General features: G+C 56.0%; 3 protein-coding genes and 1 long non-coding RNA gene across 4 annotated transcripts; all 4 read right to left on the bottom strand.

The window, feature by feature from the left end:
* Positions 1-21,212: 21,212 nt before the first annotated feature.
* LOC148052937 (uncharacterized) lies at positions 21,213-31,068 on the bottom strand. The gene is made up of 12 exons (XM_087777757.1): positions 30,951-31,068; positions 26,933-27,039; positions 26,364-26,513; positions 26,004-26,158; positions 25,475-25,622; positions 24,639-24,776; positions 23,770-23,946; positions 22,977-23,132; positions 22,570-22,671; positions 22,049-22,151; positions 21,654-21,713; positions 21,213-21,364 (listed from the first exon to the last, which is right to left on the bottom strand). Exons 1-12 carry the CDS (start codon positions 31,066-31,068, stop codon positions 21,213-21,215), a joined length of 1,566 nt encoding a protein of 521 aa, XP_087633883.1.
* A 7,085-nt stretch (positions 31,069-38,153) lies between these two features.
* On the bottom strand, positions 38,154-44,268 carry LOC148052936 (uncharacterized). Its single transcript, XR_015709062.1, has 3 exons — positions 44,066-44,268; positions 43,703-43,787; positions 38,154-38,253 (listed from the first exon to the last, which is right to left on the bottom strand). It is a non-coding gene; the product is annotated as an uncharacterized LOC148052936 (long non-coding RNA).
* Positions 44,269-49,537: 5,269 nt separating this feature from the next.
* LOC148052934 (uncharacterized) lies at positions 49,538-58,839 on the bottom strand. The gene is made up of 12 exons (XM_087777755.1): positions 58,722-58,839; positions 54,703-54,809; positions 54,134-54,283; positions 53,778-53,932; positions 53,249-53,396; positions 52,413-52,550; positions 51,544-51,720; positions 51,302-51,457; positions 50,895-50,996; positions 50,374-50,476; positions 49,979-50,038; positions 49,538-49,689 (listed from the first exon to the last, which is right to left on the bottom strand). Exons 1-12 carry the CDS (start codon positions 58,837-58,839, stop codon positions 49,538-49,540), a joined length of 1,566 nt encoding a protein of 521 aa, XP_087633881.1.
* LOC148052935 (maestro heat-like repeat-containing protein family member 7) lies at positions 55,275-58,525 on the bottom strand. The gene is made up of 8 exons (XM_087777901.1): positions 58,483-58,525; positions 58,139-58,233; positions 57,796-57,921; positions 57,406-57,485; positions 56,898-57,018; positions 56,590-56,676; positions 55,746-55,850; positions 55,275-55,463 (listed from the first exon to the last, which is right to left on the bottom strand). The coding sequence occupies exons 1-8, from the start codon at positions 58,523-58,525 to the stop codon at positions 55,275-55,277; spliced, it is 846 nt and encodes a 281-aa protein (XP_087634027.1).
* Positions 58,840-68,311: the final 9,472 nt, after the last annotated feature.

Genomic DNA, 68,311 nt, shown 5'->3' with positions numbered 1-68,311 from the left:
TACTGGGATCAGGCCGTGGGCATTTTGCCCCTCTGGGAAGGCCCTGAGGTGGCAGCAGGTGGAGGGAGAATCGGGCTTGAGCATCTCCTGGGAGGCATGAGCAGCCTGTGGGCCGAGGAGGCAGGTCTTGCTCACGTGCTCAGGGAATAGCCGGTCGCCGGCGGCGCTGGGGTCAGGAAGGAATTTTCCCCCGGGAGAGACTGGCACTGGTCCCCGGGGGTTTTTGCCTTCCTCTGCAGCACTGAGCACGGCCCCTTGCCAGGGCTCCTTTGGGCCATTTTGGCTAGGTGCCTGCTGCTCCTGCTCCACGAAGGTGGCCCTTGTGCCTCGCATGCGGGGGGGGGACGCTTTCTAGACTCGCAGGGCGGACGCCCAGGGTGGCCCCCGGGGGGTTGCTGCTTCTCCTCTCTAACAGCATTGAGCGCAGCCCCTTGTCAGGGCTCCTCTGGGCCCTTTGGGCTCAGCTCTTGCCTGCTGCTCTTGCACCTCCGAGGCACCACTCGTGCCCTGGCGCTCCCTGGCTCTTTTGCCCATTGCAGGTTTGGAGCAGGAGCGAGCTCTGCTCTTGCCTTGGCTCCGTTTCCCAAGGTGTTCTTGCTTGTGCAAAACAGCCTGTGCTTGGAAGGGCTCCAGGCTTGCTGCGCCCTCCGCAGCTGCCGCTTTTCAGCTCTCCCTGCATGCGATCCAAGCAGGAGAGCGCTTTTCCTGCCTCCCTGGCCAAGAAGCACAGCGGAGCAAGTTTTGGAAGGCAAAAGGTGTGCTTGTCATCGACACGTGTCCTACTTGTGAAAATACCCCAGGGCACCACACCCCTCTTCTTCTTCTACCTTGCTGGGGGTGGTCGGGACCCATCCTCCTTCTTCAAGTTCTTCTGCACTGTTGAGAAACGAGGGACTGCTTGGCCCGTATTCCTGCTGCTCCTTTCTGCGGCTTTCCTTTGCCACACTGCAGGGCAGGATTTTTCCAACTAAACTGAAGAACACATCAGCCTGCTCCTGGCTACACAGGCGCATTGTGTTAATGCTTGTGAGCATCGGCTCTGAAAGAGATTCAGCAAAATAGCCTCAGATAAAATCAGGTAAAATGAAGTAATAGGAAAAGGAAACAACAAAATAAAATAAAAACGCATAAAGCAAGGTAAAGTAAAGTAAGATTAACCAACATAAAATAAAATAATAAAAATTAAACCCAAAGAAAATTTAATAAAATCAAATACCATAACATCACATGAAAGAAACTAAACTAAAATAACATAAACCAACATAAGAAGACAGAAAATAAAAGAAAGTAAAATCAAGTAAGCTAAAATAAAATCCTGTGTCTACTTGTATCCCTTTTGATTTGTGTCCTCGAAAGTGTTTCTGCAGCTGTAAACCCCCTGGCATTTCAGGCAAAGAGTGGTCTCCTTGCTATGCGCCTCATCGTGAGTGTAGGGAAGGGAAGAGAAGAGAAGAGAAGAGAAGAGAAGAGAAGAGAAGAGAAGAGAAGAGAAGAGAAGAGAAGAGAAGAGAAGAGAAGAGAAGAGGAGAGGAGAGGAGAGGAGAGGAGAGGAGAGGAGAGGAGAGGAGAGGAGAGGAGAGGAGAGGAGAGGAGAGGAGAGGAGAGGAGAGGAGAGGAGAGGAGAGGAGAGGAGAGGAGGAGAGGAGAGGAGAGGAGAGGAGAGGAGAGGAGAGGAGAGGAGAGGAGAGGAGAGGAGAGGAGAGGAGAGGAGAGGAGGAGAGGAGAGGAGAGGAGAGGAGAGGAGAGGAGAGGAGAGGAGAGGAGAGGAGAGGAGAGGAGAGGAGAGGAGAGGAGAGGAGAGGAGAGGAGAGGAGAGGAGAGGAGAGGAGAGGAGAGGAGAGGAGAGGAGAAGAGAAGAGAAGAGAAGAGAAGAGAAGAGAAGAGAAGAGAAGGGAAGGGAAGAGGAGAGGAGAGGAAGGGAAGAGGAGAGGAGAGGAGAGGGAAGAGGAGAGGAAGGGAAGGGAAGAGGAGAGGAGAAGGGAGAGGGAAGGGAAGGGAAGAGGAGAGGAGAGGAAGGGAGAGGAGAGGAGAGGGAAGGGAGAGGAAGGGAAGGGGAAGGGAGAGGAGAGGAAGGGAGAGGAGAGGAGAGGAAGGGAAGGGAGAGGAGAGGAAGGGAAGGAGAGGAGAGGAGAGGAGAGGAAGGAGAGGAAGGAAGGAAGGAAGGAAGGGAAGGGAAGGGAAGGGAAGAGAAGAGAAGAGAAGAGAAGAGAAGAGAAGAGAAGAGAAGAGAAGAGAAGAGAAGAGAAGAGAAGAGAAGAGAAGAGAAGAGAAGAGAAGAGAAGAGAAGAGAAGAGAAGAGAAGAGAAGAGAAGAGAAGAGAAGAGAAGAGAAGAGAAGAAGAGAAGGGTTGAGTTGGCAGGCACCTCCAGGGATCCTTCAGGACTATCTAGCTGAGGTGAAGACGACGAGCAGGAGCAAGACAAAGGCTGAGAGGGCTGCCGTCACTTTCAGGAAAGGTCTTGAGGGTGAAGGCCAAAGGAGGAGAAAAGCTCTTGAGTGCAAGGAAAAAGAGGGTCAAGAAGAGAAAACAGTTTGGGACTTCTTTCCCAGGAGAAGACCTCACCATAAGCAGGGTAGTAGCAAATGTCCCTTGGTGCATCGGTCAGGAGCGGCGAGGCCATCCTGCACGTGCTCTACGGCTCTGCACAGTTCACGCAGAGGGAACCCAAAGCCTTGCTTTCACCTCTGGCATCCCCACAACCAAATGAATGGCTATGGTACAAAGAGCCTTCACGACGCAGTCTGAATGTCCAGCTGTATTTAGCGGGACGCCCAGCAGCTGTGCCCGGTGCATGGCCAGCAAGGGCAGGGACAGCCCCCTGAGCCTCCTGGGCCCAGGGACTGCCTCGGGGCCAGCAGCCCTGAAAGCGTTAAAGCCAAGGTAGACAAAACTACTGCATGAAAATGCTTCCTGAAGGAATGAAAGCCTAGGGGCAAGGAAGATATTTTACATATCTTAATCACTTAACTAAACAAAAGAAAGGCCTATGTGATTTAGAGTGTAGTGAGAATGGTTGTAAGATAAGGGGGCTCCGGGATAATCCCATCTCAGACAACTGGGCCTTGGGAGAAGAAATGCATGGAAGACCAGAAGTCACAAAAGAATGACAACAGCCTTGAAGGACACCGTTTAGGTGATCCTAGGACTGAGTTTGCAGAGAAGCAAGGGTCGGTCAGCGAACACAGTGAAGAAGACTACGAGCCTTCATCTGAAGACTCCCAAAGAGCACTTGAAGACCACCACGGAAGACGACTGTGCCTGCAGATCGGACATTTGCATATGTTAATGAGCTCCAGGAATTGTCATGTTTATGTAAATGATTTCTTGGAATTTCTGTGAATATGTAGGACTTTATAGTATATAATCTCTGAAGGTCTACCAAATCGTTGGAGCGCTTATGGTGGAGAATCCCCAGTGCTGCCCAGCGCTGCAATAAAGAATACCTGCTTAATAGTGACTTCATTGCTATTGAGTTTCATTTCAGGGACTCTCTGAATCCTCGGTTTCTCCCTTGGGGAGATTCAGACTGTGAGGAGAAGCACCCGTGAATGTTTGTATCAGTTTTGGCGACCCAGGTGGGACCCTCTCTGTTTGGCTGCAGGACCCGTTGAGAACGGGATTCCCTAGGGTACCCCCGGAAAATTTCTCTGAATCGGATCACTGCGGGAGCAGATAAGGACCGTCTTCAGAAAAAGGTATTCTTTCTGAAATTTGGTTTGGGACTAGGCATTTGTTGGAAACCCCTGTAAGCCGTGAGTGGTTCACACTTGGTGGAGTATACCGGGCTGCTAGCGCCTTAAAGGAATACGCTTGGGAGCACTTCGGTGCTCATTTGGAACACTTGCATTTGGATACATTGGATCTTGGCTTTGGAACTCGGTTATTTGGTTTTGGGATTGTGTTTGGCATGTTACAAGGACAAGTAGTTGCTCTGTGTTTGCTTTTAGGATTTTTGTTCATTGTATTGGTATGTGAGCGTTTTTGTTGTCAAAAGTGTCTATACCGTCCTGTGCGTGCGTGAATGAGACGTACTCTTAGTACAAAGTGAGTGCGGAGTCCTGATCCGTGGTTTCGTTGTCCCGCAAGGGAAACGGCCGGAGATGGACGAAGCGAAAGAAAAAGATTGTATGGATGTAAAACAGTAATTCTGTAACCCTCTAAGTGGTAAAGTGTGGACGGTGGAACTAACTGTTAAAATACTGCGGGAATACAGGAGAGAACTGGGACCAATAAAATGGGAGGGTCACAACAAAGTAAAGAGATACCAAAGAAATCTCTGTTAGGTTGCATTTTATATCACTGGAAGGGCATAGGGGGTCCTCCTGCAGGAAATGTGAATAAGAAAACTCTAATTAAGTATTGTAATCAGTGATGGCCATTGTATAAATTAGATGATGAAGAAAAGTGGCCTTTGAATGGGACTCTGAAGTCTAATGCCTTGCTGCAACTCCTCTGTTATTTTTAAGGAGGGAGGGAAAATGGGACGATGCTCTGTATGTGGATACGTTTTCACCCTTCGAAATCACCCCGAGTGGCAGAAAGATTGTGGTTTTAATTTTGCTCCCCAAGATCCCATGGTGTTAGCTTTGGAAAAGGAAAATCAGAAAGAGTTCGGGAAGTTGAAGCGATGTTGTTCAGCATGTAGTATTGGACAGAGGTGTTGGAAGGTGAAAGAGAAACCCAGAAAGGCGGAAGAAAAGTGCCTTTCCGGATGGATGATGTGGATAAGTGGAAGGATGCAGTGAAGAGGTACAGGGAGGACCCAAGTGGGGCTGCGAAAAGGTTTGAGTGGATTACTAAGAACTTGGACCCGGATTGGAAAGATGTGGATCTTATGCTAGATGCTAGGACTGAACCTGAGAAGCAGCTTGTATTAAAGGCAGCCCGAGCTCCTGTAGAAACACAGACTGAGGGACGAGTTTTACAGGGCACAGCTGAAGATCCTGCGCCCTCCAGGGACCCAGGTTGGGACCCTAATGATCCAGCTCCGTACTGTTTGATTGCAACGATACTGAACCTGGATCAAATTTGGAATAGAACATGCGATCCCAAAGGCAGGTAACTGGTCGGCTCTGTATGCTGTCAAGCAGGGGCAGACTGAAACGCCCACGGAGCTTTTAGATCGCTTATGGGCTGCTGTGAGAAGATTTACTACTAGTCAGAAGCTGCCACACAGCAGCTGGTATCTCTGTTTCTGGGACAATCCACTAATGGTATCAGAAAGAAACTTGAGAAACGTAGGGAACCAGACATAAGGAATTTAGAAAAGTTGCTGGAGGAAGCGTGGAGAGTATATCGGAATGGGGAGGGGAGGACAGAAGGAAAGTGGGAAAGGAGATAGTGGCTCCGTTAGCCACATTCTCTGTATTGAATCAAACCTTGTTACCTCTAAGTAAACAAAATGTTCATGTTGTGGGAGCAACTGGGCAGGTTGAAATGGTTTTTTTCTTGAGACCATTAAAATTTAGAATTGGGAAGAGTGTGGGGATTCACAAATTTCTCCACCTGCCTGAGGCTCCTAGACCATTGCTGGGGAGAGACCTATTAGAACAACTAAATGCCGAAATAAAATTTAGAAACGGGGAAACTGAATTTAAAATACCAGATGAAAATCAGACTGAAATTTTAAGTTTGGTTCTTACTGACCCCAAATTAAAGAAGAAGAAATTACACAAGAAATAAAAGACCAGGTATACCCAGGAGCGTGGGCCTCAGGAATGCCTGGAAAGGCTAAAAATGCTGAATTGGTTGTTGTTAAACTCAAAGGAGGGGCACGACCTGTTAAGATAAAGCAATACCCCTTGAAATTGGAAGATAGGCGAGGGGTACAAAGTATTATAGAAGAGTTTATAAAATTTGGACTATTAACTGAATGCTCTTCAGAATATAACACTCCCATGCTGCCTGTCAAAAAGCCTGACGGCAAAACTTATCCATTGGGGCAAGATTTGCGGGCAATAAATCAAATAGGTGAAGATTTGTATCCAGTAGTGGCAAACCCCTGTACTCTCAGTGGTTTACTGTATTAGATTTAAAGGATGCATTCTTTTGCCTTACCTTGGCTCCAGAAAGCTGCAATTTATTTGCCTTTGAATGGGAAAACCCTGATACAGGACGAAAAACCCAACTGACCTGGACAGTGTTACCCCAAGGATTTAAAAACAGCCCTACCATTTTTGGAAATCAATTAGCTAAGGAATTAGAGACCTGGGAGAGGCCCCCAGGAAACGGGATTCTTTTGCCGTATGTGGATGATACATTAATAGGCACAGAAAAGGATGAAGAGTGTAAGGAATGGACTGTGAGCTTGTTGAACTTTCTGGGATTAAGCGGTTATGGGGTCTCATTACAGAAAGCCCAAATCTTGAAGAAGGAAGTGATATACCTGGGATTCGTGATTTCTAAGGGACAAAGACAGCTCGGGAATGACCGAAAGGAAGCTATCTGCAGAACTCCAGAACCCAACACGGTAAAAGATCTTCGAACCCTTTTGGGAATGACAGGTTGGTGCCGGTTATGGATCTCTAATTATGGACTTTTGGTTAAACCTCTGTATGAACTGTTGAAAATAGCCAGACACAATTACTGTGGACTGATGAAGCTGAGAGGGCATTCAAGGAACTGAAATTGGAGGTAATGAAAGCTCCAGCTTTGGGCCTACCAGATGGAACGAAACCTCTCTGGCTGTTCTCGTATGAAAGGCAAGGAGTGGCTCTGGGAATTCTGGCCCAGAAGCTGGGTCCTTATAAATGAGCTGTAGCGTACTTCTCTAAACAATTGGATGAAGTAAGCAAAGGATGGCCGGGATGCCTTTGGGCAGTGGCCGCCGTTGTTTTGATTGTCCAAGAAGCTCAAAAATTTCCTTTGGGACAAAAGATGATTGTGCACACTTCCCACACTGTAACCTCCGTTTTAGAACAAAAAGGGGGACCCTGGCTTTCACTATCAAGATTCTTGACATATCAGCAGTTTGGATGGAACAGGATGATGTGGAAATCGTTACATCTACAATTATCAACCCTGCTTCCATTTTAAGTGATAAACAGGAAATGGAGACCGTCGTGCATGATTGTATAGAAACTATAGAAACCGTATATGCAAGCAGAGCAGACCTGAAGGAGGAGCCACTGGAGGAAGCCGACCGAACGGGGTATACTGATGGGAGCAGTTTCGTAAAGAACGGAGTTCGAATGGCAGGATGTGCTGGAACCACCACAGAGCGACTGGTGGAAGCGAAGTCACTCCCTAAGGGCACATCTGCACAACGAGCCGAAATGAAATAGTTGCCCTAGGGAGAGCGTTGGAGCTGGCCGAAGGGCTGCGAGTAAATATCTGGACGGATTCAAAATATGCCTTGGGTGTAGTCCATGCCCATGGAGCAATTTGGAAGGAACGAGGACTCTTGACTGCTCAAGGGAAAGGTATAAAACGTGCTGACAGAATTTTGCGACTTTTAGATGCTGTACAACTTCTGTCAGCAGTGGCAATTATGCACTGCAAAGGACATCAGAAAGGTAACACTGACAGGGAAGTGGGAAATTGGCTGATTACAAGGGCAGGCGAGCTGCAGAACAAGGTGAGGTATTAAGCATAATTCCTGAAACATCTTTGCCACCACCTGAAACAATTGAATGTGATGAAAAGGATCAAAAGCTGATGACTAACTTAGGAGCTGAAATCAGCCCATCAGGATGGGCACTGCTGAAAGATAACAGAATAATAGTTCCCTTTAGCATATTATGGGAACTTATAAAAACAGAGCACGACAAAACTCATTGGGGAACTGAAACCTTAACCAACTCTCTTCTTAAGCAAATTGTAGCTAGAAATTTCTATCAGACTCTAAAGACTGTAGTTAATAGATGTGAAGTATGCTTAAAGAACAACCCAAAAGTAGAAAACCGTGTGAAATTTGGAAATATCAGCAAAGGAAATGTTCTAGGTCAAAACTGGCAGATAGATTTCTCGGAACTCCCCAGAAAAGGGGGATATAGGTATTTGCTAGTATTAACTGACCCTTTTTCTGGGTGGCCTGAAGCCTTCCCTTGCAGAACAAATAAAGCCCGAGAGGTAACAAGAATTCTGTTAAAGGAAGTTATTCCTAGATTTGGAGAACCAGAGGCAATGTCCTCTGACAAGGGACCACATTTCATATCACAAGTGGTCCAGCAAGTTAGTAAGTTTTTAGGAATCTGTTCCGATCCAATGTCGGGGGAGGTTTCAATACGATCCCAGGGACGAGATTAAGACGCTGGAATCGGTCAGATGTCGTACAACCTTTTACTTTTATTTGAGGGGAGAAGAGAACGGAGGGAGGAGGGAGGGCAAGGGAGGAGAGGAAAAGAATAGGGGAGAGAGAGAGAGAGAGAGAAGGAGTTTATCACCACCACTCCGAGTCCGATGATCTTCCGCTGGGTCTTTGGTGGCCTCAGGCTTCGTCGGGGACGGAGGGGGGGGGGGCCTTGAGGGTGCAGGAACGGAAGGAGTGGTCGCGCACGCCGCCGCCGCCCCCGCCGAGGGGCACGTGTGCTCCTTATATAGGGGCTCTCACGGATGCGCGGATCACAAATGCGTACGTGCGGTTTCTCACGGACGTACTGCTCCCGCCTCTGCTCTTTCCGCGCCTTTAGTCCCTGCGCAGGTGCACGAGGTTGTTTTTCTCAAAACTGTGGAGAAGAGGGCTTTCTCGAAGCACGACGCTGGATAGTGCTACAGCAGCAATGTCGAGACAAAACCGCATTTCATAACGGCTCTATACAGGCGATGGGGGGGGGGGGGAGGTTAAACACAGCCTCTGCCCACAGGTGGGCAGCAGGTGGGCAGCGGCGCGCACCAAGCGGGCGGCACCAAGCGCAGGGCATCTGAGGACACCAATGGGCCCGCCTCGGTGCTCCAGCCACCCAGAAGCCCTGGGGACGCCGGGGGGCAAAGCGCCCCGCCCCCGCCGCCCACCCGCCCACCCCGCCCGCTGCTGCTCGAGAAGGCGCGCAGCACGCATCCCCGCGCCATGCGACCCCACGACAGGCTGCTGCGCAAAAAGCTCCAGGCCAAAACACTGCGGGGGCCGAGGACGCCCCGCTCCGACCTGAGGGCCCACCTGCTGGCCTCCATCCAAAGCTTCCACCCGCTGGGGCAAAGGGGGAAGGCGGTGGGGCCCGTGCGCCAACCGCCCCAGCCGGAGCCCCAGGCCGGCCCCAGCGTGCCCCCCAAGGTCCCCAGGCCCCTGCCCCCTGCCCCGACAGCCGGCGAGGGGCCCGCTGCCTCCGAGGCCCCAGCTGACGGCCAGAAGGAGACGGCACCGGCGGCGCCATCGAGCAGCAAGGCGCGCACCGGGGCTGCCGCCAAACCCAAGCGGCCCAGCTGGCTGCGCCTGTCGCCCACGGGGGGCCAAACCCCGCGGGAGGGGCTGCCGCAGCAGCTGCACATGCCGCCGCGCCTGCCGCGCCCTCCCGCCGACTCCGCGCTGCCGCCTGACTCCCGCTGGCCCCGGGCTAGGCCCACCCCGCTGGAGGAGCAGGAGGAGTCCGTGCCCATCACGCCTGAGCAGCGGCCCGAGCGGGAGCGCCTCAAGAAGCTGGCCCAGGAGGAGCGGCAGCGGGCGGCCCTGCAGATGACACTGGGGCAGCTGCAGTTTTTTGTGCAGAGGGAGATCGACATGCAGATAGCCGACGCCTACGGCTACCCATAAGCCACCGCTCCAGCACCGTCCCCCCTAGCACCCACGCACAGAGCAGATGCGCAGGCAGGGACCTGCACCCACCCGCTCCATCCCCAGCCCTCTCCCACATCCCCCCGGTTCTTCTTTCAGTCATTAAAAGGCTTGCGTGTTCGCTTTGCAGCGCCTCTCTCTGCCTGCGGCCATTTGCTCAGCGGGGGGGTGGGGTGGGGGGGGTTTAACGCAGCCTCTGCCCACCCCGCGGGTGGCTGAGCTGGGCTGGGGATGGCCACCCAGACGATGGGTAGACGGGGCATCGCTCCGGGTGGCAGGCGCCCGTGGGAGAAACCACACTGATTCGCACCAACGCCGGGAGGACGCAGGCCTCCAGCACTGCCCCACTACCGGCATCACCGCCCCGCTACCGCCATCACCAGCACCGCCCCAGCACCAGCATCACTGCCGGCCAGCTGGATCCGGCCCTGGCAAGGAGCCGCGGCCGCCCCAGGGGGCCAGGCAGAGACAGCCTGAGCGCGCAAAACGCAGCTCGCCCCGTGGCCGGCCAGCGGCCGTCGCCTGCCAAGGCTCGCGTGCCGAGATCCCGCAGCTGCCGCTGCAACGCCTGCACGGCTCGCTCGGCCCCCCTCTATGGCCTCGTCCGGCGCTGCCCGCACCTCATCCACCAAAAACCCCTGCCCACACGCCAGCCCTCAGCCGCTCTCACCAGCAACTCGCAAACGGCCCGTGCCGACCGAGGCCAGAGGCTAGGACACAAAGGGTCCAAATACAGGGGCCAAGATTCTTTCACGCACGTGCCGGGTCCCAGCCCAACTGGGGCAGCCCCAGTGTGCCTTTACACAGGGTTCTTGGACCCTTCAGTCGGTCAGGTACCAGACCACTTGACTGATCACTCCCACCCACGCTACCCACTCCTCATCACAGGCCAACTTTGCAAAGCAGCTCTAGTTTTGCAGCATTCTTGCTGCTTGTCTACCGAGCCGCATGTTCCTGGAGTCAGTCTCGCTACAGTTCCTCATCTCTGATGCTGGATGATGCCGGCAGGGTTTCAAAGACTTTCGAACATGGCTACATTGCAGTCCTATGCCCCAGGAACTAAGATTTCTGACCAGCATCTTGAGTGCCTCAGGACTACAGTTCTCAGCTTTTCCCTGAAACAACATGGCCACCTTGCAGCTCTGTGCTCCAGGACTACACCTCCCAGCATGCTGCGGGGTGCTCCTTTCTTCGCTCTCACCCTGCTGGGACATTGCCTCACCGTCCTGGCTGGGCCCGATCCTCCTGCAGGCCCCGGGGTTTCCTCCCTCGGTCTGCCTGTGTCCCAGACCCCGGTGGGGAAGGGAGGAGGAGGAGAGAGGGACAGAGTGGCAGACAGGGGTGGGATAGGGTGTTGGGGTGCCCGGAGAGGGAAAGAAGCAGGACAGAGGGACAGGAGAGAGACAGAGAGAGGAGGAGAATGGGGCAGGGAGCTGGGCAGCGGGTGGAGAAAGGAAACCCCTGGTGAGGAGTGGGCACAGGGACAGGGAGTAGGGCATGGAGGGGAAGGGGGCAGGGGGTGTCCCGGATCATGGTGACGAGCAGCGGGACAGAGAGAGCAGAGGAGGGCAGGAGGGAGGACAGAGGTATGGAGCAACACAGGCAGGCTGAGGGAGAGGAACAGAGGGAAAAGGAGGAGAGGAAAAAGGAAGGGGAGAGAGAAAGGGAGAGGCAGGGACAGAGAGCAGGGCACAGAGAAGCAGAAGATCTGCAAAACAGTCAGTACTGTAAACTGCCTCTTGTCTGAAAAGATGTGAAAACTGGAGTTATCGACGACACAAGCAGCTGCACAAGCCAGGGGCCTGCTCTCGCCCTATCACCTGCTCAGCAATCAGTGACATCAGAAGAAGTGTCACAAGCAAGGGGACTTCTCATACCCAGAAAGCTACTGAGCAACACGGGACACCACAAGCACCTGCACAAGCCCAGGACGTGCTGTGACGCTAACAGCTACTCAGAGACCGGTGACCTCACAAGCACCCGCGCAGCAGAAGCATCCTCGCTTCCAACACCCTGCATTTTGCCCCTCCATCACCATCTCTGTCTCCCATCTCCCCGTGCTCTCCTCTCTCCCAGGCGCCTTTCTCACCCACTCCACCACCTCCCAGTGGCTGTCTCTGGCTCTCTCTGGCAGATCTTACCTCGGCGGCAGCAGTGTCCCAGCCGGGTCACCTGCATCTCCTTCTCTTCCTCCTCTGCTGTCATCGCAACTGCGCCAGGTGCCTGATGCACTTTTTGACCTCAAAGGGCATTTCGTCCTGCCTCCCTTCTGCTGTGAAATCCTGCTCCTGCAAGAGAAGTGACAGTCAGTCACGGTCACCTCTGTCGCATCTTACCTGCATCTTCCTGAGCTGGACAGCTGCTGGGACCTGTCACCATCAGCCCCGGCTCTGCTTGAAGTCTTCTCCTGGCACAGGCGCAGCTCTGGCTGAGCTTGGGGCGGGCCATGCTTCCTGAAGGAGGACAGCAACACTCACAGTTACTCCTGGGCAGTTTCCAGCTGGGAAAAGCTGATTAGAGGCAGGTTTGCCACAGGTCCGGGTGTGCTTCTTGTCCCCCAGCTCGGCCACAGGTCCCACATTTGGCTCCCTCCAGCAGGAGCTTGGAAAACCCCTTCCCAGCTGGGAGCGCCAGGCCCAGGGCACGGGGCAGAAACAGCCCCCTCCCCTGAGCACCCCAGCCCCCAGCTGGCCTCTGCCCCCACACTCCTAAAATTCCAAACAGGCTCGCCCCCTAACTTAATTATCTTCAGTTTTAAGAAAAGAAACTGTGTACTGCCAGATTCAGTAGTCCGACTAAGACTGTTAGAGGGCGATTTGGGCTTCAGCTCCAGAACAAAAGGATTTCCAGTACAGAATCTCAGCTGCCAACTCCATGACCATCTTGGCACTGACACACAAACACGTTGTTGTACAAGAACTTACGGCAAATTAAAATTATCCTCCCCTCCCCAAATCTTTGTTCTTCTCATACCCTCAGACTGCCACAGGTAGTATTTAATGTAATAGAATATAATAATATAATCATGTCATTATTCTGCAATTACCACCGATCAGAAACCCCTCCAAAGCATTACTCCCTGACGGGACTGACAGTACTGCTGATAAGGGAGAACCATCACTACCCATGCACCTGCCTGTTAGGCCTTTTGCCTCTGCGACCAAGCACTTCTACATGGACATCTCTGCCTGACAGGAGAAGACCAGGCCCCCCAAAAATATCTTACATTGCCTTGGCTCTAGAGTAAGCCAGGGATCTATGAGAGTGATACAAACAAGTTTAAGAGAAAGCAGGATAGCGGAAAAAGCAGAAAATGTAAGATATCTCACCCCCCTCTCATTTCAGAAGAAAGTTTCAAGGGCGTTTTTTTTCTGTTTGGTTTGGTTTTTTTAACCACTGCAGAGCACAAGTTGAAAACACATGCCTATGTTTTAAGGAGAACTGTAAACTACAAGAGTAAAACTATCCAGTCTATGTAATGACACTTCTTTCCAGGATACATCAGTCATTTTTCTTACATTTCACTGGAGAGGTTTATGCTAAAATCACTGAATTCTGATGTGGAAATAGCAAAATGTCATCTGTAAATCTTGGAAAAGAACACCACATTGGAGGAAAACTGTTCATAGAAACTGTAAATGACATGTTTCTGCTGCCAAAGGTTATAATGCTTTTGAGTATCTTTGCCGCCTTCATCTTCTTTGCCTTCACTTTCTTCTGATGACATTATAACTACTGTACCTCAACATAACATTAAACTGTTCAAGCACTCTTGCAAATTACATGAAATCCAAAATGCCTTACTGTACTGGCTTTGGCTGGGAGAGTTAAATTTCTTCAAAGCAGTTTTTATGGGGCTGTGGTTTGGATTTCTGCTGAAAATACTGTCGAGAATGCACCAATGTGTTAGTTACTGCTGAGCTGTACGTACACAGCATCAAGGCCTTTTCTGCTCCTCACGCTGCCCCGCCAGCGAGCAGGGTGGAGGTGCACAGCCAGTTGGGAGGGGCACAGCTGGGACAGCTGACCCCCGCTGACCCAAGGGATATTCCATACCCTATGACGTCGTGCTCGGCAATAAAACTGAGGGGGAGAGTGGCAGGGGGGACCCTGCTCAGGTACCGACTGACTGTCGGTCGGTTGGTGCTGAGCAATTGCTTTCATTTGCATCGCTTGTTTTTCTTGGGCTTTATTTTCCTCTCTCTGTTTGTTTTTTTTTCTCTTTTCCCTACAATATTTTTTAAAAATTTCTTTTCAATTATTAAACTGGTTTTATCTCAGCCCACGAGTTTCTTTCTCACTTTTACCTTTCTGATTCTCAACCCCATCCAACTGGGTTTTGTTATTACCATCACATCCATGACACACTAGATCCTGCCAAACCTACAACCTGCAAAACCAAAAGACCAACTTATGCAAGACACGTTCCAGAAATTACCATCAGCACAGAGAAGCATACGTATCTATCTTGTTCTGTCCTTGCCGGAACTGCTGGCTGACCTGTCTTCAGCCTCGGTGACTAACAGCAGGCAAGACGCTCTCAGCTGCCTTAGCTCAGATGCAGCTCCGAGGAAAACAGCTATTTCAGAAAGTCATGCCTTGTTATTTTGGGAAAGTGTTTCAAGGAAATGTTTTTAACACTCCAGAATGGTAAGACTAAGCACGGTCATCTCACTCCAAGTTCAAGCTCTGCTACAGATTACCTTTTTTTCTTTTCCCCCTCTTTTCCCCAAAAGGGCGGCACTTCTTCCTGAACACAAGATGAGTTACATGGGGTATACAGATAGCCCACGGAAAACTGAGAAATGAGCCTGTGATCCCTTCCATCCCCATTCCTTGGCACTCCAGCACTCCTTTCACACTCCTTTCCTCGCCAGCAGTCAGGCCTTACGCAGGCTGTGACACACGTACAAGACGCCAACTTCGCCAGATATTGCCCAAATCATTTCCTACTTGAGATCTGATGGGCTCAGCTACTGCCACAACCTTTTCTGTCCTTACATGCAGTCTTGCCCCCTTCTGACCCATCCAGAAAGCTCCTCAAAGGATCACCTCACTCACTGCCTTCATTGCAACTAACAGTCTCCTTAACACCCCAAAGTTGTTTCCCTCCCTTCACACATCGAGTTAATATGGCCTTTCATGACTTAGCTCCCTCCCTCGTTATTTCCCACCAAGTACCACGACGACAGCTCCGAATTACAGGCCCTGAGAGCAGCTTCCACCAACTGCCACCTGCTACACACCAACAGGAACGGCACTGTCTTCTCCCATGCCCATCTCCATGCTGGGGAGGAGCTGCTCACACACCCCTGGCAGCCGGCCTTGGTGCCTGAAAATCCTTGCTGTCAACCAGAACCCCCAGACCCCTCTCCATGGGGCTGCCCTCCAGCCTCTCCTTCCCCAGGCTGTAGGTACATCCAGGGTTGCCATGTCCCAGGTGCAAAATCCAGCACTTGCCCTTGTTAAACCTCGTACGGTTGGTGATTGCCCAGCTCTCTGATTTGTCCAGATCCCTCTGCAGGGCCTCTCTGCCCTCAAGAGTCTCAACGGCTCCTCCCAGTTTTGTGTCATCGGCAAACTTTGATAACAAACCTTCAAGTCCTCCATCCAAGTCATTTATGAAGATATTGAAGAACACTGGCCCCAAGATGGATCCCTGTGGAACCCCGCTAGTGACTGGTCGCCAGCCCCATGTAACCCCATTTACTAGAACCCTTTGAGCCTGACCCATCAGCCAATTGCACACCCACCAGAACTAACCTACACTCCCTCCTTGATTGGCACCTCTTTCTTCATCAGGTCGTTGCATTTCTGCAGTTCCTGGGGAGTACCTATCAAGATTCTCCTGTTCAAAAGAAACAAGAAACATCAGTCACAAATATGCAGAAAACCTGCCATTCACATACACGCTGCCCACCCAGGAGCATTATCAAGACCCTGCATATATGCAAAAGATTACATTAATGCACCGGGGAGGAGAGAGCAGGAACAGCACTCCGGCGCCCATGATGAGCAACAAGAATTTCTGCTCTGAACTGGGGCTTAGTAAATGTGCAAGTACACTACTGATCCAGACACGAAACTAAGCCTGTCACTTCACCCCAGGTGCCACCCACACTGCCCGTTCTTCCATCGCCTCCTGCCGATGAACTGTTTTCCAGGCTCTTCATCTCATCACAGCTTCCATACCTGCACTCTGGCTCCGGGCTGACTGGGGGAACTTCTCAGTGCTTTAACTTTGCTTTGGGCTTGCTACGAGCACGAGGCTTCATCCCTCTGGCTTCGCCCCCAGCAGAAGCTGGGCAAGTGGCAGGTTTGCAAGTGCCTTGATGGAACGGAGCTTGGACACCTACCAGGCATTAAAAACCAACCAAAGAAAAAGCCAGAGAAACTGCGTTAGACAGCAGCAGAAAGAAACAACGGGGCTCAGCACTCTTTCACACACAGGGTTTGGAATTTGGGAGACTGGAGCTCCCAACAGACTCGCCTCTTGCAATGGAAACATCCTGTAGCTTTTGAGCCTGACAGAAATATGACAGACTGCCCCCATCCCTACGCTTGCAGTTGCAAGGAAATCAGCAAGATGACCACGTCCTCCTGATCCCTGGCTCTCATGGGAACTTTGGCCTGGCAACCAATACAGGAAATGGCAGTGGGATCACAAAACCATCAAGGCTTGCCCCGGAGCAGGTGGGATGAGATTTGCTGGTGTTCTGCAGGGAAGCACAGCACAAAGAAAACCTGCTGAGGTCTAAGCATTAACAACTTTATTGGGCTTTACTGGGCTTTTGCTGCCTTCTGCAGCAAAACAACCTCTCGGCTGTTAACATGCCAAACTTCCCAGCCCCCTGGGTAGTGAGGTGGCTCGTTTTGGCTTGGACTAGAGTAGCAGTTAACACCTGCACTCCTGAACCCTCGTAGACCTGAGCGTGTTCCTCACAGCTCCGTGCCGCTGTCCCCTGGGGGAACTGGGGCTCAGGGGGAGCCGTGCTGCACAGATATGTGCTGGAAGGCAGCGCAATGGGAATACAGATACGAGACTGGTGGGGGGAAGGTCGAGTATCGACCCTGGGAAGCGTGATGCCAGTTCAGTGTCTGCAGCAGGCTCCAGGCAGCCACAGACCTGAGCAGCGACTCTCTTTGGAGACCATGAGGCAACGGGTACCCTCACTCCCACAACCCGCTCTAGAGGACATCCCACTTCTCGCAGCCTTGCCCTCCCTTTCCCCTCCAGCTTCCCAGACTGTGGGAGTCGTCCTCTGAGGGTACGACAAGAGAAAGTGCCCCTTGCTGAACCGCCACCATTGCCTCCACTGGAACCAGCCTGGCTCTGCACGCAAGGACATACGGCAGTGGCAGCAGGTCACTCCCGTTCTGCTCCCTGCATCCCCCCTGATGACCTGAAGGAAGTCTGCTCCCGGCATCTTCCTCGTGCCCACACCAGCCTCCTTGAAGAAGTCGACTCTCAGCCGCTTCTGCTGGCGCAGGAGCTTGCAGTGTGACAAGATCCTGGGGTGCACAAAGAAGGGGGTGCTGCCCTTCCCCCAGGGCCGTCGGCTCTCTGCTCGTGAGCACTGGAAAAGGTGACAAAACACCCTGAGAGCACCCTTACCCAGTCGCCGTGCCAGGAGGTGTGACACCATCGGGGGTCAAGCAGCGCAGCTCTACGGATCTCTTCTGCTCTCTCCAGCCTTCCTTTTCTCCTGACGGTTTCCGTCAGCAGGGTTTGCTCCCGAGTTCTTGCAGACGCCAACAGAAACCCTGCCGTTATGGCTGAGGAACTAACTCACCCAGGAGCTATTTTTCCAGAAAGGGCTACGGTTACTTGTCTGGCATAAGCAATGCCCAAACAGAGTTTCTGAGGCACCTCCTGAGCACAGGCGTGCAAACAAGGGATTGCTAAGACTCAGAGTAACTCGCATCATTTAAGAACCCACAACAGGCAACTGAATGTGAAAAGGAGCACAAAGAAAGGGCTCTTTTCAGAATCGCTATCTCTTTCTTTTTCATGCCCGTGTTTTCCTCACCACGGGGAGCAAACACAGACTCTGCAGCCCCTGCAGGCACATACGGTTCTGTGGGACAGAGGGGAGAAGAAAGTAGAGAGACCTGAAGAGGGAATTTTCAAACCTGGGAAGAACCAAGTCGAAACACCTGCAAAGTGTACCAGCAACTTACAGAAATTTAAACCCGATGCAGCCGACTCGTAGAAGTGAGGATTACAGAGAACTAGAGGGGAGCACTGCAATCCAAGGGGGAAGCAACACAGGCAGCTCTAACCGCACATTTTCCCCTGATTGCCTTACACACAACAGGCCTGGGATCCCCACTGCTCACCTCACCCTGGAATAGTCCCATTCCTCCTCTGAAAGCTGCTGTGTGCCTGGCTGAGGACAGGCACAGGCCACACAGAGAGCAACCAGAGCTAAACGCTGCGCTTTCCTGGGTGAAGTTTCCTCAGAAAAAATACATTGACAAAAACAAATAACCTGCTACTGCAAGCACCAGGAAGAACAAAGTCCCTGACAGGTTACCGGACCTTCCCGGCTGTGGTAAAACCATCCGCCCTCGGTACCCCCGTTTCCCAGAAGCCCGCAGCACAGCTTGGGTGGGGGGACAGGCAGGTATCCCACCTTGGGGCCCAGAGAGGGGCACAAGCGTTACCTGTGGGATTCAGAAAAGGAGTTCATTACCAAGGCCTGCTTCAAAACGTTCATCATCAAGGCCTGCTTAGAAGAAGCTGGTCACCAACAACTGACAGCTCCCAAGGACAGAGTAGAGCTAGGAAGGAAGTGAATCAGCATGCCCGCAGAAAGCAAGGACAGAGGAGAGGCCTGTAAGGTAAGAAGGAATCTCTGAATCAAAGAGTGAGCTCAGCACAAAGATCATGGGCAGTCTGAACAGAAACCAAGAAACTCCCTGAACACTGGCGAGTGTCAGCTGTCTTCTTAACAAAAGGAAACCGCCAAATCAGCATGCTGAGGTGGAAAAAAACAACGAGGTCAACAAGCGGACAGCTGGAACTTGAGGAGAACGACCACCAAGGGCCCCCAAAAGAAGCCCCAGAATCAAACAGCGCATGCTCCGGTGGGAGGGGAAATATGGTCATGATTTCTGGGAAATAACTGCAATATCAGTGACTTTCCTTGGAAAATTAAGGAATCTGTACGTTTTAAGTGTGTCACACTTTGCTGGCGTGACCTACGGCATGCACACTGGGCTGAGGTATCCCCCGTGCACCCAGCGCTGTGTGTCACACTTTGCTGTGTGTCACACTTTGCTGGCGTGACCTACGGCATGCACACTGGGCTGAGGTATCCCCCGTGCACCCAGCGCTGCAATAAAGAAGGCCTGCTTTCTGAATGCCAATTTGGCGTTAGAAAGTTTTTGGGCCGGTTGGCGGTCGCACAAGCATCTGCCAAGGGAGCTGCCTCCAACCAGGAGCGCTCCCCACCGGCTGCTCTGCCAACAACGCCCCGGCGCGTGCTCCCACCAGGAGGCAGAAACAGCTCCGTGTCTGGAAATCCCCATTTCTCAAAGGCTGTCGGCAGAGGCGGGGCTGTCCATCAGCACCAGACCCACAGGAGGGGACAGCAAAGGCCCCTGGCCTGTCCCCACCACAGCATGCCTGCCCCAAAGCCCGGAGCCGCCTGCAGAGAGGAGGCCACTCTGCCTTCCCCTGCCCTGCGGACATCCAACACCCACCTCCAGCTGGCAGGGCTGGGGCTGGCGACCCTGGGGGCAGCAGCAGGAACCGCTCCCACCCTGCTGCTGGGGCTGGCCCTGGGGCTGAGCCCTCGGGCCCAGGGCTGGGGACTGGGCCGTGGCGGGGCCCGTGGGCGGTGAGGCCTCCAGGCCCCTGCCCCAGGCCCATCCCCACTGGCACATACCTGCTCCTGCAGCTCCCCTGGCCCTGTGGCCTGGCCCTGGCCCTGGCCCTGGCCCTGGCCTGGCCCTGCTCCCCCCGGGCCCCGGCTGCCCCCGGCCCGGCTCCCGCCCCTTTCTCCTCAGGCCCCTGGGCCTCGGCCCCCTCCGGCCCCGCCCCACCCGGCTCTGACTGACAGCCCGCCTCCGGCTCCGCCGATTGGCTCCGCCGTGGCCAATGGCGCGGCTGGGCGGGCTGGGCCTGCGCAGGGCGGGAGGGGAGGGAAGGGCGAGGGGCAGGGCCGGGGGCAGGGCCGGGGGGAGCTGCCCGGGCTTTGCTGGGCACCGGCACGGCTTTCCCAAAGGGTGGCTCTGGCTGTGCTCCAGCCACCGCCCTGGGCAGGAGGAGCTGCGTGCCGGGAGCCGCTGGCAGCGGCCAGGCTGAGCCCGGCACCCAGGGCCTCCCTCAGGCCTCGCTGCCCCCGGGCGCTGAGGAGGAGAGACGCCCTGTGCTGGCGCGGCCCAGGGCGTCCTCCTGCGGCCAGAAGGGGGGACAGAGCCCTGTCCCTCTCCCCACGGGGGCTGACCGCTGTCCTTGGCTTCTGTCCCCGGGGGTCCCCGGTGCTGGCAGGCCCCGCGGGGCCTCGGGGCCAAGCAAATGCCGGGGCGCCAGGGGCTGCTGGGGCCCAGGGCGGCTTTGGGCCTCTCCGAAGCCGAGGCACGGCCGCCCCTTTGCTTCTGCAGGTGCAGTTGTTTGCTACCCCCTGGGAGTCTGGGAGGCCTTCGGGGAAACGAGGAGGTCCCAGCACGCACGCAGGGAGGAGGACAGTGAAAAGGAGCCCTGTCAGGGTTTTTCTGCTGGTTCCCATCTGAACGCAGACACCTGCGGGCATCAAAGAGCGAGGGGGGCTGCGCTGGTCTTCGCGATAACTGCGCTCCTTTCTTTTTCAGTTGTGTGCCCACCCTTTTCCTTTTCTCCACCTTTTCTTTCTTTTCCTTCCCCCCCCCCCCGTTGCATTCTCTCTTAAAGGTAATGAGGATTTGGCTTTCTGGACACATCATCGAGTAAGCAGATACAGGAAATATAGGCTGGTCTGTGCGTCCAGAGCTGTAGGCTATAGACTAGATAGATATGGGCTACGGGTAGAATTACTATTTGCTAATTGTAATTTCTTTTCCATATTCTACACCAGGTAAGCGTGGGGACAGCAGTGTAGTCCTCCTGCTGAGAAGCTGGGCTCAGTGTAGAAGGACAAGAAGCACTGGTGAGGGGGATGTGTCGGGGCAGAGGCCAAAGGGCTGGGAGCCCGGCCTCAGCAGCCCAGAGGAGGTGGGGCAGGGTGCCCCTGAGGGCACAGCTGCTCCCTCTCCACAGGGAAACTTCTCCCGCGGCTCCCAAACAAGGATGTGCAAGCCCAGAGCATGCCAGAGGTGGCCGCGTCTGAACAGCAGGATGAAACCTCCAGGTGTGGCAGTCCAGCAGGGCAGCTGGGGCTTTGCGGCAAGGACGCCCTGCGTCAGCGTGTGCTGTGCTGCCGTGGGCACGCTCAGGGTGCTTCCTGTGTGAAGGACACCATGGCCTCGGACTTGTGCTTCCAGCTTTAATCCAAGAGAGCCATTTTCTTGGAGAGCGCTTCACTTCTGCCCAGCTTTGCAGGGCCAGCAGCAGAGCGCCCACAGGGCCCATCCCCGTTTTGGCTGCTTCCTGGGAGATCTCAGGAGGAGCACGGTCTGAATTGCCAGGGACGAGACCGAGAGTTCGTCATCTTTCTCCAAAAGCTGTAGGGCTGCAAGAGGAGGAAAGAGAACAGAGCTGAAGCCCACCGATCTGCAGAGACCCCCAGGCATCCCCTCCGGACCATGCCAGCCCCACCCATCCCTTTCCCTGGCCAGGAGGAGCAGGTGGGACAAAGGCATCAGCTGGAAGCTGCTGCTCAGGAATGCCCCAAATGCCCCTGAGATGTTCCCCTGCCCTTGAAGCATTTCCCTGCAGCAGGGCAAGGCATGGCAGCACCCTGCCCAGGCTGGGGCCCCTGCCCCACCAGCCCCGCCACACACAGCACTGCCCCTGCTCACCGCTGCAGAGCTCAGCCAGCTCCTCCTCGCTTTGGTCCCTCCGGTGCCGCGCGGCAAGCCCTAGGCACAGAGCTGCGTCAGACCTCCCGCTCCCCAGCGTGCTCCCAGCAGCACAGCTCCCGGCTCTGCCGGTTTGGCTGCACACCCTCCTCCCCCTCAGCAGGGTGACCCCAGGGAAGGACGGGACCCGAGGCGGGGTGGGACTGAGCAGGGCGGCCACCAAGCCCACCTGCGTGGGCAGGGCTGGGAGAGGGAGGCCCAGAGCCCCTGGCTGCCCAGGCCCTGCCCGGGGCAGCCAGGGCTCTGGCAGCCACAGGGCTGCCCCTTGCTGCCAGTGCAGCGGCTGGCACTGGGGCCAGGCTGCCAAAGGAGGGTCTCCAGGGGCTGTGGCTCACCAATGAACCTCACGGCCGCCTCTCGCAAGGGGACCTGAGCATCCTTCAAGTACGGCAGGCTCTGACTCAGATAGTCTTCAAGTCTGCTCCTGTCCTGCACCAGCTGGAGAGAGCACAAGGGCATGGGGCTGGCACAGGCCCTCCCCACTCTCGGCCGGACCGGTCCCTCCTCCCAGCACCCCCAGTCCCCCTCCCACCTCAGGCCCTTCCCATCTCCCAGCCAGGAGCCCTGTGGGGCTGAGGTTCAGAGACAGCCCCAGGCAGAGGCAGATCTGGAGGTCCTGAGAGCCCTCTGTCCCACTGCCAGGGCCTGGGTGGGCTAGGGTCTCGTTCGACATCTTGAGGGTGGGGAGGGGAGAGGGGCCTGGAGAAGAGCCCTTGGGGGGCTCTGTGCCTGGGGGCAGGGAAGGAGGATGCAGCTCCAGGCTGCGGGCTCTGGGCTGGAGCAGGGCAGGCCAGGCACAGCTGCACAGGGGCACCCCTTGTCCAGCCCGGGCCCTGGGCCTGGGGGTTGTCCTCACCAAGCACTCCCCAATTCTCCAGGTCTGCTGTGTCTGGGCCAGGTGCTTGAGCTGCCTCCACTTCAGCAGCTTTGCAGCGACGAGGAGGGCTTCCTGAGAGGCCTGCAGAGGGGGACAGGGATTGGGGCTCAAAGCCCTGGCCTCCAACACCTGCCAGGGACAGGACTGTGGGGAGCAGGGATGGGAGGGGACCCCACATCTCCATCCTCTGCAGCAGTGGTGGGACTGGGGCAGGGAAGGAGGGCAGCTCTGCCCTGTCCTCAGTGACTCGGGCAGTTGGAGCCTGGGGTGAGACAGACGCCAAGAGGCCAACTGCCAGCAGCCCTTGCCCCTCCCTGATGCCCAGCCCACCCCTGTGCTGGCAGCACGCCCTTCCCCGCATCACTGGTCACGTTTGAAATCTCTACCTTGGCCACGCTCTCGCTCTCGTCACTCATGCGGAAGAAGAGTCGGAGCAGGCTTCTCCGCACGTTCTCCTTCACCTGCCGCTTGTCGTTCCCCACCACCATCTGTAGCACCTCTTTGAAGAGGCAGATGGAGAGCTCTCGCAGCTGGCTGGACTCCTGGCAGGGAGGAGAACAGGAGGACGTCAGCAACAGCCGCTCCCTGAGCAAGGGCGTTAGCGGGGCTGATGTGAGGGGAGATGCTCTGCAGTCAGGTTCTGTACACAGGAGCCGTGGGCCAGATCTGCAGCTGTGGCTGAATGGGCCCAGGCCCACGAAAGGCCACGCATGAGGTTTCCATCAGGCGGTGCCTGTGCCAGCCCCCAGCATTCACCACCAGCCACACCAGCCGCACCAGCGCAGAGCTCCCCAGGGACCAGGCTGGCCCTTGGCAATGCCTCCAGGGCACACATCGCCGCCTCAGCCCCCTGCCACGGCGCCTGGGGACAACGTCTGGTCCTGCCTGGCAGCACAGCTGCGGGCAGCCTCAGGGATCTGTGAGCAGCTCTTGGCCTGCAGGTGCTTTGCACAGGGGCTGGGCTGGGCCCCAGCACAGGGGGCTCAGGTCACCCGGAGGCATCAGCCTGTCAGGGAGAAGCCGTGCTGGGCTGCAGAGCCCAGAAGCCATCCCCACGAGAGCCCAGGGGCGCGAGGAGGGGAACAGCCCTGCCTAAGTGCTGCCACAGGGCTGGGCTGACGGGCAGTTGTCCTTGCTGAGGGCCCAGCAGTGGGGCTCAGGCTCCCACAGCAGCCTTACATCATCAAAGAGCGGCAGGAGCTTCTCCACCAGCTGCAGAGCGGTCAGGCTGGCCTCCTCCCTCGTCATATGACCCATCACATTTCTGAAGACAAGCAGGGCCTTCATCTTGTTGTCAGTGTTGGCATTCTGCTGCGTCTCCATGATGTCCGGCAGCAGGACCAGCATTTTTCTTGCCTGTAGGAAGCACAGAATTTTCTTCTTGTGAAGCGGTGAAAGGCCACCCTGGCAAAAATGCTCTGGCCACTAAGCACCAGCCTCCTCTCCGCCTTCCTGGCAGGTGGCACAGGAATCCCAAACCAAAGGGGCAGAAGGCTTGGTAACCCTCCGGGCCTGGAAAGCTCCCCAGGCAGCCACCACCAGGCCCCTCCATGGCAGCACTCTGCGGACCCCCATGGCTCGTGCACCGCAGGGTGCGGGGAAGGGCAGCCATCTCCAAGCTGGCAATGAGCAGGCGGTGACCCCGTCATGACAGAGGCCCACTGCCCCAGCCCCAGAGTCAGCCCCTAGCATCAGCTGTACCCTGGGCTCTGGCTCATCCCCCTCTCTCAGCAGAACGCTTCTTCTGGGGACAGGGCTCCCTCGACTGAGGCACCTTGGCGCTGGCTGCCTCGGTGCGGAGCAGAAATTCCTGCCTGGCACCACAGGGATGAGCCAGGAGCGAGAGCTGCTGGTGAGGGAGCTTTTCTCCTTGCGCTGCAGCGGCAAGGTCCAAGCCTGAAGGAGCCTGGGGCCCGTAAAGGGGACAGCAGGGGCATTTGGAGCTGTCACCCCACCTCCTGACTCCCAGGGCAGGCCAAGCCACCGCGTTACCCACTTCCCCAGCCCCAGGCTGCCAACATGGCTTCACTTGACCAGGCCCTGCTCACCGTCTCGGGTCTCTGCGACAGCGTGATGAGGCCTCTGAGCACCAGCGAGAGCAGCACCAGGCTTGGACGCCTCAGGTACCTCTGGACTTTGTAGAGGCCAGCAAACTCCTCCGATTCAATGTCGCTGGAGGCCAGCAGCTGAAACAAAGGCGGCAGTGAGAGACTGGCAGAGCCCACTGGGCCCCTGCTCCGTGTGGCTCCTGCTTCCCACTGGCACCTCAGGGCAAGGGCACCGGGGCCAGACAGCCCGACCCAGGGGCAGCTCTGCCCGTGGAGGGCCGCTTGGCTTCCCCGCGCCCTGCGCCTCGCCGCACACCACATGGTTGCCTGTGCCGGCTCCTCCTGTCCTCTGAGCATCGGCAGCCTCTTGCTCTCACACCTCTGAGGAGCGATGCAACAGCAAGAGCGGGCACAAAGGAGGCACGACACGCGAGTGGTGACGAGTGTCTCCTGCCCCCAACCTTGCAGCCTGCTCAGCCTGTGCAAAGGCCACATCTCTGCCCCTGACCCAGCCCTTGCCCTGCCCCAGGCTTCCAGTCTGCAGAGCAGGGCAGGGGGGTGCAGGCAGGGGAGAAGCAGAGAGCTGCCTGGGCAGGCAGGGGCTGCCTGGGCTTCGTGTTTGTGCACCGGGGCCCAAGCAGCGTGGGGCGGCCCTGCATGGCTGGCGCAGGGGAACCTGCTGCTGGGCGGGTCCCTGCTGGCCCTAAGGGGCTGTGTCCCTATGTCCTGGAGAAGGCGACTGTTTGGGGCAGATGGGAGGGGAGAGGGCCGTGCCTGTTTGCCTGAAGAGGCAGGCACAGCCCCGAGGGTGAGCAAGGACTGCTCTGGTCACTCACAGCCAAGTGATGGATGCAGGCGTCCTCTGTGCTGGAGCTGAACACCCTGCGCAGCCGCTGGTCCTGGAGCTGGCTGAGCAGCTCCCTCAAGACCTTCTTCAGGGTGTGGGGCTGGGAAAGCATCACGTCCCACATGGCCAGAGCAGCACTGCAGGCCCAGAGCGCTCTGTCAGCAGGGCTGCCTCGGCCACCACACTGTGCCCGCGCCAGCCCCACAGGACCCAGGCTGTCCTGGCCCTTCCCGACCCCTCGCTTGGAGTGCCCAGGTCCCTGCCTGGGCAAGGAGGAGGGGGCTGAGATAGTCTTCCCCGTGGGGCCCGGAGGAACCTCGTGGCAGGGCTCTGGGCTGCCTTGGCCAGCTTTGGCTACTGCGGGCCTGGCACATCCACCAGGGCTGGAAAGTGGCGTGGGCTGGAGGGCCCTGCTCCTTGGGGGTGTCCTGCGCTTTCCCGTGGCTCCGGCAGCCAGAAAGTCTCCAGGCCCCTCTCCCCACACGGCACAAGCCCCCGGGGGCTGCTGGGGTCAGTACCTGTCACACGATGGAGAGAGCTTCAGCAGGCTCGCGACCACTCCCCTGGGGCACTGCTCCGTCATCAGGAGAAGCAGCAAGTCCAGTCTGTGCCGGGCGGATGCCGTGCGGATGCATGCCGTGTTTTCATAGATGCACCTCACGATGCTTGGCACCTGGAGGGCACACAGGTGAGGATGGTGCTGCCACTGGAATGCAGCCATTTCCTCAGCTGCCTCTCAAACTGCTGCTCTTCCCATCCTGCTCTGCTGGCTTCAGATGGCTTCAAGGTGCCTGAGGCACCTGCATCAGGGAGGGAGGGAGGGAGGGAGGAACAGTGCCTGAAAGGGCTTCAGGGCAGGGCAGCCACAGGCCGCTTACCTCTGTCAGCCAGGAGGCAGGCTCTCTCCCAGCCACATCCAGGATGCTGCTCGCCTCCTCCTTGTCATAGACGCTGGAGTCTCTCATGGCCTCAATGGCCACGAGGACGACGTCTCTCTTCTCAGAAGGCTGCAGGTATTTTCCAAACGCCTATGGGAGGAAGGAAGGCGGGGAAGACATGGCACACCGAGCGCCCTGATGGTGCTGCTTAGCTGAGCAGTGAGAGCAGCTCTGGCAAGACATGGCCCAGCAGTGCTGGCAGCGGTGCCCGCAGGAAAGCTGGAAGCAGGGGCTGCAGTACTGCGTGGTGGAGGAGGAGAAGAGAGGGCCCTCAGGGTGAGGGAGGAGGGTTGGGGTCGTGAGCCCAGCGTGCCGGCCCTACAGAGAACCAGGGGTTGCTGGTGGCCAGGCGGGCTGGAGCTGATGCTGGGACACTTGGGAGTGCAGCCCCTTCTAGTCCCTGCTCGGGGACAGCAGCAACCCTCTCACCAGGGACAGTGAGGCCATGCCGGCCCCACTGATTCTGGATCTCTGGGCACAAGAGGCCCAGCAAGGGAGGAGCTCATTACCATTGTTATGTTGCTGGTGCTGGGCGAAGAAAGCCAGGTGGTGTTCTCAGCTTTCCATTCCCTTTGACGCCGCGGATGCTCTGGATTATCCTCTGGCAGCATCGTGCCTAAACAGGAGGGGATCACAGACAAGTGATCAATTAGGTCAAAGCATCTTTGCCAACAAGCTTAGCAAATGGTGAAAAGAGCTTTGAACTAGGAATGGCTGAGGAGGGGGTTCCGACCCACAGTCAGGGGAGGAGGTGGTGGGCAGGGGTATAAAGCAAAGGGTGACGACAGGTGAAGGGAACAAGAGGGACCTCAGGGACGATGGAGAAGGATGAGAGACACCTGCCTCAAGCGTATGTGTGCAAATGCTCATGGCCTGGGAAGCTCAAAGGAACTAGAACTCTGCACGCAGTCACACAACTCACACGTTGTTGGAATAACTGAGATGCGAGGGACAGAGAAGCTGGCAGGCTTTCCTGGACAGCCTCCAGCAGGCACAAGAACGGTCCGTTGCAACACTCAGGGAAACAAGCACGCATCTGAGGAGATGCCTGTGTGTGGAGGGACACAGCCCACCACAGCTTCACTTACGTTTTTGCCACAGGATGAACCTGAAGAGGCGATGAAGAGCATCCAAAGCCCCCCAGCTGATCTCCCAGTTCGTGCAAGTGCGGCAAAGGATGAGACGCCCCAGCAGCTGTCCCAGGATGGGGATACGGATCTCTGTCTGGCAGGCACGGCTGTCATCGTCTCCTACAAAGGTGCTCCGGACCTGGGCGAGGGAGGCAGGACAGGTAGAAGGGCTGAGGGGCAGCAGCTGCGACACAAGAGTCTGCACGGGGAAGGATCCCCGGGGAGTCAGAGCTTTGGAGGGCCCTCCCAAAGCAGCCAGCTGGGGAGAGAAGAGCATGGGAAAAAGAAAGAAAGCAAGACGCTGGCTCCAGGGCAGAGCCTTGCTGAATGCCTCAGTCGCTGCCCAGGCTTGCCTCACAGGCATCTCTGAGCTGCAGGCTGCTCTGGTGTGCAGGCAAGGGGAGGCTGCCTGGCTCCTTACCTCCACTGAGGAAGAGCTGGCCAGCAAATCGCTCAGCCTCCCAATCCTCCCCACAGCCCTCTCACACGCAGCTGCGTTCTGGCAGTTGACGAAGGTCAGCAGCATCTGGGAGGAGAGAAAGTGCTCACGTGCCCTGGGAGCTGGTGCCCGCGCCAGCAGAAGCAGCACTGCTGAAGCCCTGGCTGGACTCACGCAGCCCTTGTGGCCAGGCAGGTGGGCAGATGCCACCCCCAGGGCAGTGCCTGCTCCCTTCCGTGCCCTCCCCCACAACACAGCCCTGTGTCCCCTCTCCAGTGAAGGCTGGGCTCTTGGGCAGGAGCCTGCCTGCAGGGTCTGCAGTGGGGCAATGGGGATACGGCCCCCTGGGAAGCCAGGAGTACAGAGCTTCAGGGCTGGGCTGCCTGTGCAGGACAGGCAGGTCTCAGTGGCTCTCTGCCCCAGTCAGATCTGGGGAGGAAAGCACGAGGGACGGTGAGGCAGGGGAAGAGCAGCACCAGCTGCCACCGCTGAGGTGCCTAAGGAGAGGGGTCAAATGTCTGCCACCGCTTTGGTGCAAGGAAAGCTCTGGGGACGGAGCTGGCCCAGAAGTGCCATGGGCAAGGCTTTGCCGTGACACAGGAGGAGGCTGCAGAGGGGAAGCGACATTGAGTGCAGCCAGGGGACACGGGGCTGCCAGAAGAGCATGGCGGGCCAGCCCTGGCTCCCCCAGGCAGCTGGGCACCCTCCCTGCAATGTGCTCTGTGCGTGGCACTGGGGTGGGGACCATCCACTCGAGAGTGGACACTCCCGTCCCTCCAGCGTCAGGAACAGCCCCTGCGCACCCCACTCTTTGCCAATGCCACACCTGTAAGATTGTCTGCAGCTGCGTGAAGCCAGAGGCAGGAGAGCTGAGCACCAGCGTCCACAGCATGGTATCCATGGTATCCAGGGTCTGCAAGAAGGACAAAGGGTTGTGGCAGTCTTTCTGCAGTCCCTCTCACCCTGGAGATGGATCTGAACTCCCCACGCCAAGGACTGCGGGTGAAGGGAGGAAGGTGGGAAAGCAAAGCCGAGCCCCTGCCCTGCCTTGGATCTCCGGGTGTCTCTCAGCACATGGCGGCCAGGGAGCAGCCCAGAGGGACTAGGGACTCCTGCCGCTCAGCCAGCACTTACGTTAAAGTAGAGAGCAGTGTCCAGGTCCTGCATGTCTGTTTTTGGAGGAAGCAAGAAGACACTCCTGAAGCAGGCCTGTAAGAGGCTTTTCTTTTTGCCCTCCAGCACCATCTCCACTTTGCTGCAAAGAGAGAGAGGGGCCTGTTGGACACTGGTGCTGGGCGCCTTGATGCCTTGGGCAGGTGGCCACGCGCCTCTGGAGCAGGGGTCCCCGAGAGGGATGGAGGGTGTGCAGGGAGCCCTGCCAGGAGGCACCTCCTCCCTCCCCAACATGGCCTGGGCCAAAGGACAGTCCTGGCAGGCAAGCCTCCCGCCTCCTGCCTCCCGCCTCCCGCTTTGGGGAAGAGCCGAGGCATGGCAGGCAGCTGCACTATCCCTCTGGCCTCCCCTACGCCCTCCCAACAAGCCGCGAGCAGGGCAGAGCAGAGTCCCTCTGACGGCACTACTGGACTCTGCCTGGATGGGGGACGGGGAGAGGTGCCAGCCAAACCAGGGGCTGGGCAGCTACCTCAAGGCGGCGATGGCAAGCATGGCTTGCTGCCGCACCGCTGTGTGCAGGTGGTCCCCGGGCTCCTCTTCCAGCAGCACCTGCAAAGCGCAACCGGCATGGCACCTGGCAGCCACCAGCAGCCAGTGCCAGCAGACCCAGCACCAGGCGGTGGGGCTGGTGGAGACCCTCTGCCCCCGCCCCAAGCACCAACCCCAGCGTGCCCCCTGCCACTCCTGGTGATGGGGTCTCTGCTGGCAGGGCTTCTCAGCGGCACCCGAGTCCCCTCAGGGCAGCTCCGCGTCCACTCACACTTGTCCCTGCCCGACCCCTGCCCGTGCACTGCCCGCACACTGTGCCGGTGCCCGGGGACCTTGCCCCCGTCCCCAGACCTGCCAGGTGTCCCCTCACCTTGATATTCTCTGCCAACTCAAAGCTGTGGCAGAACGCATTCAGGCCCTGTGACAAGCCCTTGCACCTGGCAGCTTCGCACAGGGTGCAGATGGTCTCTAGGAACTGTATCTTCTGGGCCTCCTCCTGGCAGCCAGGGGACAGAGAGACAAACGGGGAGCGTGAGAAGGCAGACACATGGCCAGCAGCACTGGAGCCCTGGGGCTGCAGTGCTGTGCAGGAGACCTGGGAGGAGCAGCTCTGCCCAGCCACCAGCCCCCCAGCAGCCCCGGCAGCAGGCAGCAGAGCCGGTGCCACCGTCAGGAGACGCAGGCACAGCTACCATGGAAATAGCCACGCTTACCTTTTCTGAGCTCTTCAGAAAAGCCTGGATGAGCTCTACGGCTTCTTTTTCCTCTCGGTACAGAGATTGCCAGCTGGATGCACCAGCGGGGGCACCTAGTAAAGGAGGAGAGCAAGGAGGGCTGTAGAGAGGGGCTGAAGGCAAATGCAAGGAGACGGAGGAGCTCTGCCCTCCATCCGGCCCCGTGCCCGCTCCCCTGGCGCAGTCTCCCCATGGGTGTCTGGCCCGGAGGGTGCCCGGCAGATGGGCTGCGATGTTGGAGCACAGCGCGGCACAGAAAGGCACAAGTGCACTGGGCTCAGAAACTCGCTTGCAGACAGACTGGAAAGGTCCCCGTCCCCCACCACCGCTGCCTCCCTCCAGGCCAGCTGCCTCTTGCTGCCCCATAGCCTGGAGCAGGAGCCCCGTCCCGCCCTGGGGGAGGCTGTGCTGGGGCCAGCTCCCAGCCCCGAGCAGCATTCCACCAGTGCCGTGCTCCCCGCCCGTGGGACCCCCACTGCCACTGTGCCCGGGAAACAGGACCCTGGTGTCGATCAGGGTGCCGGCCCCAGCCCTGCCCAGCCCGGCGGGGCCCCTCACTTACTTCTCTGCAGCGGCTGGGGCACGCACACCTCGTAGGGCTGCGGTGGAGAGCTGCTCTCCTGGGGAGCCCTCTTCTCCTCCCAGGCCACCCTGGGGCGGCTGGGGGGTCTCTCCGCCATCCTGCGCGACGCAGGAAAGGGCTAGGGGTGGGGAAGGGGGAAGCTTTGGCAAAATGCCTTGGCACCGCGGGGCTGCCGGGGAAAGACGTGGGCTGTGCTCAGGGGCTGCTCGCCAGCTCCAGGCTCCCGCCCTGTCCCGTCGCCGTCCTGCCGGACACTGCAGGCTGGGGGCTGTGACCGCGTTGACCATATGCAGTGCCACAGGGTGTCACAGAGGCGGGTCACAAAGGGCACCACTGTGACCCGCCACCCAGGCCGGGAGGGGCAGGGTGTCCTCTGGGGGCGTCACGAGGCCCACTGACCCCTGGGCACTTGGGTCCTCTTGGCGTGCCCCAAGCCCCACATTTGCCCTCATGTTCCCTGCAGACCTCCCTGTTGCTCTCCAACTGGCCCAGAGCCCCGTGTTCACGCGTCCCAGCGTGCCCCCAGGACCTTCCCTTCCCTTCTGTGCACTCCAGAGCGCTGCTTCTCTCCCTTGGCGATGTTAGATTTAGTCAAGCTGAACACAAGTCCTAGTTTTTGTCACTTCCTCTCTTCCTCCTATCAAACAGGAAGAGCTTATGCAGAAAAGAGGGAAAAGAAAAGGAAGCATCTTTCACGGAGTTTGCCCTTTTAGGAGTTGGGAACCTTTCACAAATGGAGATTGCTCTCTTGCTGCTTTTCTCTTGGCCTGGTTTTGGACCGCAAGCGAGAAGCCCTCCTCATTGTGCTGGTGCTGGCTGAGCGCCATCTCCAGTGCTCCATGGGCATCTTCTGGGCCACTTCTGCCTGATGGCCTGCTCCCCCTCCCAGCTTTCAGAACGGTGGGAAGCCCATTGCTGCGCGGGCTGCACAGAAGTTTTATAATTGGAGTCTTTTGGCCTGTGGGCAATGGTAGCTCCAGGCAGGGCTGTCTTATGCTGGGTTTTTAGCAATGTGGAAACTTCTCCCCTGCAGCACAGCAGGAAATACCACTGTCTGCTTTCAGCTCGGAGCTGCATAAGAAAGTGCAAGGCTAGGATCCTAACCGAGTGTTTCTATCCCAACTGACTTTTGATGTTGCTAATGACATTTACCAGTTCTTTTGGAATCTCATGCTAATCTTTAATCATTCCCGTGAGGATACGACACTGGCCACAGTGCGGAGTTCACCACAGATGGGACGAGATGCTCTCTTCACATTTCTACAATTTCTGGCATCTTACAATTCACAGCCTTTCCTCCGTTCTGAGAATCTCTTTCAGCAAAAAGCCGTTTACACTTGCCTCTCTCCTCTGATCCTTGTTTGGTGTTACAACTGTCGACGGAACGTTAACATGCTGTATTGCTGACCAGATGCTATCAGAAGAGGAAACCGGAACAAAATATGCTCTCTTTCCTAAAGTGTCTTAACATTTTCCATCAGTCCCCTCCCCTACAGGCCGACAGACAGAGAGCTTGAAGGGCGGTTCAGCAATTCTTCTTCTTTAAACATACGGATCTCGTTGGGATCCAAAGGAAAGGTGGCTGATTTGAACAGCATCCAAGCCGCTCCTTATTTGTGCCTTTAGCGATTTCTAGAGACTTCTAAGGTGGGCAGCAGAGAGGACAAACGCTATTTGATGATGTCTGCAGTCACAGATCACAGAATCACAGAATGGTTGAGGTTGGAAGGGCTCAGCCACCCACGCAGTAAAAAAGTGCGTTCTGATGTTCAGAGGGAACCTCCTGTGTTTCGGGCTGTGCCCATCGCCTCTGGTCCTGCACTGGAAAGAGCCTGTCTCCATCCTCTTTGCACCCTCCTTTTGGGTATCAAGACACATTGATGCCGTCCCCCCTGAGCCTCCTCTTCTCCAGGCTGAGCAGTCCCAGCTCTCAGCCTGTCCTCATAGGACAGATGAGTCCCTTCAGCATCTTCCTGGCCCTTTGATGGACTCTCAAGCCTGCCTAACCAAGGGTTTTGTTGGTCTCTGCCTCTTCAATAATTCAGACCTTACTATCTGTCAGGAAAAGCAGGGTCCCACTGACTTTTGATTTCTGTTACCTTGCAGATATGAAAAATGCCAAAAGGACCAATAAATCAGTTCATTAGAAGAAATAAGTCACGTGAATGTCTCCCTGGTTTACATCCCTTTGTCTTCAAAACCATGTCAAAGCACACTGAAGTTGTCAAGGGAAGGTCTGCATTCGTCCTCTTTGTACTGATGGGCCAAGACCGCCCCTGCTAAGACCGCAGATGGAAACTGGCTGTGCCTGTACTCCCGTACGGGCTCTCCTTTACTGTCTGCTGACGAGCAGGTGTCAGCTTGCTGTCGACTTATGAAATGGTCCTCTGTTCAGAGCACAGGCCTAAGCACAGGACACACCAAGTTTGTTTTCCGTGTCTTCTTGTTCTGGTTCTTTTTCTTCTGAACGTCCTTGCCAAGATCTACACAGAAATCTGAGCATGACATCACTTTGCCATGCCCATGCAGAAGGATGCTTGCATTCGCAAACACACTCCTCTGTCTCCCTCCAAGTGTGGACAGCTTGAGTTGGACTTTCAGAAGATACCAGTTCTTCTCTGGATTCCATTTTGTTCTTTGCGCATGAAACACGTTAATATTTTTTCAGATATTCCTTAGGGAGACCTATTTCTACCTAACATTCCCAGGATAATGAGAGGGATGACTCATAGCTCACCCTATTGCTAGTTTGATAGCATGATCGTACTCCGGGGGAAGGCTCTAGAAAAGGGCCCCCGGGGCTCTGTGCAGGGCTTTCCGTTGTCCCTGCCTCGCAGGACAGCAAGAGCAGGAGAACCCCGCTGCCAGCGCCAGGCGGGTCCCCAGAAATGGCGGCTGTCCCTGAGCCTGCACAGCGTCCAGAAGGAGTGGCATACAGGAAGGGTAAGGCTATTGCCACTTCTACCACAGGAGCCACCAGAGCTGTGCATTGACTTCAGGTGCTGTAGACTGGCCTCTTCTGCTACGTCAACAAACACAGCTTTCACTACTCCACAGCTACGTGCAGTGCAAATCCGTTTTGTTGCAGGAAGATGCAAAGAGAGCAAGTCTTCATGGCTACAGTGCAGTATCAACCACCAAGAAAGCACAATTTAGCCTGAAGACAGTAAAGCTCAATTTTAAAATGCCACCTTAGTCCCTTCAACTTCACTGCTTCTTTGGCAACTTGTCCAGGATGCAAAAGACTTGCACTGCAATCCGACATACAGGACTATTTAACCAACACTTCTAGCCAGATGGCCTAGCAAAATTTTGCACATACCTCTAGCTCTAAGCAAGGATAGTGACCGCATGTCAGGAAAAATCATACCTAAAAGCTGCTCAACTCAGCCTCTAGGAACTGGACTCAATGCCATTACTCCAGGAAAGATACCAACAGCATTACTAACAGAGAGCTCTTCAGACTCCTGCCCGAGTGATTTTGGGGGATAGAAAACATCAGCTACCCTGACTGTTTTCTTCACAAGTTTTTCTTTTATTGTTTTTTAAAGAACCATTTCACATTATTCCGCAGGTGTCCATTAGCATCATTCCTCCTCTCAAGGTCCTTCACCAATTTAATTGTCAAATACTCACAGCTGCTTAAACGTCAAAGGGATAAGGAAGCTGTCAAGTTTCAGCTTAAGAGGACTTAAAAAAACCCTGGAGTTTATTTGAGAAGGAAGCATCACTACAGGAAACTTCTTTTCAGTGGAGTTTGTCAATGAATCAGCCAGTGTCTCATCAGGCATACATGCACATGGTTATGCTTTTACGAACACAGCATAGTTGCCTGGCAAAATAAGTCTCTCCTTGGGTTACTTATTTATATTTTACCAGCAGCAGGACAGTGTTTTCAAACCTGAAGAAAAACGCTGCCCCTTTTCCAAAGGTACATTCAAAGCGGTGGTAGACTGAAGAAAGGCTTCACCTTTGGGAAAGTAAAGCAGCAGGCGAGCCTGAGGTCGCCGAGCTCCAAACAAGTACTGCAGGCAGAAGGTAAGAAAGATGACAGGCATTTTACCCACAAATGCACCAGGCTCTAACCCTGTGCCAAAGCGCGGACGCTGGGTTTCAGGTATTTTCATTTGCAGACAAACTGTTCAACTCAACTGCTTCATCAGGTAAAGCGGAAAGATCAAATGCAGAGCTCTAGAATACCACTTTGCGTAGCAACGCTATTGACATTCACGGCAAGGGATTCAAAACACTTATGTACCCAGAGGGGCCCAAACAATAGCACTTCAATTTCACAGCTGTAGGAACAAATACCCAGGTATTTAAGGACACGAGAAGGAATCATTCAGCTGCACAGAACTGTCCTCCAAACATAAGGGATATGTTGGTTTTGGTATTTGTTTGAACGCCCAAGGCAAAAGTAAGGAACAGTCCCAACTTTAACAATCATGGTTTCTCAGGGGGTTTTGATAACATTTTCAAAAACCAGGAGGCCAAAACGGATTTAAAACCAAAAGCTAAGTGATACAAGGTGAAAATGGCAAAAAATACGCTCCAAACCATTTTTATTGCAAGAAACAAAAAGCACACGACACCCTATACAAACATCCATATTGCTAGCTAGAGACAGACAGATGTAGAACAGGGCACCACGTTCAGTTGGGCAAACCTCGCACCTACGTGATCTCAAAATGATCATACATTATCTGTACAACTCAAAGTCATTCAGGAAATGTTCCAGCAGATTCAAGATGAAACACAATGCACTCCTAGGCACAAATACCAGTGTTCCCATTAGAACTGTGCGAACGATGGCATTGCTCAGTTTTTACTATCCATTCTATTCACAACATATGCTGTCTTTTACTGGGAAATACATAAAGGTAATGTTTGGAAAAGTAATACGAGGTTACATTGTTTAGAATGAAGTGCAGTGTCTAGCAAAAAGTCTGCGTTTTTACATACTGCGTTTGATGCTCGGCTCACTGGCTCAGTTGGACTTCTGGAAGAAGAAATACAGGGGATCAGAACTTAAAACAGAGCACTTGTACCCAGCATAAAGCGGTGAAAACAGATTCTAAAACCTGAACATCCAAACATGATGTTCTGATAGTCTAGTGAATGTGGACATTTATTCGTACACAGAAACTGTTCTCTCTTGGTACATGCAGTGCAGCTAAAAAGAAGCCCAACAATCACATTTCTACTTTGTCACAAATCACTCTAGGACTTACAGAGACAGAACACAACAGTGCAAGAGGAAGCCCTCAGGTATTTTGTCTCTGCTACATCAGTATCAAAAAGATGAAGTCTGTCCTACAGTTTTGTGTTCTTCAATCATCAGCCATCAAAACACAAAGGTCACTTTAGCCAATCTCTACACCCCTAGTACTGCAAATAGGTACCCGATAGAGTACTTGAGTGTCTGAGAAAGAACAGTCATAGCCTAGACACGTCCAAGTGCAAGTCTACTTCAGTGAAAAAAATCAAGAAATAACAGAAATGTCAGCAGCAGAGTCTTTAGGACAGTGGTTCTTTGTGGGAGCCCAAGCCCTGTGTTCAGATATCTACCACACTTGGCCAGGAAAGGGCCAAAATACTACATGTGTTCCATATGCTGTATTGACTAAAAATAGCAGTAGATATCTCACCTGACAGCAGTTCCGAGGAGTTTGTGCGATTTAGGAACCCTGTGACAAACTAAAAAAAAAAAAGTCTTAATTGCCAGAACTTGCTTGAAGATAATCTTGAAAATGCTACAATATTCTAGGCAACATTTATTACGTTTGAAAACTTGCTGAGATTCCACACGCTCATTCATCTGTCCCTGCATGCTGCTCATCCTGACTCAGACATGCAAGCATTGACGTAGTTAGCAACCAATTCATACATCACCCAAAGTGTCCCATGAGCAGAGGCAATTCAAAGGCTGCTCTGGAATTTCTGTACAAATAGAAAGGCACGTGCTCCCTGCCACTGCTAGAACACCACCGGGCTGGCAATTACAGCCACGCACCTCCGGCAGATGAGGAAGTACAAGGAAATACTTTAGATTACCACACAAGGATTGCTTCATCCATTTCCCTTGAAGAACATGCTACAAGGCGAGTAACGCATTGCTGAAGGCCTCTCCACCCTGACAGCATACATTCATCATTCCCAAACAGGAACCACTCTACCAGTTCTTTCTGCAACGTTTCCCACTGAAGGGATAGAAAGCTAAGCTGCCCGGTTCATTTTCTACGGGAGAACAGCAGTGCCATTCTTTCCTTATCCCCACACACGGGTATTGCCTTGAGCTTTGATGCCAGCAGCATCTCTCCTCTCCTTTCAGGGCAGCATTACAATACCAGGAGAGGGTGCCATCCAGCCAGAAACGCAGGATGCATTGACAAGACAGCGCTAAGCATACGCATTGAAATTAACCCCCAAAACAAGGCCATGTTTATAAGCACAACGCTGAGACATCCAGAATTCCTAGAAGAAGGCTGGAAAACATGACCAGTCAAACAATGCCAATGTAGCTGAGAGAGAACTGGACTGCATGGATACCTAACTGACAGCATTAATCCTCCAGTCAGGACTGCATTTGAATAGCTGTCATTCTAATCAGGACACCCAATTCCCTGTCCTCCATAAATCTCAGCAATACAGAATACAGAGTTAAAACCTGGAGCACAGAGATCAGCTTAGGGTAAAAACAGACTTAGAAAGGGAACTAGCAACATTTGGTAACATGTGAAACCGCTTCCTGACTTTCAAGTTTGGAAAGGATTAACTCTTCCTTCATCGTACTGACACAAAAGGAAACACGCTTTAGGATAGTGTTGGTTTTATCTTGCCTGAAATGGACATTGTCTTTAGGAAACTAGCAGGAATCCCTGAGGAGTGGAACTTCTTGTTTGCATGGTTCGCCAGCTGGCAACCCTTGGTCTCTCCTCTAGAGCTAGCATGCAAAAGACCCCGATTTGGGGCGTAGGAATACCTGCCATATCCCGCCCCCCCCTTCCCCAAATGCAAGAAAGAGTCAAACGGATACATTAAAATCTACACCAGGACAACGACAATTAACAGCAGCTTTAACAAGAAAGATACAATCGGAATGCCTCTGTAAACTAACAGCCGTTAAAACAGTTAACACATGGAAACCCCTGACAAAGAATACAATGCTTGTTGGAGCCTTACACAACCTATGTTTTGCTGGGAGCTTTAACTCCTCCAACAGGGATTCTTCTAACAACGACCGATGAGTGCTTAGGAATCAGGGCATTATCAGCGGTGTATTCTGAAAACAACATAAATACAGAAAAAACATTAGTCAATTCGTAAGAACGTATATTGATATCTAATTACACAGCACTTCAGAGAACCCCTTTGAGCTAAAAAAGCCAAATTTGATATCGAACATCGCGCTTCTATCGTACAGTTCAAGAAACCTGCAGGTGTGATATCAAACACAAGCAGCAAGAACGGTTTCATTTTCAACGGCTCCTTTTCCGTCTTGCCTCCCACCGTATCACTCAGGGTGGGCTTCTTGTCATTCTACACTGAGCCCAGCTTCTCAGCAGGAGGACTACACTGCTGTCCCCACGCTTACCTAGTGTAGGATATGGAAAAGAAATTAGAATGAGCAAACAGGAACTCCAATGCCAGCCTACAGCTCTGAAGGTAGAGACCAGTCCACACTTCCATCCTGGATCTACCTTCTCTAGGATGTGCCCAGGAAGCCAAATCATCCTTACCTCTAAGAGAGATTGGAACTGGGGGGAAGCAGGGAGAAAGAAAAGTTCCCGAGAGTCCCTCTCCCTGGCCCGCTGATTACAGCCAGAGCCCAGCCTGGAAACGGCCAACGTCCAGGGATTCCTCCCACACCAAAGGGGCCAGGACCAAAAGCTCTTGCTGCGCTTCAAGTATCCAGGCAACCCCATTCACAGCCCCACAAACGCTGGCGCTCTCTCTTTCTGGCGCCTCCGCACGAATGCATTAGCCCTAGAGCACCTTTCAGCAGCACAGGACAGAGAATGTGCATTGTCGAATAACAGCTGCTGGGGTTTTATGTCAGTCAAGACCAGAAAAATGAAACGGATAGAAACAAGAGAAAGACTCATTTAAAAATACTACATGAAGTAAGGCAGGGATCTCTCCTGAATCTGTTTGGGTGGCTAACCTCTTGGCTCCCAGACTTAGGGAGAGGCCTGTGAACTAGAAGGATTTGGGTTGTTGTAGTCACTCTCTTGTTTGGCTTTGTAATTATCTATCTGTGCGTTTCCAGTGTTCTACTACCTTATATGCTCCACATACGACTTAAAGAAGGAAGGGTATAGTGTGACCCTGATGGTCAAAAGAAAAGGAGGGACTGCTAGGAACATCTCATTGCTAGGAAAAACTATCATAGCAATTAGTCTTGAGAGTAGGAAATTGTATGACATTTCTTAAGATCCATCCAGATTACGTTGGATACTGCTCAGTCATGGTTCAGTCAGCATGACTGAAGGACCCCAGCTCATTGCAAGGAGGAGAAGGACAGCCCCCACCCTGAAGAAGCAAGGATACCCCTGGACTACCCAGATCATGCCAGCATCCCAGCCCCTCCGACACCTCTGGGGAACCCTCCCCTTATCTGCCATCAGAGATACGGAACTGCAGCAAGACCGACGGCAGGGACGTCTGGATCAAGAGCAGCAGTTGCCCCCCTGCCACGGCAGACAGGGGGAGGACAAAAACGACCTAAAAGCGCCCCAATCCCCCCATCCCCACCACCGGGCTGGAATGGGGCAGCACACACGTGTCGGCATTGCAGGGACACCAGTGCCAGCCCCATCCCTTCCCCTTGCACAGGAAATTCACCTCCCCCCAAAAATCATGCTTGGGATGGGAAATCGTGGGGATGGGAGACCCTCGGGTTAGGAAACCATGACGGGGCTGAGAAATCCTCATTGGCTTGGGAAACCATCATGTGGTTTAAAAGCCATTGTGCGGGTGGGAACCCATCATTGAGGACAGGAAACCTCAGCAGGATGGGCAATCCTTGAGATGGGAAGCTGTTGTGGTAGGAAAAATCAACCCAGCGCAAGGCTGGCTGCAGCAGGTGCTGGCGGAATGAGCGCCGTGGAGACGAGGGCTGCTTGCCCCCAACAAACCCCACCCGGACCAAGCGCCATGGCAGGTACAGCAGCAGGCTCCTGCTCCTCCCGGTGCTCCACCCCATTGCTCCTCTGCACTTCCCCCAACAGAGAGGTTCCCTCTCCGGCTGCCGATGGCATTGGAGGTGCCCAGCGTGAGCATCACCACCCCGGCCATGCCGCCACCGGTCACTGCCGGCGTGCTGCCCTCCTCTGGCCCGGGGCTGCCGGTGTCCCGCAGGCCTGCTCAGGTGCCCACCGTCACCTCCCAGCCGGCCCAGGCCACTGTCTGGCAGGGGGTGCCGGGGCCCCTGGGGGCCCCAGGCCAGGTGGTGCAGCTCCCCGGCGTGGTGCTGCTTCCCCCCGTGGTGCAGCTCCCCCCCATGGCGCGGCTCCCCCCTGTCGTGCAGCTCCCTTCTGGGGTGCAGCTCCCTCCTGGGGTGCAGCTCCCCCAAGGGGGGCAGCTCCCCCAAGGGGGGCAGCTTCACCCTGTGGTGCAGCTCCCCCCGATGCTGCAGCTCATTCCTGTTGTGCAGCTTCCCCGTGTCATGCAGCTCCCCTGCGGTGTGCAGCTCCCCACCGTGGCCGCTCCTTGTCCCCCTGCTTATGGCTGGGGACAGCAGGTGGTGATGGGGACACTGGTGCCCCACCACCCGATGGGCCTGGGGCTGGGGGCCAGGGGCCAGGGGCCAGGGGGAGACCCTGAACCCCACAGGCCCCCCTGTGCTCCTCACCCTGCCGGCAGCGCCCAGAAGCCATCGGAGGCCTCCAGCAAGGACGGGGCGGCCATCGAGGACAGTGTCCCTGCTGCCAGCCCCCGCCAGACCGCCCTGCCTCTGCCGACTGGCAGAACCACAACGAAGCCCAAAGGTGAGGTTTGGGGGGTGGCAGAGCCCGTGGTCGGGTGGCCAAGCTTAGCAAAGCTGGCATCGCCCCGGGGTTCGATTGCTTTTGTTTCCTTTTTCAGCAGCGGTGACCACCCCGGGGGCCCCGGGGAAGCCTGCGGATCTGCCCCAGCAGGGGCCAGACGCCTTCGCTGAGGCCTTTCCTGAGCAGGCAGAGGACACCACCGCCAGCCGTGTGCTCGCCTGGCTTGACATCACGGACAGCGAGGACACCGTCCCCAATGTCCCCGACTTGAGCACCTACCTCAACAAGTTCCCTGATTTCTTGGCGTACAGGGCATACGGCGGCAGCCCCAAAGAGAGAGAGGCAGTGGCGGGGCTGGGGGACGGCGAGGTCATTGTCGACAATGTCCCCGACGCTACCAACTTCCTCAGCCACCTCCCTGACTTCTCCGAGTACGTGGCAGAGGGCAGCTGCCCCAGTGAACGAGTGGCGGTGGCGGGGCTGGGGGACAGTGAGGACACTGTCCCTGATGGCCTTGATTTCCCCAACAGCCTCGCCAGCACTGCTTCCCTCAGTGAGCTCCACAACTCCTCAGACCACGTGGCAGACGGCGACTGCCCCCAGGACCAAACCGTGGTGGTGCGGCTAGGGGACAGCGAGGACACCATCTTGACCACCAACGTCCCCAACTTGACCGCCGATGTCCTCAATGAGCTCCCTGACCTCTCCGAGTACGTGGCAGAGGGTGGCTGCCCCAATGAACGAGCGGTGGCGGCGGGGCTGGGGGATGGTGAGGACACCGTCCCCAATGTCCCCGTCATCCCCAGCTTGACCACCTCCCTCAACAAGCTGCCCCACCTCTTGGAGTACAGGGCAGAGGGCGGCTGCAACAAGGAGCAAGTGGCAGCGGTGATGCTGGGGGAAGGCGAAAACACCTTCCCTGATGTCCCCGACAGCCTTGCCAGCACCGCCTCCTTCAGCGAAGTCCCCGACTTCTGGCACAGCGGGCTGGAGTGCGACTGCCCCAAGGACCACCTGGCAGCGGCAATGCTAGGGGACGCCGACCCCTTCTGGGTGGGGCCGGCCTCCCCCTTGCAGGACCCCGAGGGGAAGCAGGGCGCGGTGGCGGCAGACCTCCCCACCTGGCTGCCACTCAGCCCCTCGGAGACTTCTGAGGAGAGCTCTCCGGAGACTTCAGACGACAGTCCTGTGGAGAGTCCCCGCAAGGATCCCCTGAAGGCTCTTGCGGAGACTCCCCTGCTGAGCCCTCTGCAAATCCCACTGCTGAGTCCCCTGGCCAGCCCCCCGGCTGTCCCCCGGCGTCACCCGCCCCGCACGGCCCAACTGGTGCAGGAGGCGCTGCGGAGGCAGCCCCGGGTGCTTTTGACCCGCTTGCTGCTGCCGCCGGGTGCCGCCTCCTGCCAGATGGTGCCCAGATCGGGAGAGATGGGCGGCAAGAAGGCCAAGCGGCCCGCACCAGCCAGCGCCCCCAAGACACAAGAGACCTCCCTGCGCAACAGCATCCCACCAAAGAAAAAGAAGAAGAGGGTGGTTGTGCCAGGTGCCCAAAAACTCAAAAACGCTGTCGGAGGGGAAGGTGGGTGGGCACGGCACGGTGTGTGTGGCAGCGGGCAGCAGGCAGGACGCAGCAAGCGGAGAGCATCCAACAGCAACAACGTGCCTGCCAAGCCATCTAGAAGCCAGAGGGATGCCAGGGGTAAAGGCCCTTCGCGCACCAGAGGGGACAGTTTTCATGCAGCCCGTCTACTGAAACCCCGCAGCACGGAGGCCTTAAACTTCTGGCCCGGGGCTCTGGCCCCGAGCCCTGCCCCGGCCCGGGGACCCTTGCCTGCCCCAGTCCCCCGGCCCCATGCTCTTCAAGCTACGGCTCCCCGCTGCCCGGGGGCTGCGATACGTTCAATGGAACGGGTGACACAGTGCTGCCAGCTGCTGGCGCCACTGGTGTCATGGCCAGGCCGCGCCCCACAGCTCCCGGCAGCAGTGGGCCGCACGCCGCTGCAGCCCCCCGGGGCAGCCCCCAGGAGCCCCTGGGCCGGGAGGAAGCTGCAGAGCGGTGGGGGCAGGGGCAAGACAGGGCAGACGCCCTCACCGCTCTGGTCTGTGGGAGCCCTCTCTGCCCACCATCACGCTGCTGGCCCCGGGCCCACCCAGCGCCACTTCCACTTCTGCTGCCTTCACACCAAGCCCCTGCCTGGCACAGGCTGCAGCCGCGGCGCCACCTCGCCGTTCCTAAAGGAACAACCGCCCCCAAACCAGCATCCCCACCCCGGCCTGGTACCCACACCCCTGCTACCGCCAGCTCTGCCCCGGCCTGCTGCTGACAGCCCCACCGCCGGCATCCCCACCGCGGGCTGCAACCAGCATCCCCAGGAACAGCAGCCCCACCGCGGGCTGCAACCAGCGTCCCCAGGAACAGCATCCCCACCGCGGGCTGCAACCAGCGTCCCCAGGAACAGCATCCCCACCGCGGGCTGCAACCAGCATCCCCAGGATCAGCATCCCCATCGCAGGCTGCAACCGGCGTCCCCAGGAACAGCATCCCCACTGCGGTGTTGAGGAAGCCCCGCTACGACTTGAGGGAGCACGTGCTGACCTCCATCCCGCGTTTCCACCTGCTGGGGCAAGGACTGAAGGTGGTCATCTGAAAGCTACTGAAATACCCAGTAGTTCAGCTCATTGCAATTGTTTCAGACAAGGCTTTTGGCTAGAACACAGTCAAGAAAATTGAAAACCAGAACTAACCTGCACTCCCTCCTTGACTGGCACCTCTTTCTTCATCACTCCTTTGCATTTCTATAGTTCCTGCGCAGTACATATCAAGAGTTTCCTCATGAAAAGAAGCAAGAAAGATCAGTCACAACTATGCAGAAAACCTGCCATTCACATACACAGTGCCCACACAGGAGCATTATCAAGGCCCTGCCTAGACACAAAAGATTAAATTAAGGCACCGGGGAGGAGAGAGCAGGAACAGCACTCTGGCACCCACGAGGAGTGACAACAATTTCTGCTCTGAACTGGGGCTTAGTCAAAGGGCAAGCACAGTACTGGTCCAGACACGAAACTGAGCGTATCGCTTAATCCCAGGTGCCACATGCACCATACCTTCTTCCATCGCCTCCTGCTGACGAATGGTTTCCCAGGCTCTTCCATCTCATCGCAGCTGCACGCTGGCTCCGGGCTGACTGGGGGAACTTCTCAGCAGTTTAACTTTGCTTCGGGCTTGCTACGAGCACGAGGCTTCATCTCTTTGGCTTGGCCCCCAGCAGAAGCTGGGCAAGTGGCAGGTTTGCAAGTGCCTTGATGGAACGGAGCTTGGACACCTACCAGGCATTAAAAACCAACCAAAGAAAAAGCCAGAGAAACTGCGTTAGAGAGCAGCAGAAAGAAACAACGGGGCTCAGCACTCTTTAACACACGGGGTTTGGAATTTGGGAGACTGGAGCTCCCAACAGACTCGCCTCTTGCAATGGAAACATCCTGTAGCTTTTGAGCCTGACAGAAATATGACAGACTGCCCCCATCCCTACGCTGCAGCTGCCCCAAGCGTTTGCTTGTCCATGCCCCGTTCTCTTCCATGCTGACAAGGGATGTTTAATCTGCAAAAGAGGCAGTCCTACAAACCGCCAGCCAAATGCCTCTTCTCTCTCAGATGTGAAAACTGCAGTGAAAGACAACACAGGTACAGGACAAGGCTTCTGCTCTGGCTTACGTTTTCAAAAGCAAGGTCTTCCCAACCTCTCTTTTCCAGCTGCCGCCAACACCTGCAGAAAGGGTCTGCTTTTGATCAGCTGGATGATCAGTGCTAACTACCAAATCCCAGTACAGGACGTTACACCGCAGGCTGCAGATTTCCAGCCCAACCCCAAGGACTGAATAACCTCCCTCCTGCCATTGGGCTGACGGCAGTATTGTACATCCCCTGGCTTCTCCAGCTCCTCCTTCTGCAGACCTCTCGGCTGTTAACACGCCAAACTTCCCAGCCCCCTGCGTTTTGAGAAGGCTGCTTTTGGCTTGGACTAGAGTAGCAGTTAACACCTGCACTGCTGAACCCTGGTAGACCTGAGCGTGCTCCTCACAGCTCCGTACCGCTCTGCCCTGGGGGAAGTGAGGCTCAGGGGGAGCAGTGCTGCACAGATATGTGCTGGAAGGCAGCGCAATGGGAATACAGATACGAGACTGGTGGGGGAAAGGTCGAGTATCGACCCTGGGAAGCGTGATGCCAGATCAGTGTCTGCAGCAGGATCCAGGCAGCCACAGAGCTGAGCAGCGACTCTCTTTGGAGACCGTGACGCAACGGGTACCCTCACTCCCACAACCCGCTCTAGATGACATCCCACCTCTTGCATCCGTGCCCTCCCTTTCCCCTCCAGCTTGCCAGACATACGGCAGTGGCAGCAGGTCACTCCCGTTCTGCTCCCTACATCCCCCCTTGATGACTTGAAGGAAGGCTGCTCCCGGCATCTTCCTCGTGCCCACACCAGCCTCCCTCAACAAGTCGACTGCAGGCCACTTCTGCTTGCGCAGGAGCTTAGGCAGCGTGACAAGATCCTGGGGTGCACAAAGAAGGGGGTGCTGCCCTTCCCCCAGGGCCGTTGGCTCTCTGCTGGTGAGCACTGGGAAAGCTGGGAAAACACCCTGAGAGCACCCTTACCCAGTCGCCGTGCCAGGAGGTGTGACACCATCGGGGGAAAGCAGCGCAGCTCTACGGATCTGTTCTCATCTCTCCAGCCTTCCTTTTCTCCTGACGGTTTCCGTCAGCAGGGTTTGCTCCTGAGTTCTTGCAGATGCCAACAGAAACCCTGCCGTTATGGCTGAGGAACTAACTCACCCAGGAGCTATTTTTCCAGAAAGGGCTACGGTTACTTGTCCGACAGAAGCAATGCCCAGACAGAGTTTCTGAGGCACCTCCTGAGCACAGGCATGCAAACAAGGGATTGCTAAGACTCAGAGTAACTCGCATCATTTAAGAACCCACAACAGGCAACTGAATGTGAAAAGGAGCACAAAGAAAGGGGTCTTTTCAGAATCGCTATCTCTTTCTTTTTCATGCCCGTATTTTCCTCACCACGGGGAGCAAACACAGACTCTGCAGCCCCTGCAGGCACATACGGTTCTGTGGGACAGAGGGGAGAAGAAAGTAGAGAGACCTGCACACGGAATTTTCAAACCTGGGAAGAACCAAGTCGAAACACTTGCAAAGTGTACCAGCAACTTACAGAAAGTTAAACCCGATGCAGCCGACTCGTAGAAGCGAGGATTACAGAGAACTAGAGGGGAGCACTGCAATCCAAGGGGGAAGCAACACAGGCAGCTCTAACCGCACATTTTCCCCTGATTGCCTTACACACAACAGGCCTGGGATCCCCACTGCTCACCTCACCCTGGAATAGTCCCATTCCTCCTCTGAAAGCTGCTGTGTGCCTGGCTGAGGACAGGCACAGGCCACACAGAGAGCAACCAGAGCTAAACGCTGCGCTTTCCTGGGTGAAGTTTCCTCAGAAAAAATACATTGACAAAAACAAATAACCTGCTACTGCAAGCACCAGGAACACCAAAGTCCCTGACAGGTTACCGGACCTTCCCGGCTGTGGTAAAACCATCCGCCCTCGGTACCCCCGTTTCCCAGAAGCCCGCAGCACAGCTTGGGTGGGGGGACAGGCAGGTATCCCACCTTGGGGCCCAGAGAGGGGCACAAGCGTTACCTGTGGGATTCAGAAAAGGAGTTCATTACCAAGGCCTGCTTCAAAACGTTCATCATCAAGGCCTGCTTAGAAGAAGCTGGTCACCAACAACTGACAGCTCCCAAGGACAGAGTAGAGCTAGGAAGGAAGTGAATCAGCATGCCCGCAGAAAGCAAGGACAGAGGAGAGGCCTGTAAGGTAAGAAGGAATCTCTGAATCAAAGAGTGAGCTCAGCACAAAGATCATGGGCAGTCTGAACAGAAACCAAGAAACTCCCTGAACACTGGCGAGTGTCAGCTGTCTTCTTAACAAAAGGAAACAGCCAAATCAGCATGCTGAGGTGGAAAAAAACAACGAGGTCAACAAGCGGACAGCTGGAATTTGAGGAGAACGACCACCAAGGGCCCCCAAAAGAAGCCCCAGAATCAAACAGCGCATGCTCCGGTGGGAGGGGAAATATGGTCATGATTTCTGGGAAATAATTGCAATATCAGTGACTTTCCTCGGAAAATTAAGGAGTAGGTGCGTTTTAAGTGTGTCACACTTTGCTGGCGTGACCTACGGCATGCACACTGGGCTGAGGTATCCCCCGTGCACCCAGCGCTGTGTGTCACACTTTGCTGTGTGTCACACTTTGCTGGCGTGACCTACGGCATGCACACTGGGCTGAGGTATCCCCCGTGCACCCAGCGCTGCAATAAAGAAGGCCTGCTTTCTGAATGCCAATTTGGCGTTAGAAAGTTTTTGGGCTTGTTGGCAGTCGCACAAGCATCTGCCAAGGGAGCTGCCTCCAACCAGGAGCGCTCCCCACCGGCTGCTCTGCCAACAACGCCCCGGCGCGTGCTCCCACCAGGAGGCAGAAACAGCTCCGTGTCTGGAAATCCCCATTTCTCAAAGGCTGTCGGCAGAGGCGGGGCTGTCCATCAGCACCAGACCCACAGGAGGGGACAGCAAAGGCCCCTGGCCTGTCCCCACCACAGCATGCCTGCCCCAAAGCCCGGAGCCGCCTGCAGAGAGGAGGCCACTCTGCCTTCCCCTGCCCTGCGGACATCCAACACCCACCTCCAGCTGGCAGGGCTGGGGCTGGCGACCCTGGGGGCAGCAGCAGGAACCGCTCCCACCCTGCTGCTGGGGCTGGCCCTGGGGCTGAGCCCTCGGGCCCAGGGCTGGGGACTGGGCCGTGGCGGGGCCCGTGGGCGGTGAGGCCTCCAGGCCCCTGCCCCAGGCCCATCCCCACTGCCACATACCTGCTCCTGCAGCTCCCCTGGCCCTGTGGCCTGGTCCTGGCCCTGTGGCCTGGCCCTGGCCCTGGCCTGGCCCTGGCCCTGGCCCTGGCCCTGGCCTGGCCCTGCTCCCCCCGGGCCCCGGCTGCCCCCGGCCCGGCTCCCGCCCCTTTCTCCTCAGGCCCCTGGGCCTCGGCCCCCTCCGGCCCCGCCCCACCCGGCTCTGACTGACAGCCCGCCTCCGGCTCCGCCGATTGGCTCCGCCGTGGCCAATGGCGCGGCTGGGGGGGCTGGGCCTGCGCAGGGCGGGAGGGGAGGGAAGGGCGAGGGGCAGGGCCGGGGGCAGGGCCGGGGGGGAGCTGCCCGGGCTTTGCTGGGCACCGGCACGGCTTTCCCAAAGGGTGGCTCTGGCTGTGCTCCAGCCACCGCCCTGGGCAGGAGGAGCTGCGTGCCGGGAGCCGCTGGCAGCGGCCAGGCTGAGCCCGGCACCCAGGGCCTCCCTCAGGCCTCGCTGCCCCCGGGCGCTGAGGAGGAGAGACGCCCTGTGCTGGCGCGGCCCAGGGCGTCCTCCTGCGGCCAGAAGGGGGGACAGAGCCCTGTCCCTCTCCCCACGGGGGCTGACCGCTGTCCTTGGCTTCTGTCCCCGGGGGTCCCCGGTGCTGGCAGGCCCCGCGGGGCCTCGGGGCCAAGCAAATGCCGGGGCGCCAGGGGCTGCTGGGGCCCAGGGCGGCTTTGGGCCTCTCCGAAGCCGAGGCACGGCCGCCCCTCTGCTTCTGCAGGTGCAGTTCTTTGCTACCCCCTGGGAGTCTGGGAGGCCTTCGGGGAAACGAGGAGGTCCCAGCACGCACGCAGGGAGGAGGACAGTGAAAAGGAGCCCTGTCAGGGTTTTTCTGCTGGTTCCCATCTGAACGCAGACACCTGCGGGCATCAAAGAGCGAGGGGGGCTGCGCTGGTCTTCGCGATAACTGCGCTCCTTTCTTTTTCAGTTGTGTGCCCACCCTTTTCCTTTTCTCCAACTTTTCTTTCTTTTCCTTCCCCCCCCCCCCGTTGCATTCTCTCTTAAAGGTAATGAGGATTTGGCTTTCTGGACACATCATCGAGTAAGCAGATACAGGAAATATAGGCTGGTCTGTGCGTCCAGAGCTGTAGGCTATAGACTTGATAGATATGGGCTACAGGTAGAATTACTATTTGCTAATTGTAATTTCTTTTCCATATTCTACACTAGGTAAGCGTGGGGACAGCAGTGTAGTCCTCCTGCTGAGAAGCTGGGCTCAGTGTAGAAGGACAAGAAGCACTGGTGAGGGGGATGTGTCGGGGCAGAGGCCAAAGGGCTGGGAGCCTGGCCTCAGCAGCCCAGAGGAGGTGGGGCAGGGTGCCCCTGAGGGCACAGCTGCTCCCTCTCCACAGGGAAACTTCTCCCCCGGCTCCCAAACAAGGATGTGCAAGCCCAGAGCATGCCAGAGGTGGCCGCGTCTGAACAGCAGGATGAAACCTCCAGGTGTGGCAGTCCAGCAGGGCAGCTGGGGCTTTGCGGCAAGGACGCCCTGCGTCAGCGTGTGCTGTGCTGCCGTGGGCACGCTCAGGGTGCTTCCTGTGTGAAGGACACCATGGCCTCGGACTTGTGCTTCCAGCTTTAATCCAACAGAGCCATTTTCTTGGAGAGCGCTTCACTTCTGCCCAGCTTTGCAGGGCCAGCAGCAGAGCGCCCACAGGGCCCATCCCCGTTTTGGCTGCTTCCTGGGAGATCTCAGGAGGAGCACGGTCTGAATTGCCAGGGACGAGACCGAGAGTTCGTCATCTTTCTCCAAAAGCTGTAGGGCTGCAAGAGGAGGAAAGAGAACAGAGCTGAAGCCCACCGATCTGCAGAGACCCCCAGGCATCCCCTCCGGACCATGCCAGCCCCACCCATCCCTTTCCCTGGCCAGGAGGAGCAGGTGGGACAAAGGCATCAGCTGGAAGCTGCTGCTCAGGAATGCCCCAAATGCCCCTGAGATGTTCCCCTGCCCTTGAAGCATTTCCCTGCAGCAGGGCAAGGCATGGCAGCACCCTGCCCAGGCTGGGGCCCCTGCCCCACCAGCCCCGCCACACACAGCACTGCCCCTGCTCACCGCTGCAGAGCTCAGCCAGCTCCTCCTCGCTTTGGTCCCTCCGGTGCCGCGCGGCAAGCCCTAGGCACAGAGCTGCGTCAGACCTCCCGCTCCCCAGCGTGCTCCCAGCAGCACAGCTCCCGGCTCTGCCGGTTTGGCTGCACACCCTCCTCCCCCTCAGCAGGGTGACCCCAGGGAAGGACGGGACCCGAGGCGGGGTGGGACTGAGCAGGGCGGCCACCAAGCCCACCTGCGTGGGCAGGGCTGGGAGAGGGAGGCCCAGAGCCCCTGGCTGCCCAGGCCCTGCCCGGGGCAGCCAGGGCTCTGGCAGCCACAGGGCTGCCCCTTGCTGCCAGTGCAGCGGCTGGCACTGGGGCCAGGCTGCCAAAGGAGGGTCTCCAGGGGCTGTGGCTCACCAATGAACCTCACGGCCGCCTCTCGCAAGGGGACCTGAGCATCCTTCAAGTACGGCAGGCTCTGACTCAGATAGTCTTCAAGTCTGCTCCTGTCCTGCACCAGCTGGAGAGAGCACAAGGGCATGGGGCTGGCACAGGCCCTCCCCACTCTCGGCCGGACCGGTCCCTCCTCCCAGCACCCCCAGTCCCCCTCCCACCTCAGGCCCTTCCCATCTCCCAGCCAGGAGCCCTGTGGGGCTGAGGTTCAGAGACAGCCCCAGGCAGAGGCAGATCTGGAGGTCCTGAGAGCCCTCTGTCCCACTGCCAGGGCCTGGGTGGGCTAGGGTCTCGTTCGACATCTTGAGGGTGGGGAGGGGAGAGGGGCCTGGAGAAGAGCCCTTGGGGGGCTCTGTGCCTGGGGGCAGGGAAGGAGGATGCAGCTCCAGGCTGCGGGCTCTGGGCTGGAGCAGGGCAGGCCAGGCACAGCTGCACAGGGGCACCCCTTGTCCAGCCCGGGCCCTGGGCCTGGGGGTTGTCCTCACCAAGCACTCCCCAATTCTCCAGGTCTGCTGTGTCTGGGCCAGGTGCTTGAGCTGCCTCCACTTCAGCAGCTTTGCAGCGACGAGGAGGGCTTCCTGAGAGGCCTGCAGAGGGGGACAGGGATTGGGGCTCAAAGCCCTGGCCTCCAACACCTGCCAGGGACAGGACTGTGGGGAGCAGGGATGGGAGGGGACCCCACATCTCCATCCTCTGCAGCAGTGGTGGGACTGGGGCAGGGAAGGAGGGCAGCTCTGCCCTGTCCTCAGTGACTCGGGCAGTTGGAGCCTGGGGTGAGACAGACGCCAAGAGGCCAACTGCCAGCAGCCCTTCCCCCTCCCTGATGCCCAGCCCACCCCTGTGCTGGCAGCACGCCCTTCCCCGCATCACTGGTCACGTTTGAAATCTCTACCTTGGCCACGCTCTCGCTCTCGTCACTCATGCGGAAGAAGAGTCGGAGCAGGCTTCTCCGCACGTTCTCCTTCACCTGCCGCTTGTCGTTCCCCACCACCATCTGTAGCACCTCTTTGAAGAGGCAGATGGAGAGCTCTCGCAGCTGGCTGGACTCCTGGCAGGGAGGAGAACAGGAGGACGTCAGCAACAGCCTCTCCCTGAGCAAGGGCGTCAGCGTGGCTTACATCACAGCAGCCTTACATCATCAAAGAGCGGCAGGAGCTTCTCCACCAGCTGCAGAGCGGTCAGGCTGGCCTCCTCCCTCGTCATATGACCCATCACATTTCTGAAGACAAGCAGGGCCTTCATCTTGTTGTCAGTGTTGGCATTCTGCTGCGTCTCCATGATGTCCGGCAGCAGGACCAGCATTTTTCTTGCCTGTAGGAAGCACAGAATTTTCTTCTTGTGAAGCGGTGAAAGGCCACCCTGGCAAAAATGCTCTGGCCACTAAGCACCAGCCTCCTCTCCGCCTTCCTGGCAGGTGGCACAGGAATCCCAAACCAAAGGGGCAGAAGGCTTGGTAACCCTCCGGGCCTGGAAAGCTCCCCAGGCAGCCACCACCAGGCCCCTCCATGGCAGCACTCTGCGGACCCCCATGGCTCGTGCACCGCAGGGTGCGGGGAAGGGCAGCCATCTCCAAGCTGGCAATGAGCAGGCGGTGACCCCGTCATGACAGAGGCCCACTGCCCCAGCCCCAGAGTCAGCCCCTAGCATCAGCTGTACCCTGGGCTCTGGCTCATCCCCCTCTCTCAGCAGAACGCTTCTTCTGGGGACAGGGCTCCCTCGACTGAGGCACCTTGGCGCTGGCTGCCTCGGTGCGGAGCAGAAATTCCTGCCTGGCACCACAGGGATGAGCCAGGAGCGAGAGCTGCTGGTGAGGGAGCTTTTCTCCTTGCGCTGCAGCGGCAAGGTCCAAGCCTGAAGGAGCCTGGGGCCCGTAAAGGGGACAGCAGGGGCATTTGGAGCTGTCACCCCACCTCCTGACTCCCAGGGCAGGCCAAGCCACCGCGTTACCCACTTCCCCAGCCCCAGGCTGCCAACATGGCTTCACTTGACCAGGCCCTGCTCACCGTCTCGGGTCTCTGCGACAGCGTGATGAGGCCTCTGAGCACCAGCGAGAGCAGCACCAGGCTTGGACGCCTCAGGTACCTCTGGACTTTGTAGAGGCCAGCAAACTCCTCCGATTCAATGTCGCTGGAGGCCAGCAGCTGAAACAAAGGCGGCAGTGAGAGACTGGCAGAGCCCACTGGGCCCCTGCTCCGTGTGGCTCCTGCTTCCCACTGGCACCTCAGGGCAAGGGCACCGGGGCCAGACAGCCCGACCCAGGGGCAGCTCTGCCCGTGGAGGGCCGCTTGGCTTCCCCGCGCCCTGCGCCTCGCCGCACACCACATGGTTGCCTGTGCCGGCTCCTCCTGTCCTCTGAGCATCGGCAGCCTCTTGCTCTCACACCTCTGAGGAGCGATGCAACAGCAAGAGCGGGCACAAAGGAGGCACGACACGCGAGTGGTGACGAGTGTCTCCTGCCCCCAACCTTGCAGCCTGCTCAGCCTGTGCAAAGGCCACATCTCTGCCCCTGACCCAGCCCTTGCCCTGCCCCAGGCTTCCAGTCTGCAGAGCAGGGCAGGGGGGTGCAGGCAGGGGAGAAGCAGAGAGCTGCCTGGGCAGGCAGGGGCTGCCTGGGCTTCGTATTTGTGCACCGGGGCCCAAGCAGCGTGGGGCGGCCCTGCATGGCTGGCGCAGGGGAACCTGCTGCTGGGCGGGTCCCTGCTGGCCCTAAGGGGCTGTGTCCCTATGTCCTGGAGAAGGCGACTGTTTGGGGCAGATGGGAGGGGAGAGGGCCGTGCCTGTTTGCCTGAAGAGGCAGGCACAGCCCCGAGGGTGAGCAAGGACTGCTCTGGTCACTCACAGCCAAGTGATGGATGCAGGCGTCCTCTGTGCTGGAGCTGAACACCCTGCGCAGCCGCTGGTCCTGGAGCTGGCTGAGCAGCTCCCTCAAGACCTTCTTCAGGGTGTGGGGCTGGGAAAGCATCACGTCCCACATGGCCAGAGCAGCACTGCAGGCCCAGAGCGCTCTGTCAGCAGGGCTGCCTCGGCCACCACACTGTGCCCGCGCCAGCCCCACAGGACCCAGGCTGTCCTGGCCCTTCCCGACCCCTCGCTTGGAGTGCCCAGGTCCCTGCCTGGGCAAGGAGGAGGGGGCTGAGATAGTCTTCCCCGTGGGGCCCGGAGGAACCTCGTGGCAGGGCTCTGGGCTGCCTTGGCCAGCTTTGGCTACTGCGGGCCTGGCACATCCACCAGGGCTGGAAAGTGGCGTGGGCTGGAGGGCCCTGCTCCTTGGGGGTGTCCTGCGCTTTCCCGTGGCTCCGGCAGCCAGAAAGTCTCCAGGCCCCTCTCCCCACACGGCACAAGCCCCCGGGGGCTGCTGGGGTCAGTACCTGTCACACGATGGAGAGAGCTTCAGCAGGCTCGCGACCACTCCCCTGGGGCACTGCTCCGTCATCAGGAGAAGCAGCAAGTCCAGTCTGTGCCGGGCGGATGCCGTGCGGATGCATGCCGTGTTTTCATAGATGCACCTCACGATGCTTGGCACCTGGAGGGCACACAGGTGAGGATGGTGCTGCCACTGGAATGCAGCCATTTCCTCAGCTGCCTCTCAAACTGCTGCTCTTCCCATCCTGCTCTGCTGGCTTCAGATGGCTTCAAGGTGCCTGAGGCACCTGCATCAGGGAGGGAGGGAGGGAGGAACAGTGCCTGAAAGGGCTTCAGGGCAGGGCAGCCACAGGCCGCTTACCTCTGTCAGCCAGGAGGCAGGCTCTCTCCCAGCCACATCCAGGATGCTGCTCGCCTCCTCCTTGTCATAGACGCTGGAGTCTCTCATGGCCTCAATGGCCACGAGGACGACGTCTCTCTTCTCAGAAGGCTGCAGGTATTTTCCAAACGCCTATGGGAGGAAGGAAGGCGGGGAAGACATGGCACACCGAGCGCCCTGATGGTGCTGCTTAGCTGAGCAGTGAGAGCAGCTCTGGCAAGACATGGCCCAGCAGTGCTGGCAGCGGTGCCCGCAGGAAAGCTGGAAGCAGGGGCTGCAGTACTGCGTGGTGGAGGAGGAGAAGAGAGGGCCCTCAGGGTGAGGGAGGAGGGTTGGGGTCGTGAGCCCAGCGTGCCGGCCCTACAGAGAACCAGGGGTTGCTGGTGGCCAGGCGGGCTGGAGCTGATGCTGGGACACTTGGGAGTGCAGCCCCTTCTAGTCCCTGCTCGGGGACAGCAGCAACCCTCTCACCAGGGACAGTGAGGCCATGCCGGCCCCACTGATTCTGGATCTCTGGGCACAAGAGGCCCAGCAAGGGAGGAGCTCATTACCATTGTTATGTTGCTGGTGCTGGGCGAAGAAAGCCAGGTGGTGTTCTCAGCTTTCCATTCCCTTTGACGCCGCGGATGCTCTGGATTATCCTCTGGCAGCATCGTGCCTAAACAGGAGGGGATCACAGACAAGTGATCAATTAGGTCAAAGCATCTTTGCCAACAAGCTTAGCAAATGGTGAAAAGAGCTTTGAACTAGGAATGGCTGAGGAGGGGGGTTCCGACCCACAGTCAGGGGAGGAGGTGGTGGGCAGGGGTATAAAGCAAAGGGTGACGACAGGCGAAGGGAACAAGAGGGACCTCAGGGACGATGGAGAAGGATGAGAGACACCTGCCTCAAGCGTATGTGTGCAAATGCTCATGGCCTGGGAAGCTCAAAGGAACTAGAACTCTGCACGCAGTCACACAACTCACACGTTGTTGGAATAACTGAGATGCGAGGGACAGAGAAGCTGGCAGGCTTTCCTGGACAGCCTCCAGCAGGCACAAGAACGGTCCGTTGCAACACTCAGGGAAACAAGCACGCATCTGAGGAGATGCCTGTGTGTGGAGGGACACAGCCCACCACAGCTTCACTTACGTTTTTGCCACAGGATGAACCTGAAGAGGCGATGAAGAGCATCCAAAGCCCCCCAGCTGATCTCCCAGTTCGTGCAAGTGCGGCAAAGGATGAGACGCCCCAGCAGCTGTCCCAGGATGGGGATACGGATCTCTGTCTGGCAGGCACGGCTGTCATCGTCTCCTACAAAGGTGCTCCGGACCTGGGCGAGGGAGGCAGGACAGGTAGAAGGGCTGAGGGGCAGCAGCTGCGACACAAGAGTCTGCACGGGGAAGGATCCCCGGGGAGTCAGAGCTTTGGAGGGCCCTCCCAAAGCAGCCAGCTGGGGAGAGAAGAGCATGGGAAAAAGAAAGAAAGCAAGACGCTGGCTCCAGGGCAGAGCCTTGCTGAATGCCTCAGTCGCTGCCCAGGCTTGCCTCACAGGCATCTCTGAGCTGCAGGCTGCTCTGGTGTGCAGGCAAGGGGAGGCTGCCTGGCTCCTTACCTCCACTGAGGAAGAGCTGGCCAGCAAATCGCTCAGCCTCCCAATCCTCCCCACAGCCCTCTCACACGCAGCTGCGTTCTGGCAGTTGACGAAGGTCAGCAGCATCTGGGAGGAGAGAAAGTGCTCACGTGCCCTGGGAGCTGGTGCCCGCGCCAGCAGAAGCAGCACTGCTGAAGCCCTGGCTGGACTCACGCAGCCCTTGTGGCCAGGCAGGTGGGCAGATGCCACCCCCAGGGCAGTGCCTGCTCCCTTCCGTGCCCTCCCCCACAACACAGCCCTGTGTCCCCTCTCCAGTGAAGGCTGGGCTCTTGGGCAGGAGCCTGCCTGCAGGGTCTGCAGTGGGGCAATGGGGATACGGCCCCCTGGGAAGCCAGGAGTACAGAGCTTCAGGGCTGGGCTGCCTGTGCAGGACAGGCAGGTCTCAGTGGCTCTCTGCCCCAGTCAGATCTGGGGAGGAAAGCACGAGGGACGGTGAGGCAGGGGAAGAGCAGCACCAGCTGCCACCGCTGAGGTGCCTAAGGAGAGGGGTCAAATGTCTGCCACCGCTTTGGTGCAAGGAAAGCTCTGGGGACGGAGCTGGCCCAGAAGTGCCATGGGCAAGGCTTTGCCGTGACACAGGAGGAGGCTGCAGAGGGGAAGCGACATTGAGTGCAGCCAGGGGACACGGGGCTGCCAGAAGAGCATGGCGGGCCAGCCCTGGCTCCCCCAGGCAGCTGGGCACCCTCCCTGCAATGTGCTCTGTGCGTGGCACTGGGGTGGGGACCATCCACTCGAGAGTGGACACTCCCGTCCCTCCAGCGTCAGGAACAGCCCCTGCGCACCCCACTCTTTGCCAATGCCACACCTGTAAGATTGTCTGCAGCTGCGTGAAGCCAGAGGCAGGAGAGCTGAGCACCAGCGTCCACAGCATGGTATCCATGGTATCCAGGGTCTGCAAGAAGGACAAAGGGTTGTGGCAGTCTTTCTGCAGTCCCTCTCACCCTGGAGATGGATCTGAACTCCCCACGCCAAGGACTGCGGGTGAAGGGAGGAAGGTGGGAAAGCAAAGCCGAGCCCCTGCCCTGCCTTGGATCTCCGGGTGTCTCTCAGCACATGGCGGCCAGGGAGCAGCCCAGAGGGACTAGGGACTCCTGCCGCTCAGCCAGCACTTACGTTAAAGTAGAGAGCAGTGTCCAGGTCCTGCATGTCTGTTTTTGGAGGAAGCAAGAAGACACTCCTGAAGCAGGCCTCTAAAAGGCTTTTCTTTTTGCCCTCCAGCACCATCTCCACTTTGCTGCAAAGAGAGAGAGGGGCCTGTTGGACACTGGTGCTGGGCGCCTTGATGCCTTGGGCAGGTGGCCACGCGCCTCTGGAGCAGGGGTCCCCGAGAGGGATGGAGGGTGTGCAGGGAGCCCTGCCAGGAGGCACCTCCTCCCTCCCCAACATGGCCTGGGCCAAAGGACAGTCCTGGCAGGCAAGCCTCCCGCCTCCTGCCTCCCGCCTCCCGCTTTGGGGAAGAGCCGAGGCATGGCAGGCAGCTGCACTATCCCTCTGGCCTCCCCTACGCCCTCCCAACAAGCCGCGAGCAGGGCAGAGCAGAGTCCCTCTGACGGCACTACTGGACTCTGCCTGGATGGGGGACGGGGAGAGGTGCCAGCCAAACCAGGGGCTGGGCAGCTACCTCAAGGCGGCGATGGCAAGCATGGCTTGCTGCCGCACCGCTGTGTGCAGGTGGTCCCCGGGCTCCTCTTCCAGCAGCACCTGCAAAGCGCAACCGGCATGGCACCTGGCAGCCACCAGCAGCCAGTGCCAGCAGACCCAGCACCAGGCGGTGGGGCTGGTGGAGACCCTCTGCCCCCGCCCCAAGCACCAACCCCAGCGTGCCCCCTGCCACTCCTGGTGATGGGGTCTCTGCTGGCAGGGCTTCTCAGCGGCACCCGAGTCCCCTCAGGGCAGCTCCGCGTCCACTCACACTTGTCCCTGCCCGACCCCTGCCCGTGCACTGCCCGCACACTGTGCCGGTGCCCGGGGACCTTGCCCCCGTCCCCAGACCTGCCAGGTGTCCCCTCACCTTGATATTCTCTGCCAACTCAAAGCTGTGGCAGAACGCATTCAGGCCCTGTGACAAGCCCTTGCACCTGGCAGCTTCGCACAGGGTGCAGATGGTCTCTAGGAACTGTATCTTCTGGGCCTCCTCCTGGCAGCCAGGGGACAGAGAGACAAACGGGGAGCGTGAGAAGGCAGACACATGGCCAGCAGCACTGGAGCCCTGGGGCTGCAGTGCTGTGCAGGAGACCTGGGAGGAGCAGCTCTGCCCAGCCACCAGCCCCCCAGCAGCCCCGGCAGCAGGCAGCAGAGCCGGTGCCACCGTCAGGAGACGCAGGCACAGCTACCATGGAAATAGCCACGCTTACCTTTTCTGAGCTCTTCAGAAAAGCCTGGATGAGCTCTACGGCTTCTTTTTCCTCTCGGTACAGAGATTGCCAGCTGGATGCACCAGCGGGGGCACCTAGTAAAGGAGGAGAGCAAGGAGGGCTGTAGAGAGGGGCTGAAGGCAAATGCAAGGAGACGGAGGAGCTCTGCCCTCCATCCGGCCCCGTGCCCGCTCCCCTGGCGCAGTCTCCCCATGGGTGTCTGGCCCGGAGGGTGCCCGGCAGATGGGCTGCGATGTTGGAGCACAGCGCGGCACAGAAAGGCACAAGTGCACTGGGCTCAGAAACTCGCTTGCAGACAGACTGGAAAGGTCCCCGTCCCCCACCACCGCTGCCTCCCTCCAGGCCAGCTGCCTCTTGCTGCCCCATAGCCTGGAGCAGGAGCCCCGTCCCGCCCTGGGGGAGGCTGTGCTGGGGCCAGCTCCCAGCCCCGAGCAGCATTCCACCAGTGCCGTGCTCCCCGCCCGTGGGACCCCCACTGCCACTGTGCCCGGGAAACAGGACCCTGGTGTCGATCAGGGTGCCGGCCCCAGCCCTGCCCAGCCCGGCGGGGCCCCTCACTTACTTCTCTGCAGCGGCTGGGGCACGCACACCTCGTAGGGCTGCGGTGGAGAGCTGCTCTCCTGGGGAGCCCTCTTCTCCTCCCAGGCCACCCTGGGGCGGCTGGGGGGTCTCTCCGCCATCCTGCGCGACGCAGGAAAGGGCTAGGGGTGGGGAAGGGGGAAGCTTTGGCAAAATGCCTTGGCACCGCGGGGCTGCCGGGGAAAGACGTGGGCTGTGCTCAGGGGCTGCTCGCCAGCTCCAGGCTCCCGCCCTGTCCCGTCGCCGTCCTGCCGGACACTGCAGGCTGGGGGCTGTGACCGCGTTGACCATATGCAGTGCCACAGGGTGTCACAGAGGCGGGTCACAAAGGGCACCACTGTGACCCGCCACCCAGGCCGGGAGGGGCAGGGTGTCCTCTGGGGGCGTCACGAGGCCCACTGACCCCTGGGCACTTGGGTCCTCTTGGCGTGCCCCAAGCCCCACATTTGCCCTCATGTTCCCTGCAGACCTCCCTGTTGCTCTCCAACTGGCCCAGAGCCCCGTGTTCACGCGTCCCAGCGTGCCCCCAGGACCTTCCCTTCCCTTCTGTGCACTCCAGAGCGCTGCTTCTCTCCCTTGGCGATGTTAGATTTAGTCAAGCTGAACACAAGTCCTAGTTTTTGTCACTTCCTCTCTTCCTCCTATCAAACAGGAAGAGCTTATGCAGAAAAGAGGGAAAAGAAAAGGAAGCATCTTTCACGGAGTTTGCCCTTTTAGGAGTTGGGAACCTTTCACAAATGGAGATTGCTCTCTTGCTGCTTTTCTCTTGGCCTGGTTTTGGACCGCAAGCGAGAAGCCCTCCTCATTGTGCTGGTGCTGGCTGAGCGCCATCTCCAGTGCTCCATGGGCATCTTCTGGGCCACTTCTGCCTGATGGCCTGCTCCCCCTCCCAGCTTTCAGAACGGTGGGAAGCCCATTGCTGCGCGGGCTGCACAGAAGTTTTATAATTGGAGTCTTTTGGCCTGTGGGCAATGGTAGCTCCAGGCAGGGCTGTCTTATGCTGGGTTTTTAGCAATGTGGAAACTTCTCCCCTGCAGCACAGCAGGAAATACCACTGTCTGCTTTCAGCTCGGAGCTGCATAAGAAAGTGCAAGGCTAGGATCCTAACCGAGTGTTTCTATCCCAACTGACTTTTGATGTTGCTAATGACATTTACCAGTTCTTTTGGAATCTCATGCTAATCTTTAATCATTCCCGTGAGGATACGACACTGGCCACAGTGCGGAGTTCACCACAGATGGGACGAGATGCTCTCTTCACATTTCTACAATTTCTGGCATCTTACAATTCACAGCCTTTCCTCCGTTCTGAGAATCTCTTTCAGCAAAAAGCCGTTTACACTTGCCTCTCTCCTCTGATCCTTGTTTGGTGTTACAACTGTCGACGGAACGTTAACATGCTGTATTGCTGACCAGATGCTATCAGAAGAGGAAACCGGAACAAAATATGCTCTCTTTCCTAAAGTGTCTTAACATTTTCCATCAGTCCCCTCCCCTACAGGCCGACAGACAGAGAGCTTGAAGGGCGGTTCAGCAATTCTTCTTCTTTAAACATACGGATCTCGTTGGGATCCAAAGGAAAGGTGGCTGATTTGAACAGCATCCAAGCCGCTCCTTATTTGTGCCTTTAGCGATTTCTAGAGACTTCTAAGGTGGGCAGCAGAGAGGACAAACGCTATTTGATGATGTCTGCAGTCACAGATCACAGAATCACAGAATGGTTGAGGTTGGAAGGGCTCAGCCACCCACGCAGTAAAAAAGTGCGTTCTGATGTTCAGAGGGAACCTCCTGTGTTTCGGGCTGTGCCCATCGCCTCTGGTCCTGCACTGGAAAGAGCCTGTCTCCATCCTCTTTGCACCCTCCTTTTGGGTATCAAGACACATTGATGCCGTCCCCCCTGAGCCTCCTCTTCTCCAGGCTGAGCAGTCCCAGCTCTCAGCCTGTCCTCATAGGACAGATGAGTCCCTTCAGCATCTTCCTGGCCCTTTGATGGACTCTCAAGCCTGCCTAACCAAGGGTTTTGTTGGTCTCTGCCTCTTCAATAATTCAGACCTTACTATCTGTCAGGAAAAGCAGGGTCCCACTGACTTTTGATTTCTGTTACCTTGCAGATATGAAAAATGCCAAAAGGACCAATAAATCAGTTCATTAGAAGAAATAAGTCACGTGAATGTCTCCCTGGTTTACATCCCTTTGTCTTCAAAACCATGTCAAAGCACACTGAAGTTGTCAAGGGAAGGTCTGCATTCGTCCTCTTTGTACTGATGGGCCAAGACCGCCCCTGCTAAGACCGCAGATGGAAACTGGCTGTGCCTGTACTCCCGTACGGGCTCTCCTTTACTGTCTGCTGACGAGCAGGTGTCAGCTTGCTGTCGACTTATGAAATGGTCCTCTGTTCAGAGCACAGGCCTAAGCACAGGACACACCAAGTTTGTTTTCCGTGTCTTCTTGTTCTGGTTCTTTTTCTTCTGAACGTCCTTGCCAAGATCTACACAGAAATCTGAGCATGACATCACTTTGCCATGCCCATGCAGAAGGATGCTTGCATTCGCAAACACACTCCTCTGTCTCCCTCCAAGTGTGGACAGCTTGAGTTGGACTTTCAGAAGATACCAGTTCTTCTCTGGATTCCATTTTGTTCTTTGCGCATGAAACACGTTAATATTTTTTCAGATATTCCTTAGGGAGACCTATTTCTACCTAACATTCCCAGGATAATGAGAGGGATGACTCATAGCTCACCCTATTGCTAGTTTGATAGCATGATCGTACTCCGGGGGAAGGCTCTAGAAAAGGGCCCCCGGGGCTCTGTGCAGGGCTTTCCGTTGTCCCTGCCTCGCAGGACAGCAAGAGCAGGAGAACCCCGCTGCCAGCGCCAGGCGGGTCCCCAGAAATGGCGGCTGTCCCTGAGCCTGCACAGCGTCCAGAAGGAGTGGCATACAGGAAGGGTAAGGCTATTGCCACTTCTACCACAGGAGCCACCAGAGCTGTGCATTGACTTCAGGTGCTGTAGACTGGCCTCTTCTGCTACGTCAACAAACACAGCTTTCACTACTCCACAGCTACGTGCAGTGCAAATCCGTTTTGTTGCAGGAAGATGCAAAGAGAGCAAGTCTTCATGGCTACAGTGCAGTATCAACCACCAAGAAAGCACAATTTAGCCTGAAGACAGTAAAGCTCAATTTTAAAATGCCACCTTAGTCCCTTCAACTTCACTGCTTCTTTGGCAACTTGTCCAGGATGCAAAAGACTTGCACTGCAATCCGACATACAGGACTATTTAACCAACACTTCTAGCCAGATGGCCTAGCAAAATTTTGCACATACCTCTAGCTCTAAGCAAGGATAGTGACCGCATGTCAGGAAAAATCATACCTAAAAGCTGCTCAACTCAGCCTCTAGGAACTGGACTCAATGCCATTACTCCAGGAAAGATACCAACAGCATTACTAACAGAGAGCTCTTCAGACTCCTGCCCGAGTGATTTTGGGGGATAGAAAACATCAGCTACCCTGACTGTTTTCTTCACAAGTTTTTCTTTTATTGTTTTTTAAAGAACCATTTCACATTATTCCGCAGGTGTCCATTAGCATCATTCCTCCTCTCAAGGTCCTTCACCAATTTAATTGTCAAATACTCACAGCTGCTTAAACGTCAAAGGGATAAGGAAGCTGTCAAGTTTCAGCTTAAGAGGACTTAAAAAAACCCTGGAGTTTATTTGAGAAGGAAGCATCACTACAGGAAACTTCTTTTCAGTGGAGTTTGTCAATGAATCAGCCAGTGTCTCATCAGGCATACATGCACATGGTTATGCTTTTACGAACACAGCATAGTTGCCTGGCAAAATAAGTCTCTCCTTGGGTTACTTATTTATATTTTACCAGCAGCAGGACAGTGTTTTCAAACCTGAAGAAAAACGCTGCCCCTTTTCCAAAGGTACATTCAAAGCGGTGGTAGACTGAAGAAAGGCTTCACCTTTGGGAAAGTAAAGCAGCAGGCGAGCCTGAGGTCGCCGAGCTCCAAACAAGTACTGCAGGCAGAAGGTAAGAAAGATGACAGGCATTTTACCCACAAATGCACCAGGCTCTAACCCTGTGCCAAAGCGCGGACGCTGGGTTTCAGGTATTTTCATTTGCAGACAAACTGTTCAACTCAACTGCTTCATCAGGTAAAGCGGAAAGATCAACTGCAGAGCTCTAGAAGACCACTTTGCGTAGCAACGCTACTGACATTCACGGCAAGGGATTCAAAACACTTATGTACCCAGAGGGGCCCAAACAATAGCACTTCAATTTCACAGTTGTAGGAACAAATACCCAGGTATTTAAGGACACGAGAAGGAATCATTCAGCTGCACAGAACTGTCCTCCAAACATAAGGGATATGTTGGTTTTGGTATTTGTTTGAACGCCCAAGGCAAAAGTAAGAAACAGTCCCAACTTTAACAATCATGGTTTCTCAGGGGGTTTTGATAACATTTTCAAAAACCAGGAGGCCAAAACGGATTTAAAACCAAAAGCTAAGTGATACAAGGTGAAAATGGCAAAAAATACGCTCCAAACCATTTTTATTGCAAGAAACAAAAAGCACACGACACCCTATACAAACATCCATATTGCTAGCTAGAGACAGACAGATGTAGAACAGGGCACCACGTTCAGTTGGGCAAACCTCGCACCTACGTGATCTCAAAATGATCATACATTATCTGTACAACTCAAAGTCATTCAGGAAATGTTCCAGCAGATTCAAGATGAAACACAATGCACTCCTAGGCACAAATACCAGTGTTCCCATTAGAACTGTGCGAACGATGGCATTGCTCAGTTTTTACTATCCATTCTATTCACAACATATGCTGTCTTTTACTGGGAAATACATAAAGGTAATGTTTGGAAAAGTAATACGAGGTTACATTGTTTAGAATGAAGTGCAGTGTCTAGCAAAAAGTCTGCGTTTTTACATACTGCGTTTGATGCTCGGCTCACTGGCTCAGTTGGACTTCTGGAAGAAGAAATACAGGGGATCAGAACTTAAAACAGAGCACTTGTACCCAGCATAAAGCGGTGAAAACAGATTCTAAAACCTGAACATCCAAACATGATGTTCTGATAGTCTAGTGAATGTGGACATTTATTCGTACACAGAAACTGTTCTCTCTTGGTACATGCAGTGCAGCTAAAAAGAAGCCCAACAATCACATTTCTACTTTGTCACAAATCACTCTAGGACTTACAGAGACAGAACACAACAGTGCAAGAGGAAGCCCTCAGGTATTTTGTCTCTGCTACATCAGTATCAAAAAGATGAAGTCTGTCCTACAGTTTTGTGTTCTTCAATCATCAGCCATCAAAACACAAAGGTCACTTTAGCCAATCTCTACACCCCTAGTACTGCAAATAGGTACCCGATAGAGTACTTGAGTGTCTGAGAAAGAACAGTCATAGCCTAGACACGTCCAAGTGCAAGTCTACTTCAGTGAAAAAAATCAAGAAATAACAGAAATGTCAGCAGCAGAGTCTTTAGGACAGTGGTTCTTTGTGGGAGCCCAAGCCCTGTGTTCAGATATCTACCACACTTGGCCAGGAAAGGGCCAAAATACTACATGTGTTCCATATGCTGTATTGACTAAAAATAGCAGTAGATATCTCACCTGACAGCAGTTCCGAGGAGTTTGTGCGATTTAGGAGCCCTGTGACAAACTAAAAAAAAAAGGTCTTAATTGCCAGAACTTGCTTGAAGATAATCTTGAAAATGCTACAATATTCTAGGCAACATTTATTACGTTTGAAAACTTGCTGAGATTCCGCATGCTCATTCATCTGTCCCTGCATGCTGCTCATCCTGACTCAGACATGCAAGCATTGACGTAGTTAGCAACCAATTCATACATCACCCAAAGTGTCCCATGAGCAGAGGCAATTCAAAGGCTGCTCTGGAATTTCTGTACAAATAGAAAGGCACGTGCTCCCTGCCACTGCTAGAACACCACCGGGCTGGCAATTACAGCCACGCACCTCCGGCAGATGAGGAAGTACAAGGAAATATTTTAGATTACCACACAAGGATTGCTTCAGCCATTTCCCTTGAAGAACATGCTACAAGGCGAGTAACGCATTGCTGAAGGCCTCTCCGCCCTGACAGCATACATTCATCATTCCCAAACAGGAACCACTCTACCAGTTCTTTCTGCAACGTTTCCCACTGAAGGGATAGAAAGCTAAGCTGCCCGGTTCATTTTCTACGGGAGAACAGCAGTGCCATTCTTTCCTTATCCCCACACACGGGTATTGCCTTGAGCTTTGATGCCAGCAGCATCTCTCCTCTCCTTTCAGGGCAGCATTACAATACCAGGAGAGGGTGCCATCCAGCCAGAAACGCAGGATGCATTGACAAGACAGCGCTAAGCATACGCATTGAAATTAACCCCCAAAACAAGGCCATGTTTATAAGCACAACGCTGAGACATCCAGAATTCCTAGAAGAAGGCTGGAAAACATGACCAGTCAAACAATGCCAATGTAGCTGAGAGAGAACTGGACTGCATGGATACCTAACTGACAGCATTAATCCTCCAGTCAGGACTGCATTTGAATAGCTGTCATTCTAATCAGGACACCCAATTCCCTGTCCTCCATAAATCTCAGCAATACAGAATACAGAGTTAAAACCTGGAGCACAGAGATCAGCTTAGGGTAAAAACAGACTTAGAAAGGGAACTAGCAACATTTGGTAACATGTGAAACCGCTTCCTGACTTTCAAGTTTGGAAAGGATTAACTCTTCCTTCATCGTACTGACACAAAAGGAAACACGCTTTAGGATAGTGTTGGTTTTATCTTGCCTGAAATGGACATTGTCTTTAGGAAACTAGCAGGAATCCCTGAGGAGTGGAACTTCTTGTTTGCATGGTTCGCCAGCTGGCAACCCTTGGTCTCTCCTCTAGAGCTAGCATGCAAAAGACCCCGATTTGGGGCGTAGGAATACCTGCCATATCCCGCCCCCCCCTTCCCCAAATGCAAGAAAGAGTCAAACGGATACATTAAAATCTACACCAGGACAACGACAATTAACAGCAGCTTTAACAAGAAAGATACAATCGGAATGCCTCTGTAAACTAACAGCCGTTAAAACAGTTAACACATGGAAACCCCTGACAAAGAATACAATGCTTGTTGGAGCCTTACACAACCTATGTTTTGCTGGGAGCTTTAACTCCTCCAACAGGGATTCTTCTAACAACGACCGATGAGTGCTTAGGAATCAGGGCATTATCAGCGGTGTATTCTGAAAACAACATAAATACAGAAAAAACATTAGTCAATTCGTAAGAACGTATATTGATATCTAATTACACAGCACTTCAGAGAACCCCTTTGAGCTAAAAAAGCCAAATTTGATATCGAACATCGCGCTTCTATCGTACAGTTCAAGAAACCTGCAGGTGTGATATCAAACACAAGCAGCAAGAACGGTTTCATTTTCAACGGCTCCTTTTCCGTCTTGCCTCCCACCGTATCACTCAGGGTGGGCTTCTTGTCATTCTACACTGAGCCCAGCTTCTCAGCAGGAGGACTACACTGCTGTCCCCACGCTTACCTAGTGTAGGATATGGAAAAGAAATTAGAATGAGCAAACAGGAACTCCAACGCCAGCCTACAGCTCTGAAGGTAGAGACCAGCCCACACTTCCATCCTGGATCTACCTTCTCTAGGATGTGTCCAGGAAGCCAAATCATCATTACCTCTAATAGAGATTGGAACTGGGGGGAAGCAGGGAGAAAGAAAAGTTCCCGAGAGTCCCTCTCCCTGGCCCGCTGATTACAGCCAGAGCCCAGCCTGGAAACGGCCAACGTCCAGGGATTCCTCCCACACCAAAGGGGCCAGGACCAAAAGCTCTTGCTGCGCTTCAAGTATCCAGGCAACCCCATTCACAGCCCCACAAGCGCTGGCGCTCTCTCTTTCTGGCGCCTCCGCACGAATGCATTAGCCCTAGAGCACCTTTCAGCAGCACAGGACAGAGAATGTGCATTGTCGAATAACAGCTGCTGGGGTTTTATGTCAGTCAAGACCAGAAAAATGAAACGGATAGAAACAAGAGAAAGACTCATTTAAAAATACTACATGAAGTAAGGCAGGGATCTCTCCTGAATCTGTTTGGGTGGCTAACCTCTTGGCTCCCAGACTTAGGGAGAGGCCTGTGAACTAGAAGGATTTGGGTTGTTGTAGTCACTCTCTTGTTTGGCTTTGTAATTATCTATCTGTGCGTTTCCAGTCTTCTACTACCTTATATGCTCCACATACGACTTAAAGAAGGAAGGGTATAGTGTGACCCTGATGGTCAAAAGAAAAGGAGGGACTGCTAGGAACATCTCATTGCTAGGAAAAACTATCATAGCAATTAGTCTTGAGAGTAGGAAATTGTATGACATTTCTTAAGATCCATCCAGATTACGTTGGATACTGCTCAGTCATGGTTCAGTCAGCATGACTGAAGGACCCCAGCTCATTGCAAGGAGGAGAAGGACAGCCCCCACCCTGAAGAAGCAAGGATACCCCTGGACTACCCAGATCATGCCAGCATCCCAGCCCCTCCGACACCTCTGGGGAACCCTCCCCTTATCTGCCATCAGAGATAAGGAACTGCAGCAAGACCGACGGCAGGGACGTCTGGATCAAGAGCAGCAGTTGCCCCCCTGCCACGGCAGAGAGGGGGAGGACAAAAACGACCTAAAAGCGCCCCAATCCCCCCATCCCCACCACCGGTGTGGGATGGGGCAGCACACACGTGTCGGCATTGCAGGGACACCAGTGCCAGCCCCATCCCTTCCCCTTGCACAGGAAATTCACCTCCCCCCAAAAATCATGCTTGGGATGGGAAATCGTGGGGATGGGAGACCCTCGGGTTAGGAAACCATGACGGGGGCTGAGAAATCCTCATTGGCATGGCAAACCATCATGCGGTTTAAAAGCCATTGTGCGGGTGGGAACCCATCATTGAGGACAGGAAACCTCAGCAGGATGGGCAATCCTTGAGATGGGAAGCTGTTGTGGTAGGAAAAATCAACCCAGGACAAGGCTGGCTGCAGCAGGTGTTGGCGGAATGATCGCCATGGGGACGAGGGCTGCTTGCCCCCAACAAACCCCACCCGGACCAAGCGCCATGGCAGGTACAGCAGCAGGCTCCTGCTCCTCCCGGTGCTCCACCCCATTGCTCCTCTGCACTTCCCCCAACAGAGAGGTTCCCTCTCCGGCTGCCGATGGCATTGGAGGTGCCCAGCGTGAGCATCACCACCCCGGCCATGCCGCCACCGGTCACTGCCGGCGTGCTGCCCTCCTCTGGCCCGGGGCTGCCGGTGTCCCGCAGGCCTGCTCAGGTGCCCACCGTCACCTCCCAGCCGGCCCAGGCCACTGTCTGGCAGGGGGTGCCGGGGCCCCTGGGGGCCCCAGGCCAGGTGGTGCAGCTCCCCGGCGTGGTGCTGCTTCCCCCGTGGTGCAGCTCCCCCCGATGGCGCGGCTCCCCCCTGTCGTGCAGCTCTCTTCTGGGGTGCAGCTCCCTCCCGTGGTGCAGCTCCC

This window comes from Nipponia nippon, unplaced genomic scaffold (assembly GCF_047370975.1).
Source record: "Nipponia nippon isolate SJK-2023a ecotype South Korea unplaced genomic scaffold, ASM4737097v1 scaffold_41, whole genome shotgun sequence".
NCBI lineage: Eukaryota > Metazoa > Chordata > Aves > Pelecaniformes > Threskiornithidae > Nipponia > Nipponia nippon.
Note: the sequence above shows the minus strand (reverse complement) of the source record. Positions and strands in the feature narration are given on the sequence as shown.

Excerpts from the sequence above, each read along its gene's own strand:
- LOC148052937 (XM_087777757.1), bottom strand. The coding sequence starts at position 31,068 with ATGGCGGAGAGACCCCCCAGCCGCCCCAGGGTGGCCTGGGAGGAGAAG. Across the intron at positions 24,777-25,474 it reads CCTGCATCCATCACTTGGCT|CTGCTGGCCTCCAGCGACAT; the intron begins GTGAGTGACCAG and ends CCTTTGTTTCAG. Across the intron at positions 22,152-22,569 it reads GGAGAATTGGGGAGTGCTTG|CTGGTGCAGGACAGGAGCAG; the intron begins GTGAGGACAACC and ends TGCTCTCTCCAG.
- LOC148052935 (XM_087777901.1), bottom strand. The coding sequence starts at position 58,525 with ATGGGGCAGCAAGAGGCAGCTGGCCTGGAGGGAGGCAGCGGTG. Across the intron at positions 57,922-58,138 it reads TTCTGAAGAGCTCAGAAAAG|GAGGAGGCCCAGAAGATACA; the intron begins GTAAGCGTGGCT and ends CCTGGCTGCCAG. Across the intron at positions 55,464-55,745 it reads CCAGCTCTTCCTCAGTGGAG|GTCCGGAGCACCTTTGTAGG; the intron begins GTAAGGAGCCAG and ends TCCCTCGCCCAG.
- LOC148052934 (XM_087777755.1), bottom strand. The coding sequence starts at position 58,839 with ATGGCGGAGAGACCCCCCAGCCGCCCCAGGGTGGCCTGGGAGGAGAAG. Across the intron at positions 54,284-54,702 it reads GCACCAGCAACATAACAATG|GCGTTTGGAAAATACCTGCA; the intron begins GTAATGAGCTCC and ends TTCCTCCCATAG. Across the intron at positions 50,039-50,373 it reads GGCGGCCGTGAGGTTCATTG|GGCTTGCCGCGCGGCACCGG; the intron begins GTGAGCCACAGC and ends CTCTGTGCCTAG.